Source organism: Phyllobates terribilis, unplaced genomic scaffold (genome assembly GCF_046119375.1).
Source record: "Phyllobates terribilis strain yellow unplaced genomic scaffold, ASM4611937v1 Scaffold_57__1_contigs__length_8443340, whole genome shotgun sequence".
NCBI lineage: Eukaryota > Metazoa > Chordata > Amphibia > Anura > Dendrobatidae > Phyllobates > Phyllobates terribilis.
In genome coordinates this window covers 4,960,479-5,032,567 of record NW_027362817.1, presented here as the reverse complement: position 1 = coordinate 5,032,567, position 72,089 = coordinate 4,960,479, and positions in this window count along the sequence as shown.

Sequence of the window (72,089 nt, the reverse complement as noted above, 5' to 3'; positions counted from 1 at the left end):
ATAGCCAGCCCTCATGGTGTTTTTGTTATTAAAGAAAAAAAATAATTGGGGGGCTGGCTAGAGGCAGCCGTGAACACACGATAGCCAGCCCTCATGGTGTTTGTGTTATTAAAGAAAAAAAAAAAAATTGTGGGGCTGGCTAGAGGCAGCCGTGAACACACGATAGCCAGCCCTCATGGTGTTTGTGTTATTAAAGAAAAAAAAAATTGGGGGGCTGGCTTGAGGCAGCCGTGGACACATGATAGCCAGCCCTCATGGTGTTTGTGTTATTAAAGACTAAAAAATATGGGGGGCTGGCTAGAGGCAGCCGTGAACACACGATAGCCAGCCCTCATGGTGTTTGTGTTATTAAAGAAAAACAAAAATTGGGGGGCTGGCTAGAGGCAGCCGTGGACACACGATAGCCAGCCCTCATGGTGTTTGTGTTATTAAAGAAAAAAAAATTTGGGGGTTGGCTAGAGGCAGCCGTGGACACACGATAGCCAGCCCTCATGGTGTTTGTGTTATTAAAGAAAAAAAAAATTGGGGGGCTGGCTAGAGGCAGCCGTGAACACACGATAGCCAGCCCTCATGGTGTTTGTGTTATTAAAGAAAAAAAAAAAATTGGGGGGCTGGCTAGAGGCAGCTGTGGACACACGATAGCCAGCCCTCATGGTGTTTGTGTTATTAAAGAAAAAAAAAATTGGGGGGCTGGCTAGAGGCAGCCGTGAACACATGATAGCCAGCCCTCATGGTGTTTGTGTTATTAAAGAAAAAAAAAATTGGGGGGCTGGCTAGAGGCAGCCGTGGACACATGATAGCGAGCCCTCATGGTGTTTGTGTTATTAAAGAAAAAAAAAATTGGGGGGCTGGCTAGAGGCAGCCGTGGACACACGATAGCCAGCCCTCATGATGTTTGTGTTATTAAAGAAAAAAAAAAAATTGGGGGGCTGGCTAGAGGCAGCCGTGAACACACGATAGCCAGCCCTCATGGTGTTTGTGTTATTAAAGAAAAAAAAAATTGGGGGGCTGGCTAGAGGCAGCCGTGGACACATGATAGCCAGCCCTCATGGTGTTTGTGTTATTAAAGAAAAAAAAAATTGGGGGGCTGGCTAGAGGCAGCCGTGAACACACATAGCCAGCCCTCATGGTGTTTGTGTTATTAAAGAAAAACAAAAATTGGGGGGCTGGCTAGAGGCAGCCGTGGACACATGATAGCCAGCCCTCATGGTGTTTGTGTTATTAAAGAAAAAAAAAATTGGGGGGCTGGCTAGAGGCAGCCGTGAACACACGATAGCCAGCCCTCATGGTGTTTGTGTTATTAAAGAAAAACAAAAATTGGGGGGCTGACTAGAGGCAGCCGTGAACACACGATAGCCAGCCGTCATGGTGTTTGTGTTATTAAAGAAAAAAAAAATTGGGGGGCTGGCTAGAGGCAGCCGTGGACACACGATAGCCAGGCCTCATGGTGCTTGTGTAATTAAAGAAAAAAAAAATTGGGGGGCTGGCTAGAGGTAGCCGTGGATACACGATAGCCAGCCCTCATGGTGTTTTTGTTATTAAAGAAAAAAAAAAATTGGGGGGCTGGCTAGAGGCAGCCGTGAACACACGATAGCCAGCCCTCATGGTGTTTGTGTTATTAAAGAAAAAAAAAAAAATTGTGGGGCTGGCTAGAGGCAGCCGTGAACACACGATAGCCAGCCCTCATGGTGTTTGTGTTATTAAAGAAAAAAAAAATTGGGGGGCTGGCTTGAGGCAGCCGTGGACACATGATAGCCAGCCCTCATGGTGTTTGTGTTATTAAAGACTAAAAAATATGGGGGGCTGGCTAGAGGCAGCCGTGAACACACGATAGCCAGCCCTCATGGTGTTTGTGTTATTAAAGAAAAACAAAAATTGGGGGGCTGGCTAGAGGCAGACGTGGACACACGATAGCCAGCCCTCATGGTGTTTGTGTTATTAAAGAAAAAAAAATTTGGGGGTTGGCTAGAGGCAGCCGTGGACACACGATAGCCAGCCCTCATGGTGTTTGTGTTATTAAAGAAAAAAAAAATTGGGGGGCTGGCTAGAGGCAGCCGTGAACACACGATAGCCAGCCCTCATGGTGTTTGTGTTATTAAAGAAAAAAAAAAAATTGGGGGGCTGGCTAGAGGCAGCTGTGGACACACGATAGCCAGCCCTCATGGTGTTTGTGTTATTAAAGAAAAAAAAAATTGGGGGGCTGGCTAGAGGCAGCCGTGAACACATGATAGCCAGCCCTCATGGTGTTTGTGTTATTAAAGAAAAAAAAAATTGGGGGGCTGGCTAGAGGCAGCCGTGGACACATGATAGCGAGCCCTCATGGTGTTTGTGTTATTAAAGAAAAAAAAAATTGGGGGGCTGGCTAGAGGCAGCCGTGGACACACGATAGCCAGCCCTCATGATGTTTGTGTTATTAAAGAAAAAAAAAAAATTGGGGGGCTGGCTAGAGGCAGCCGTGAACACACAATAGCCAGCCCTCATGGTGTTTGTGTTATTAAAGAAAAAAAAAATTGGGGGGCTGGCTAGAGGCAGCCGTGGACACATGATAGCCAGCCCTCATGGTGTTTGTGTTATTAAAGAAAAAAAAAATTGGGGGGCTGGCTAGAGGCAGCCGTGAACACACATAGCCAGCCCTCATGGTGTTTGTGTTATTAAAGAAAAACAAAAATTGGGGGGCTGGCTAGAGGCAGCCGTGGACACATGATAGCCAGCCCTCATGGTGTTTGTGTTATTAAAGAAAAAAAAAATTGGGGGGCTGGCTAGAGGCAGCCGTGAACACACGATAGCCAGCCCTCATGGTGTTTGTGTTATTAAAGAAAAACAAAAATTGGGGGGCTGACTAGAGGCAGCCGTGAACACACGATAGCCAGCCGTCATGGTGTTTGTGTTATTAAAGAAAAAAAAAATTGGGGGGCTGGCTAGAGGCAGCCGTGGACACATGATAGCCAGCCCTCATGGTGTTTGTGTTATTAAAGAAAAAAAAAATTGGGGGGCTGGCTAGAGGCAGCCGTGGACACACGATAGCCAGCCCTCATGGTGCTTGTGTTATTAAAGAAAAAAAAAATTGGGGGGCTGGCTAGAGGTAGCCGTGGATACACGATAGCCAGCCCTCATGGTGTTTGTGTTATTAAAGAAAAAAAAAAAATTGGGGGGCTGGCTAGAGGCAGCCGTGAACACACGATAGCCAGCCCTCATGGTGTTTGTGTTATTAAAAAAAAACAAAAATTGGGGGGCTGGCTAGAGGCAGCCGTGGACACACGATAGCCAGCCCTCATGGTGTTTGTGTTATTAAAGAAAAAAAAAATTGGGGGGCTGGCTAGAGGCAGCCGTGAACACACGATAGCCAGCCCTCATGGTGTTTGTGTTATTAAAGAAAAAAAAAATTGGGGGGCTGGCTAGAGGCAGCCGTGAACACACGGTAGCCAGCCCTCATGGTGTTTGTGTTATTAAAGAAAAACAAAAATTGGGGGGCTGACTAGAGGTAGCCGTGAACACACGATAGCCAGCCCTCATGGTGTTTGTGTTATTAAAGAAAAAAAAAATTGGGGGGCTGGCTAGAGGCAGCCGTGGACACATGATAGCCAGCCCTCATGGTGTTTGTGTTATTAAAGAAAAAAAAAATTGGGGGGCTGGCTAGAGGCAGCCGTGGACACACGATAGCCAGCCCTCTTGGTGCTTGTGTTATTAAAGAAAAAAAAAATTGGGGGGCTGGCTAGAGGTAGCCGTGGATACACGATAGCCAGCCCTCATGGTGTTTGTGTTATTAAAGAAAAAAAAAAAATTGGGGGGCTGGCTAGAGGCAGCCGTGAACACACGATAGCCAGCCCTCATGGTGTTTGTGTTATTAAAAAAAAACAAAAATTGGGGGGCTGGCTAGAGGCAGCCGTGGACACACGATAGCCAGCCCTCATGGTGTTTGTGTTATTAAAGAAAAAAAAAATTGGGGGGCTGGCTAGAGGCAGCCGTGAACACACGATAGCCAGCCCTCATGGTGTTTGTGTTATTAAAGAAAAAAAAAATTTGGGGGGCTGGCTAGAGGCAGCCGTGGACACACGATAGCCAGCCCTCATGGTGTTTGTGTTATTAAAGAAAAAAAAAATTGGGGGGCTGGCTAGAGGCAGCCGTGAACACACGATAGCCAGCCCTCATGGTGTTTGTGTTATTAAAGAAAAAAAAAATTGGGGGGCTGGCTAGAGGCAGCCGTGGACACACGATAGCCAGCCCTCATGGTGTTTGTGTTATTAAAGAAAAAAAAATTTGGGGGTTGGCTAGAGGCAGCCGTGGACACACGATAGCCAGCCCTCATGGTGTTTGTGTTATTAAAGAAAAAAAAAATTGGGGGGCTGGCTAGAGGCAGCCGTGAACACACGATAGCCAGCCCTCATGGTGTTTGTGTTTTTAAAGAAAAAAAAAAAATTGGGGGGCTGGCTAGAGGCAGGCGTGGACACACGATAGCCAGCCCTCATGGTGTTTGTGTTATTAAAGAAAAAAAAAATTGGGGGGCTGGCTAGAGGCAGCCGTGAACACACGATAGCCAGCCCTCATGGTGTTTGTGTTATTAAAGAAAAAAAAAATTGGGGGGCTGGCTAGAGGCAGCCGTGGACACATGATAGCGAGCCCTCATGGTGTTTGTGTTATTAAAGAAAAAAAAAATTGGGGGGCTGGCTAGAGGCAGCCGTGGACAAACGATAGCCAGCCCTCATGGTGTTTGTGTTATTAAAGAAAAAAAAAAATTGGGGGGCTGGCTAGAGGCAGCCGTGAACACACGATAGCCAGCCCTCATGGTGTTTGTGTTATTAAAGAAAAAAAAATTGGGGGGCTGGCTAGAGGCAGCCGTGGACACATGATAGCCAGCCCTCATGGTGTTTGTGTTATTAAAGAAAAAAAAAATTGGGGGGCTGGCTAGAGGCAGCCGTGGACACACGATAGCCAGCCCTCATGGTGCTTGTGTTATTAAAGAAAAAAAAAATTGGGGGGCTGGCTAGAGGCAGCCGTGAACACACGATAGCCAGCCCTCATGGTGTTTGTGTTATTAAAAAAAAACAAAAATTGGGTGGCTGGCTAGAGGCAGCCGTGGACACACGATAGCCAGCCCTCATGGTGTTTGTGTTATTAAAGAAAAAAAAAATTTCGGGGCTGGCTAGAGGCAGCCGTGAACACACGATAGCCAGCCCTCATGGTGTTTGTGTTATTAAAGAAAAAAAAAATTTGGGGGGCTGGCTAGAGGCAGCCGTGGACACACGATAGCCAGCCCTCATGGTGTTTGTGTTATTAAAGAAAAAAAAAATTGGGGGGCTGGCTAGAGGCAGCCGTGGACACATGATAGCCAGCCCTCATGGTGTTTGTGTTATTAAAGAAAAAAAAAATTGGGGGGCTGGCTAGAGGCAGCCGTGAACACACGATAGCCAGCCCTCATGGTGTTTGTGTTTTTAAAGAAAAAAAAAATTGGGGGGCTGGCTAGAGGCAGCCGTGAACACACGATAGCCAGCCCTCATGGTGTTTGTGTTATTAAAGAAAAAAAAAATTGGGGGGCTGGCTAGAGGCAGCCGTGGACACATGATAGCCAGCCCTCATGGTGTTTGTGTTATTAAAGAAAAACAAAAATTGGGGGGCTGGCTAGAGGCAGCCGTGGACACACGATAGCCAGCCCTCATGGTGTTTGTGTTATTAAAGAAAAAAAAAATTGGGGGGCTGGCTAGAGGCAGCCGTGGACACATGATAGCCAGCCCTCATGGTGTTTGTGTTATTAAAGAAAAACAAAAATTGGGGGGCTGGCTAGAGGCAGCCGTGGACACACGATAGCCAGCCCTCATGGTGTTTGTGTTATTAAAGAAAAAAAAAATTGGTGGGCTGGCTAGAGGCAGCCGTGAACACACGATAGCCAGCCTTCATGGTGTTTGTGTTATTAAAGAAAAAAAAAATTTCGGGGCTGGCTAGAGGCAGCCGTGAACACACGATAGCCAGCCCTCATGGTGTTTGTGTTATTAAAGAAAAAAAAAATTTGGGGGGCTGGCTAGAGGCAGCCGTGGACACACGATAGCCAGCCCTCATGGTGTTTGTGTTATTAAAGAAAAAAAAAATTGGGGGGCTGGCTAGAGGCAGCCGTGGACACATGATAGCCAGCCCTCATGGTGTTTGTGTTATTAAAGAAAAAAAAAATTGGGGGGCTGGCTAGAGGCAGCCGTGAACACACGATAGCCAGCCCTCATGGTGTTTGTGTTATTAAAGAAAAAAAAAATTGGGGGGCTGGCTAGAGGCAGCCGTGGACACATGATAGCCAGCCCTCATGGTGTTTGTGTTATTAAAGAAAAACAAAAATTGGGGGGCTGGCTAGAGGCAGCCGTGGACACACGATAGCCAGCCCTCATGGTGTTTGTGTTATTAAAGAAAAAAAAAATTGGGGGGCTGGCTAGAGGCAGCCGTGGACACATGATAGCCAGCCCTCATGGTGTTTGTGTTATTAAAGAAAAACAAAAATTGGGGGGCTGGCTAGAGGCAGCCGTGGACACACGATAGCCAGCCCTCATGGTGTTTGTGTTATTAAAGAAAAAAAAAATTGGGGGGCTGGCTAGAGGCAGCCGTGAACACACGATAGCCAGCCCTCATGGTGTTTGTGTTATTAAAGAAAAACAAAAATTGGGGGGCTGGCTAGAGGCAGCCATGGACACACGATAGCCAGCCCTCATGGTGTTTGTGTTATTAAAGAAAAAAAAAATTGGGGGGCTGGCTAGAGGCAGCCGTGGACACACGATAGCCAGCCCTCATGGTGTTTGTGTTATTAAAGAAAAAAAAAATTTGGGGGGCTGGATAGAGGCAGCCGTGAACACAATGCTTCATTTCTGCATCTTGGTTACATAGCCTTAGTGTTATTAAAGCAAAAAAAATTTGAGAGTTGGCTATAGACATTATATGCCCAATATGAGGGCTGGATGCAGGTAATCCAGGACAACCAGCAGCAAGCTCTCATGCTTGCGTGCACATTAGAAAGAGAAACATTGCCATCTGGTGTTTTTACAATCCTACAATAAAAAATTAAAAAGTTGGACAACATTGCCACCCGGTGGAGTTTCCTCAGAACACACAATGTCAACAAAAAAGTCAATGAGGGCTGGCTATTGGTCAATCAGGTAAGTGATTTAGCCAGCTCTAATGTTACATTTTTTTGCATTTTTATTGCGTAGACCCCCTCAGGAGCGATATTTCAGGCCGCAGAGCGCGCAGTTTCGAGCAAAAATTTTGCCTTAACCCTGAAAAAAATTTAGCGCATCCCACCGCGTGCGTAAGCGTCCCAAATGCCAAAAAACAAATTTCCCCCATCAGTCCCTATATATTACTATAGTACAGAAGGTCATACTACCATATTGACTCTTTAATCCAGTTCCAATGTATCAAGGTCAAGCCTGTTGCACAAATGCAACAAATGTTGCATTCCGGCAACAAAAGTCGGCCATCTTGTGTCCCGTTTGCAACAAAAGGTCATCTTTTGTTGCCTTTCGGCAACATTTCAGGTCAAGCCTGTTGCAAACGGGACACGAAGCCTCTGATTTTGACCAAAGGTGCACCTCCATGGTGTTCCCACGGATATTGTTTCTGATAGAGGACCTCAGTTTGTGGCTCGCTTTTGGCGTGCTTTTTGTGACAAGTTAGGAGTCCATTTGTCATTTTAGTCTGGTTATCATCCTGAGTCTAATGGACAGACTGAAAGAAAGAACCAGGATATTGAACAGTTTTTGCTTTGTTTTGTGGACAATCAAGAGGTGTGGTCTGAGTTTCTGCCTCTCGCAGAATTCACTCTTAACAATACTACATCCTCCTCTGGTGGGTGTTCTCCTTTTTTTTGTTGTACTGGGAGACATCCGTCTTTTGGTTCGTTCTCCAAATTGGGGTCGGCGGTGCTGGAGGAGGAGAATTTTTCCAGTGATTTGGAGAGAGTTTGGACTAATGTACGTTGTAACCTGCAAGAGGCTAACAAGAAGTCCAATAAGTATTTTCACAGGAAACGTAAAGAGATTTTGTTTACTGTGTGGTGACATGGTTTGGTTGTCCTCGAAGAACCTGCGGTTGAGGTATCCCTCTAAAAAACTGGGTCCTAAGTTTGTGGGTCCATTTAAAGTGCTTCAGGTTGTTAACCCATCTGCTGTTAGGTTGGATGTCCCTACTTCCTGGAAGATTAATCCTGTGTTTCATGTTTCCTTGTTGAAAAAGGCTGACGTATCTAATACGGACGCCACTGTCACAGTTCCCCCTGTGGTGGAAGACGGCAAATATGAAATTTCTCGCATTTTGAATTCTATATGGCATAGAGGGAAATTACAGTATCTTGTCTCCTGGAAGGGTTTCGGTCCCGAAGACTACTCCTGGGTAAGGACGGATGATGTCTCTGCTCCTAGGCTACTTAAAGCAATCCACAGGAGGTTTCCGGATATGCCTAGGCCTGGAGGATCCAGAGGATCCTCATAAAAGAGGGGGTACTGTTAGAACCCTCCTGTTAGTTTTTGCTATCTTGTGTTTTGCGGTCACGTGACCATCTGCCTATATATTCCAGCTCCGCCCTTCTGGATTTGCTGGACTGCAGTGTTGTTTGACTGTCTCTCTAGCAAGGAGCTTTGGTGCCTATCTCTGTCTAGTTCGCTTGGTCCTCTGGGACCTCTAGTACTTTTTGTCAGTTTATCTTTTGTGCTCTGCAACAACTTCTGTTTAGGAGGTGTCCCATTTTTGTCCCAGTCCTTTTAGGGACCCCTCCCTTAATTCTAAAGGTCTTCGTTCAGACTAGCCGAGGACTAAGGCGGGTCTGTTCACAAGGAACAGGCAGCCCGCTACATCGTAGGGATTCAGCTTAGTCTTACTGTAGGAACAACTTTCCCCTATCTTTCCTTAGTTTATGTTGCAGATCATAACAATAACTGTATGGCAGACTCTCTCCTTTCTAATGGGAAGATGTCGCAATTGTTACTGAGGCCCTGCTCTATGTGTCTTTAAATTCTTAGCGGGGTATTTCCTAAAATTGGTCAGCCATTGGAGTCACTGCATACCCTATAACTGTATAGCAGACTCTCAACTTTCTAATGGGAATTTCTCGTTACTGTGGCCCTGCTCTATGTGTCTTTAAATTCTTAGTGGGGTTTATCCTAAAATTGTTCAGCCGTTGGACTCCTTGCATACCCTATAACTGTATAGCACACCCTCTCCATTCTAATGGGAACATGTCGTACTCGTTACTGTGGCCCTGCTCTATGTGTCTTTAAAATCTTAGTGGGGTTTCTCCTAAAATTGGTCAGCCGTTGGACTCACTGCATACCCTATAACTGTATAGCAGACTCTCTCCTTTCTAATAGAAATGTGTCATTACTGTGGCCCTGCTCTATGTGTCTTTAAATTCTTAGTGGTGTTTTACCTAATATTGGTCAGCCATTGGACTCACTGCATACCCTATAACTGTATAGCAGACCCTCTCCTTTCTAATGGGAACATGTCGTACTTGTTACTGTGGCCCTGCTCTATGTGTTTTTAAATACTTAGTAGAGTTTTTCCTAAGTTTGGTAATCCGTTGGACTCACTGCATACCCTATAACTGTATAGCAGACTTTCTCCTTTCTAATGGGAATTTATTCGTTACTGTGGTCCTGCTCTATGTGTCTTTAAATTGTTAGTGGGGTTTTCACTAAAATTTGTCAGCCGTTGGACTCACTGCATAGACTAACTGTACAGCAGACTCTCTCCTTTCTAATGGGAATTTGTCGTTACTGTGGCCCTGCTATATGTGTCTTTAAATTCTTAGTGGGGTATTTCCTAAATTGGTCAGCCGTTGGACTCACTGCATACCCTATAACTGTGTAGCAGACCCTCTCTTTTCTATTGGGAACATGTCGCACTTGTTACTGTGGCCCTGCTCTATGTGTCTTTAAATTGTTAGTGAAGTTTTTCCTAAGTTTGGTCATCCGTTGGACTCACTACGTACCCTATAACTGTATAGCAGACTCTCTCCTTTCTAATGGGAATTTGTCATTACTGTGGCCCTGCTCTGTGTCTTTAAATTCTTAGTGGGGTTTTTCCTAAACTTGGTCAGCCGTTGGACTCACTGTATACCCTATAAATGTAAAGCAGACCCTCTCTTTTCTAATGGGATTATGTCGTACACGTTACTGTGGCCCTGCTCTATGTATCTTTAAATTTTTAGTGGGGTTTTTCCTAAAATTGGTCAGCCGTTGGATTCACTGCATACCCTATAACTGTATAGCAGACCCTCTCCTATCTAATGGGAACATGTCGTTCTTTTTACTGTGGCCCTGCTCTATGTGTAGTTAAAATCTTAATGGTGTTTTACCTAAAATTGGTCAGCCGTTGGACTTTCTGCATACCCTATAACTGTATATCAGGCCCTCTCCTATCTAATGGGAACATGTCGTTCTTTTTACTGTGGCCCTGCTCTATGTGTAGTTAAATTCTTAGTGGGGTTTTTAATAAAATTGCTTAGCCTTTTGGACACACTGCTTACCCGATAACTGTATAGTAGACCCTTTCCTTTCTAATGGGAATTTGTTGTTACTGTGGCCCTGCTCTATGTGTCTTTAAATTCTTTGTGGGGTTTTTCCTAAAATTGGTCAGCCCTTGGACTCACTGCCTACCCTATAACTGTATAGCAGACTCTCTCCTTTCTAATAGAAATTTGTCATTACTGTGGCCCTGCTCTATGAGTCTTCAAATTCTTAGTGGTGTTTTACTTAAAATTGGTCATCCGTTGGACTCACTGCATACCCTATAACTGTATAGCAGACCCTCTCCTTTCCAATGGGAACATGTCGTACTTGTTACTGTGGTCCTGCTCTATGTGTCTTTAAATATTTAGTGGAGTTTTTCCTAAGTTTGGTAATACGTTGGACTCACTACATACCCTATAACTGTATAGCAGACCCTCTCCATTCTAATGGGAACACGTCATACTTGTTACTGTGGCCCTGCTCTATGTGTCTTTAAATTCTTAGTGAAGTTTTTACTAAATTTGGTCACCAGTTTGACTCACTGCATAGCCTAAAACTGTATAGCAGACTTGCTCCTTTCAAATGGGAATTTAGTCGTTACTGTGGCCCTGCTCTATGTGTCTTTAAATTCTTAGTGGTGTTTTACTTAAAATTGGTCATCCGTTGGACTCACTGCATACCCTATAACTGTATAGCAGACCCTCTCCTTTCCAATGGGAACATGTCGTACTTGTTACTGTGGTCCTGCTCTATGTGTCTTTAAATACTTAGTGGACTTTTTCCTAAGTTTGGTAATCCGTTGGACTCACTGCATACACTATAACTGTATAGCAGACCCTCTCCATTCTAATGGGAACATGTCGTACTTGTTACTGTCGCCCTGCTCTATGTGTTTTTAAATTCTTAGTGCAGTTTTTCCTAAACTTGGTCAGCCATTGGACTCACTGCATACCCTATAAATGTATAGCAGACCCTCTTTTCTAATGGAATTATGTCGTACATGTTACTGTGGCCCTGGTCTAAGTGTCTTTAAATTCTTAGTGGCGTTTTTCATAGAATTGGTCATCCGTTGGACTCACTGCATCCCCTATAACTGTATAGCAGACTCTCTCTTTTCTAATTGGAATTTTCGTTACTGTGGCCCTGCGTATTTGTCTTTAAATTCTTAGTGGGGTTTTTCCCACTATAGGAGATGCGCTCCTTTATAATTGCAACATTTTTTTTACTGAGACCCTCCTCTATGTCTCTTCAAAAGGGTATTGGGTTGCGTCCAAATTTTTGGCAGCCCTTGCAGTCACTGCATATGCAATAACAGTATAAATAAAACAGGATGAGTCTGATGATGTGTCACACACCATTTTGCCAGATAAGGTTGTAAAATGTTAAAATGACATTTCCAGGTGAATGCATTTGTCTTAAAAAATAACGTAAAAAAAACCAAAGCAATAGTTTCTTTCTTTAGTATAAAAAACAGCATCACCAATTTAACCTCAATGTAATCACATTGTTCAGCTCCTGCACCTCCTCCTCCGTCTCCGAAATGATCACATCAGTCACAAGCTGACAGCGCTGCCTTGGCTAAGCGGCAACAGGCTATGCTGAAGATAACATGCTTAATGATTAGGTGACAAACCACCCAGAGCTGCTGAGTTGTTGAAAGCTGTAAAACTGCAGCCTGATCTGTGGCTCACCGCTGAACATACAGCTAGGCATGGTCATGTGTGACAATGGGTGGAACCTGGTGACGGAGAAATGACAGCCAGAGTTGATACGGTTTACCTCTATGCCAGTCCTTACACCGAGCTAAAGAATATGGCTGTGGTGAAATACAACTCCCACTGAGAAGCTCTTTCAGATTGAAAAACATTGTGCCCACCAGAGGATTTGATTCTGAGGACTCACCTTTCTCCCCCGCTCAAGAGCCCCATAGCAGCTGCAAAGTTAGCGCTATCATGAACTCTCCTGAGGTAGAAGCCAAGGCACACCAGAGGATTCTCTGGTGGGACCGTCTAAGCCTGCCGAGAAGCAGTCCTGGCTAAGAAAAGTGTGGGAGAAGGTTCCCGGACACTCTATGGCTGCTTTTTTAATGTGGATCGGACTTGCTTATGCATGTTATTTCTGAAACCGCATTGCAGATCAGGCCATTGCCCAACTCTGTAGTTCTGAAATTAAATGCGCAAAGAAATATGTGCGTGTGTCAAAGCACCACCGACAAGTGCGAGTTGATGTTGGACGGGCTGCCATGGCTTCTGCAACAGAGCAGATACGGTTTCCCTCTATGCCAGTCCTTTCACCTAGCTAAATACAACTCAGCAAAAAAAGCTGTGGACTGGCTCCGTACCGTCCCTGGCCTCCACGAGCCTAAAAGGCCACATTTCAAGTGAAATCAGCTTTAGAGGACTTCCTGGGAGAAATGACAGCTGGGTAGATATGGTTTCCCAAGTCCTTTCACCAAGCTAAAGATATATACAACTCCGCCAAAAAAGCTGTGGACTGGCTCCGTACCGTCCCTGGCCACATTCACCTGTCCACAAGTTTGTGGTTAGGCGGTCCTTCCCAGTAAGTGCACTGGGGAGGGCACGGGTAATGTTGTGGGGCCCGTGCTTGTGGAAGGCGGAGACGATACCGAGAAAAATAGTAGTGGCTGGGTACCGAGTATGGATACTTAGTCGCTGCCGCCATAAAATTGTGGACAGCTTCCGCCTCCACGAGCCTAAAAGGCCACATTTCAAGTGCAAGCAGCTGTCAAAAATTTGGCAGTATAGTATTGCAGCCTGTGGGAGGGTGGGTGGCTGGATGCATACTTGTGCTTGCATTCCAAGGAATGGGGTAGGGACAACTGAACGCTGCACTGGGACAAGGACGTGGACGGTGATTGTTGCAAGTCTGCAACGACAGGTGCATGGCAGGAGGCATCTTTGCATACGCCAAGGATCACTTATGATGGGCACACTTTTAGGCAGTGACATGGGAGTCAGAAATGCTTCCAGAGGTCTTCCCCATGCTGTTCCCATGTCTTTTCAGCACTGTATGCATGTGTCTGATGATGTGTCACACACCACATGGCCAGATAAGGTTGTAAAATGTTAAAATGACATTTTCCAGTGAATGCATTTGTCTTGGTTGAAAGCAAAGCAAAAGTGCAAAAACGCATCAAAAACGCTACCTGTGAACATAGCCCAAGGTGTGGAGGAGTATTTTTGTTTTTGGTTATTTATTTTGCCTTATATACAAGTCATTACCCTGGAAAGGATGTTCCTTAACATATTTCACAGGAAAATCCATTTTGGTTTCGTTTTTGTATGTTTAATTGTGAGTCCATAAAAGTGGCGTAATACTCTGACAACATTGTTGACAGCAGTGACCTGGGAGTCAGTAATGCTTCCAGGGGTCTTCCCCATGCTGCCCAGTGGTCAGCGCTCATAGCACTTGAGTAAATCTGCTACACATAGGCGATCTGCTCATCGTCTGTGTGTAGCACAGGCAATCAGAGAAGTGCTGCTTCTAGTCTTCCATAGAGACTATTGAAGCATGCAAAAAGTGTAAAAAAAAATGTTTTTACAAATATTGAAAAAATAAAAAAATATAAAAGTTTAAATCACCCCCCTTTCGCCCTATTCAAAATAAAACAATAAAAAAACACACATTATCAGTTCAAAGGTACACTTGAACTGTGAGAGATAGAATCTTAAAAATAAATCCAGAAAATCACATTGCATGATTTATACATAATTCATTTGCATTTTATTGCATAAAACAAGTATTTCATGCAATAGAAAAACAGAACTTAATAGTCACTATCATGCTGGACGACCCATCATCAATGCTCTTACTGAGGGAAGGAGGTTTTTGGCCAAAATCTCACGATACATGACGCCATCCATCATCCCTTCAATACGGTGCAGTTATCCTGTCCCCTTTGCAGAAAAGGACCCCAAAGTATGATGTTTCCCCCACCATGCTTCATGGTTGGGACAATATTCTTGTTGTTGTACTCATCCTTCTTCCTCCAAACACGGCGAACAGAGTTGATACCAAAAAGTTCTATTTTGGTCTCATCTGACCGCATGACCTTCTCCGATGCCTCCTCTGGATCATCCAGATGGTCATTGGCGAACTTCAAAAGGGCGTGGAAATGTGCTGGCAGGAGCAGGGTGACATTGCATACAGGATTTTAATCCATGACGGCATAGTGTGGTACTAAAGAAAATGTTTGAGACTGTGGTCCTACCTCTCTTCAGGTCATTGACCAGGTCCTTCCATATAGTTCTGGGCTGATTCCTGACCTCTCTCAGAATCATCCTTACCCCACGAGGGGAGATAATGCATGGAGCCTCAGACTGAGGAAGATTGACAGTCATATTGTGTTTCTTCCATTTTCTAATAACTGTGCCAACAGTTGCCTGCGCACCAAGCTGCTTGCCTATTGTCTTGTAGCCCATCCCAGCCTTGTGCAGGTCTACAATTTTGTCCCTGGTGTACATAGACATCTCTCTGTTCTTGGCCATTGGCCATGGTGGAGATGTTGGAGTGTGATTGATTGAGTGTGTGCAAAGGTGACTTTTATACAGGTAATGAGTTCTAACAGGTGCAATTAATACAGGTAATCAGTGCAGAGTAAGAAGGCTTCTTCTAGAAAAACTAACAGGTCTGTGTAAGCCAGAATCCTTGCTGGTTGGTAGGTGATCAAATACTTATTTCATGCAATAAAATGCAATTTAATTATTTAAAAATCTTACAATGTGATTTTTTGTTTTTTTATTTTTAGATTCTGTTTCTCACAGTTGAAGTGCACCTACGATAAAAATTATGGACCTCTCCATTCTTTGTAGGTGGGAAAATTTGTAAAATTGGCAGTGTATCAAATACTTATTTTCCCCACTGTATAACACGCCAAATTGGAAAACATAATGATGTAAGGTACCAAACACCTACAGTGAAACATGGTGGTGGCAATGTTTGTGGCAGCTTTTCTGCATCTGCCATTGTACCTCAGCATAGAATTGAAGGCAATATGAATGCTGCCATGTACAAGGATATACTGGAGAATGTAATGCTCTCACATGGTAAAACCAAAGTAGACAGGGGATGGAAATTCAAGAAAAACAATGATCATAAGTACACATCCAATTTAGTAAAAATTTGGTTAGCGAAGAAAAATGCTTGCCTGTTGCAATGGCCAAGCCAATCACCTGATTTGAACCCTATAGAGCACCTTTGGGATGAGTTAGGTCGACGAGTTGGGGCCCGTACCCATAGCAATAAAGATGAATTGTATGCAGATTTTCAAATGGAATAGAGCTAGATCCCTCAAGATGTCTTTATTACCCTAATAGCTTCAATGCCCCATCGGTGTGGTGCAGTAATCAAAGCAAGAGGTTACAAAATACTAAGTTATGGCATTGTAAAAAATGAATTACTGTCTATGTTGTGACTAGTGTTGAGCGAGCACTAAAATGCTCAGGTGCTCGAAGCTCGGGCCGAGCTCGCCGTGATACTCGGGTGCTCGACCCGAGCAACGAGCCCAATGTTAGTCTATGGGAGACCCGAACATTTTTGCGGCGGCACCCCCGGCAGTCTTTTAAAAGCCTAACAAGTGCCCAAAACGATAGTGACAGTGCTCAAATGACATGGGGACAGCATGGGGATCGCCCCAGGAAGCATTTCTGACCCCCAGGTCACTGCTGTCAACAACGTGGTCAGAGGTATTAAGCCACTTTTACAGGCTGACGATAAAACGTTCAAAAACGAAAGTGAAACTTTTTTCCTGTGAAATATGTTAAGGAACATCCTTTCCAGGGAAAAGACTTGTGTATAAGTTAAAATAAATGACCAAAAACAAAAACACTCCTCCACACCTTCGGCTATGTTCACAAGTAGCATTTTTTATGCGTTTTTGCACTTTTGTATTGCGTTCAACTATGACAAATGCATTCACCGTGAAATGTCATTTTAACATTTTACAACCTTATCTGGCCATGTGCTGTGTGACACATGCATAAAGTGCTGAAAAGACAAGGGAACAGCATGGGGAAGACCCCTGGAAGCATCTCTGATTCCCAGGTCACTGTCTAAAAGTGTGCCCATCATAAGTGATCCTTACCGCATCAGAAGATGCAGACTTGCAACTATCCCCATGCAAGTTCTAGTCCCAGGGCAGTGTTCAATTGTACCTCCCCCATTCCTTGCAATACAAGCTCAAGTATGCAGCCTGCCACCCACCCACCCCCAGGCTGCAATACCATACTGCTAGCTTGCTTGAACTTGAAATTGGGCCTTTTAGGCATGTGGAGGCGGAATCTGGACACCACATCATGGCTGTGTTGGCGGCCTGGAATCCATACTCAGACCCCAGCCGCCCGGCGGCCGGGTGTCCATACTCAGTCCCCAGCGGCCCCGCGGCCGGGTGTCCACACACAGTCCCCAGCCGCCTGGGGGAAGCCGGGTGTCCATAAACGGTCCACAGCCGCCCCTATTTCTCCTTGGAACATCCCCCCACACACTTTTCTTAGCCCAGCCTGCTTTAGGCAGCATTGGACGAGCCCACCAGAGAACCAGACTCCTCCGGTGGGCCCTGACTTCTCCATCGGTGGAGTTGAGAGTGCCAAGGTGAGGAGCATGATGATGATGACAGAAGTTAGCATCTGCTATGTTTTCTTTTAATGCAAGTGTAAGTGTGCAGCCTGCCACCCACCCACCCCCAGACTGCAATTCCATACTGCTAGCTTGTACTTGAAATGGGGCGTTTTAGTTTGGAGGAGGCAGAAGCTGGCCACTACCTCATGGCTGCTTCGGCAGCGAGGTATCCATACTCAGTCCCCAGCCGCCCATATTTGTCCTGGTGTGCCTTATACATAAGATTAAGCGCGTATACCAAAACATTACCTGTGCCCTCCCCAGTGCATTTAGTGGGAAGGAGAGCCTATTCCGCTGTAGTGTGTGCATGCCAAACCCCTGTTCATGGTACATGCGAAGATGCCTCCCACCTTGCACCTGTCGTTGCAGACTTGCAACTATCCCCATTCAAGTCCTTGTCCCAGGGCAGTGTTCAATTGTACCTCTCCCATTCCTTGCAATGCAAGCGCAAGTATGCAGCCTGCCACCCACACACCCCCAGGCTGCAATACCATACTGCTTGCTTGCTTGCACTTTAAATTGGGCCTTTTAGGCATGTGGAGGCGGAATCTGGCCACCACGCCATGGCTGTGTCGGCGGCCTGGTATCCATACTCAGTCCCCAGCCGCCTGGTGGCCGGGTGTCCCCGCTTGCTCCCCAGCCTCCAGGGGGTGGCCGGGTGGCCATACTCGGTCCCCAGCCACCCCTATTTGTCCCGGTAACCTTTCCCACACTTTTCTTAGCCTGGCCTGCTTTAGGGCAGCATTGGCCGAGCCCACCGGACTATCAGACTCCTCCGGTGGGCCCTGGCTTCTCCATCAGGGGAGTTGAGAGTGCCAAGGTGAGGAGCATGATAAGGATGATAGAAGTTAGCATCTGCTTTGTTTTGTTGTAATGCAAGCGCATGTATGTAGTAGCGGCTAGGCCTGAGGTGGTCAGCGTTTTGGCGCATATCCTATCTCCTCCGAGGATTGCTGGATGTTTTCCTGCTACTATCCAAGTTCTATGACTCCCGTTAAAACAAAGCTTCAGGTGATAAATGATGGATGAGGTAGTGGCAAAGGAGAAAGAGCAGGAGGAACAGGGACCATTCACATCAATATCAGGCCAGTCAGCCAGATATGTCTTGTAGGATATGTTTCTGTAACAAAACCAGCGGTTCGGCTACACAGTTATAGGGCATACAGTGAGTGCAATGCCTACCAAAAATTTCGAGCCACTCCAATGCCCCTTGGAAATGACATGGAGGTCAGAGGGTGTTAACTAAACCTTTTTTTCCATTTATAGCAACTGGGTGGCCTAAGCAGTGAATGGAAGGCTTTCCAAAAATTATGAGGAACTGTAATGCCCCTTACAAGAGCCATGTGTGGCACCCCAGGGGTCTGGTCACCACAGTAATAGAGATATTACGTCGGAGAGCAAGTGGGTGGTTTCCTGGTCAGGATCCCTTAAACATGCAACATCCTCCTGCCCCAATCCTGGGAGGGGAGAATTCTGCCCTTATAAACTGGATCTGGGGTGGGGTTGAGTGAGTCAGAGAACAGTCAGAGTCAGAGTGAGAGCAAGGGAAAGTAACAGCAAGGAGCTCTGTAGGAGCTATGAGCTAAAGACCAGGGGCTGGAAGCTGAGCAGAGCTCGCCCTGGCAGAAGACAATAGGAACCGGACACAGGAGTCCGAAGCTGTGAGGACTTATATATCCAGCAGCAGAAACCAGCCGGCAGGGGATTTCAGGTCCTCTGGCCATAGAAGCCCGGAGGCTCAGTCACAAGCAAGGGACCAGCACTGCCGTCGTGGAGCGGAGGCTAACAGAAGGCCCCAAGTCACCAGCCATACGGGTGAGCACTATAAGGTACACTCAGGGACGTGGACTACTTCTACCCGCTTACAGCAAGGTAGCCAGGAAGAGTGCAGACAGACGGGGAGGCCTACAACTCCACCTGGCCAGGGGAACTCCTGCTTGCTCACAGACTGACCAGGCCTCTTATGCTAGCCAGTACTCCCGGGAGGGTTCTACCTTATAATCATCAGTAAAGACGCTGAACTGCACTGCAAAGAATCTGAGTCATTTCTGCTGCGCTCGTGCACCATCACCCCCATCATCCACACTCACTGCCCTGAGGCTATACTCCTCCCGAGGGGAGTTATCCCATTCTATGCTGCGCACACAACACAAGCCTCAGCGGTCTGCCTCGCAGCGCTGGTACTGCCTGACCGCAATCCACGGGTGGCACAGTCGGACAATTAACCTCAAAACCTAAGAAAGACTGCCACTGGTTTGACCAGCCTGAGCCACGAGACCGGGTCACCGCCACGGAGACTACAGACCCCAGAGACCCGGCACCGGGTATCCCACACACGTGTACACACGGCCCAGGGGGCGCGTCACATGTAGAGATGAGCGTTGTTCTACTCGAACTGTTCGCCAATCTCAAATTCGAGCTGTTTTGGGCGGTGTTCGAGCCGGTCGGCGAACACGAACAATTTGAGAAAAATTCGGCTGTTCGAGGTTATGTTCGATAACTGTTCGTGCACCAAAATCATAACTGGATTTTTTCTCAGTAATGATGAAAATTAATGTTAATACGCAGTTTGAGTGTACAGCGGGGTGGGGGGAGGGGCAGGGGATGGATCTCTGCAGGAACAATGAAGATCTCCATTTTTTTTTTCTCTTTCCCGCATTTACAGTGGGGAGGTGCAATCTGTCAGCCTATCAGCAGCGCACACACGGAGCGAAGTGCTTTTTTTCACACAAGCAAGGGCATGTGTCATTGGCAGTGTATGTCACATGTCCTTGCCCTATAAGACCAAGCCATTTTCCCCGTCGCCACCATTTTCTCACTGCTGCAGCTGCGTGTTAGACGGCACCGCTGTTGCTGTGTGCGCTATACCTTGTTAATTTCAAGCCAATTTTCGCACAAATCTACAGATAGCTTGGGAGTAGGGAATAGTTGTGATTGCAGTCCTTTTAAGGACTAGGTTACAGCATTTCCTACGACTTTTATCAGGGAGGTCTGTGCTCTTAAATAGATAGATTGTGGGAGTAAAGACTAATTGTAATTGGAGTCCTTTTCAGGACTAGGTTACATCAGTTCCTATCAGTTTTTGCCAGGCAGGTCTGTGCCAGTGCTGTGCAAGTTTTTTTCACAGCATTTGGCTGAATCTAGCAAAGCTAATCCTTTTTGGCCTATTGCAGAGTGTGTTAGTCAGTGGAGTAGCCTATCTGTGTTGCAAGATATACCACCTGTGTATAGAATACCAATTTTTTTACTGCACCTAGTGAAGTAAAATCTTTTGGGCATAGCATCATTCTATTAGTCCATCTATACTGACCTCCATCAGGTTGCAAATTGAATATAATTTTTTCTGCATCTAACCCAGCCAATAGTTTTGGCCTAATACCACAGTTTGGCCACTCAGCTCTGCTCGGTTCCCATCCATTGTTTTTTTGTGCAAACAACTCCAGAGTTGTTAATTAGTTAACCACCAAAATGAGTGGAAAAAGGCCTGCTGCTGGTGGAAAGGGGAATAGGCGTGTTGGGAAAGGGAAAAAAGGTTGTGTCCGTGGGGTAGGTGTTAAAGCAACAGTAACATCTGCAGAAGAAAGACCATCTTCCAGCCAACCTAAAATGTCTACTTCTTTTAGCGGACAATGTGATAAGATCCCTTTCTTACGGCCACGCCAATCGCTACAAATTCCAGATGAGGCACAAAAACAGCAGGTGCTTCAACGGATATCAAGTGCTCCTTTAAGTGGGCTCTCCTCCACATCAACTTCAACATCACAAATACTCCAGTCCTCAAAGGTGTCACCCAAATCGCACTTGCTTCCTCACAGCTCCCAAATCTCCAGCTGCCCGTCTGAGTATGAGTTAGAACAGATGGTTGAGTCTGCAGAGCTGTTTACTCATACTATAGCCTGGGAATCAGAGGTCGACTCCAGCGCTTCTGTGAATCCAGACGAGGAAATGATCTGCACTGATGCCCAGAATCTTTATGAGTCGGATCCAGGACCAGACGCAGAAGGTTCTGACCATAATGTAGACCCTCATTCCCAAACTGTAACTCCTGTTGGTGGAGACAATGAGGAAGACGATGATAAGACTCAAATACCGGATTGGAGCGACTTTAGTTTTTTGTCAGGGCAGGAACAGGTTGGCTCTGAGGACGACGGGTGTGATAACGCACAGGATGATGATGATGAGGTTGGAGATCCCACTTACTGTCAACCCACAGTCAGCCAAGAGATGAGGTCAGCAGAGGAGGTGGAGGAAGATGCTAGTGACGACGAGGTCAGGTTGCGCCTTCCTGGACAGAGACGTAGTACTGGAAGCACGTCAACAACTGCATCCTCAAACACAACTCTGCCTCTCACCACAGGCCGTGGTGGCTCTTCAGGTCGCATGGGTGCTAAGCCTTGCATAGCCTGGGCATTTTTTCAGATCGATAAAGATGACCCAACTCGTGTTATCTGTAACATTTGTCAGCAAAAGCTAAGTAGAGGCCAAAAAATACATAGTTTGAGTACTTCATGCATGAACCGGGACATGGACATGAAGCATAAGTTGCAGTGGGAAGCTCAGTGTGCTACAATGCGGCCTAGCCGGCCGGGCCAACCACCGTCTGCCATATCTTGTGCATCCGCGGCCTCTTCATCCTCTGTGACTGGGGGGACAGCAGTCACACCTGTTTTGGGGCGCAGACCTGCCACCTCTTTACCCGCAACAGCCAGCGTGATTGGCAGGTCATCATTTTCTTTGGAGGTGGTAACACCAGCTGGTGTTGAGCGCTGTCCGACATCGATAGCACCACCTTTGGATCAAGGCAACCTAACATGTCCGCCTGCATCTTCCTCACAGACCGGCAGTTTGCCGGGGACACCCTTATCAACCCCGTCTAAGCACAATAGCCAGCCCTCGGTCCCTCAGATGTGGACAAGTAAAAGACCATTTCCTCCTAGCCATGAGAAAGCTAAGAGGTTCAATTTCACCATCTGCAAGCTCTTGGCTACAGAAATGCTGCCTTTCCGCCTGGTGGACACAGAGGATTTTCGAGACCTTATGTCCGTCGCAGTGCCCCAGTACCAGATGCCCAGTCGGCACTACTTCTCAAAGAAAGGTGTGCCTGCGCTCAACCAGCATGTCGCACACAACATCACCGCTTCTTTGAGAAACTCTGTGTGTGACAGGGTGCATTTCACCACAGACACTTGGACGAGTAGGCATGGACAGGGGCGTTACATGTCGCTGACTGGGCACTGGGTAACTATGGTGACAGCAGGATAAGGGGCTGCTGCCCATGTCTTGCCGTCCCCACGAGTTGTGCGTCAATCCTCTTTATGTCAAAGTTCCTCCACTGCTTCTGCCTCCTCAACCTCCTCTCGGTCTTCCACCTGCACCCAAAGCCTGTCTGGTCATGCCACAAGCTTTCTAACTGCGCAGAAGGGATCCTGCACACCTCCTTACTATGCTGGCAGTAGGGCTCAACGTCATCAGGCAGTTTTTACATTGAAATGTCTGGGAAATGTGAGTCACACAGCTGAGGAGTTGTGGTCAGCTCTGGAGAACCAATTTCATGAATGGTTGTCTCCACTGGACCTGAAACCAGGGAAGGCCGTGTGCGACAATGCTGCAAACCTGGGTGCGGCCCTTCGCCGGGGCAATGTCACACACGTGCTTTGTATGGCTCACGTGTTGAACCTGGTTGTCCAGCAATTTTTAGCCCACTATCCCAGACTAGATGGCCTTCTGCAGAGGGCACGGTCGCTGTGTGCTCACTTCCGCCGTTCGCATCCCGCAGCTCAGCGACTTACATCTCTACAGAAGTCGTTGGGCCTGCCACTTCACCGGCTAAAATGCAATGTGCCTACTCGGTGGAATTCAACTCTGCACATGTTGCAGCGACTGTGGCAGCACCGACAAGCCCTGGTGCAATACGTTCTGACATATAGCCTGGGCCAACGAGATCCAGAGGTGGGGCAAATCACGCTGGAGGAGTGGTCTCAGATCAGGGACCTATGCACCCTTCTGCACAGTTTTGAAATGGCGACGAAGATGTTTAGTGCTGACGATGCCATTATCAGCATGACTATTCCGGTGATTTACATGCTGGAGCACATGTTAAACAGAATTTGGAGTCAGGTGGTGGCACAAGAGGAGGTGGAGGAAGTAGAGGAGGAGGAGTTGTATGCGGAAGGGCTAACATCTGCAAGGTCCAGACGGTCGGCAGCACCAAGGCGGCAGGCATGTGAGGGTGGGGGAGATGGTTTTACCAGGGCGCATGGTAGCAGCCAAACTAGTGAGGAAGGTGCAGGAGCCCAGGAAGAAGTGGAGGACGAACTGATGGAAGACTCATCAGATGAGGGAGACCTTGATCACATTTCTGTTGTGCGAGGTTGGGGGGAGAGGACAGAGGAAGGAAGCATGATTGTTACCTCGCCACCAACACAACAGGGACTTGGTGCTCCTGGATGCGCAACACACATGAGTGCCTTCTTGCTGCACTACCTGCAACATGACCCTCGAATTGTGAGAATTAGAAATAATCCTGACTACTGGGTTGCCACACTGTTAGATCCCCGGTACAAAAGTAAATTTGCAGAAATTATTCCTGCCATAGAAAGGGATGCACGCATGCAGGAGTATCAGCAGAGACTGTTGCAGAATCTTACATCTGCTTTTCCACAAAATACCAGTGGTGCACGTAGTGAATCTCACAGTTCCAACTTGCCAACCGTGGGACCGTCAAGTGTTCAGCACTCAAACCGTAACAGAACCACAGTATCTGCTGGTAACATCAATTTTGCGGAATCATTTCACCACTTTTTTAGCCCATCCTTTGCAAGGCCACAGGAGACAAGAAGTCTGACACATAGTCAACGCCTAGAGACGATGGTACAGGAGTATCTCCAAGTAAAAATTGAAGCCATGACTGTGTCACTGGACCCTTGCTCTTTTTGGGCTTCCAATCTGGATAAATGGCCGGAGCTAGCCACTTACGCCTTGGAGATCTTGTCATGCCCCGCAGCCAGCGTTCTGTCTGAACGTGTGTTCAGCGCTGCTGGTGGTGTGCTGACAGATAAGCGCACGCGGCTCTCCACTGATAATGTAGACAGACTCACGTTCATAAAGATGAACAAATCATGGATCCGAAACGACTTTTCTACCCCTGTGTCATCCTGGGGAGAGTAAAAGCTTGATGATTGGTTAAAATCACCCTACCATCCGTTTTAAGCTTTCAAATTACTAATCATGTTTATCTGTATCTTGGCTGGAAAATAATTTGGGCTTTGTAGCAGTGTGCAGCACTGATCCTATTAGGCCATCTATACTAAAGCTTCACCAGATTTAAAATTAATAATAATTTTTAGCTGCATCTAGCCCGGAAAATAATTTTGGAGCTCCGAGATGCGCAAGACACATAAGTGCCTTCTTGCTGCACTACCTGCAGCATGACCCTCATATTGTCAGAATTCGAAGTAATCATGACTACTGGGTTGTCACACTCTTAGATCCCCCAAACTTTTTGATCAACCTTTTCATTTTAATAAAGACTAGTGTTGAGCCACCCCCGTAGTGTTCGAGTTCGGTTCGTCGAACACCCGTGTGTTCGCCGAACTGTTCGTCGAACTGTTCGTCGAACACCTTCGAACACCATTAAAACCAATGGCAGGCAAACAAAAACACATAGAAACACATAGAAAACACCTTCAAAGGTGTCCAAAAGCTGACAAACTGCTCAGAAGACACAACTAACACATGGAAAAGTGACAAGTACATATAGTCATGCGAAAAGAAAAGAGGTGGAGGAGTAAAAGGAGGGGGAGACACAGATATAGGCATGTCATGCCCTTCTAAAATCCAAAAAGTGAGAAGCCGAGACGGCCAGTCCGCTCCTGCCCGTGCCACCTCCGTGTCGCCGGGTTTGTGCCAGAGCCGCGGTGAACCCTGACGGCCAGCCCCCCTCTCCCAATACTGGTGCCTGTCCGCTGGTGGGTCGAGAGAGCCCCCCTGTGGTGGAGGCAGCTCTAAGCTTTTTAATTTAAATTGTCCCTCTAATTTGAATGAATACACTTTAAATCCATTTACAAGGATCTATTGGAGGGCAAGTCTCATGCCAGCAGCCGCGTAATTCCAGCTCCAGTAGCGTCCACTAAAGCTGCTGCAGTTAAAAAGCTTTTATAAGGATCGAGCTCGGCTGTCCACCGCAAGGCATCCTAGTGCCAGTCCCAGCCCCTATGCCTTGGGGTGCCTCCTGATGCTCTTCACTAAGTATCCCGTGGTCCCGAAGCATTTCCTTTGAAAAAATTAAGTGTCCAAACTACAGGTGGTGTAGCTTGGATAATCCGCTGACTAGCAGACACTGCTACTAGGCACAAAGTATTTCCTGGGCTAGATGCAGTTAAAAATTTGTAAGCAGATACTCTCGTTGGATGCTGAGAAAGCATTCCATAGAGTCTCCTGGCACGCCATATATGATTCTCTTAAAAAGCTTGGGGTAGGGGTCTAGGGGACCCTTTTATAGCCAAAATCACGGCCCTGTATCACAATACGTCACCTAGGCTGAAGATAAATGGAACTGTAGCACCGAGGGCTCGGTTGCTACAGACGTATTGCACCTCACCCAGAGGTGTGATATCTCACTCTCAGATAAGGATGGAGTGTGGATCAGGACCCGACACCTGCATGCATTACACCACATTGCCGTGGGGCAGGGCGACCAATATGCCCCTGAGATGGGCACGACAGTCCCTGTCCCTGGCTGGAGTGGGGGGAGGGAACACTGAGGAAGGGGAACCCTGCAGTGCAGGAGCAGGGAGGAAGCAGTTCCTGGGTGCATTGAGAAGGGAGTATAAAAGGTGGGCACCATCTTAGTTCAGTGCAGAGAAGTCTGAGCAGAAGTGGCAGGGAGCAGGGGCTCTGCATGAGCTCTGCTCCGGAGGCGGGCCTAGTAACAGAGGCCCAGGCCTGCAAGAGGGAGAAGGAAGGAAGAGGAGCGGAGAAGGCTCCAGGAACGAAGAATGAAGGGATCCCAGGGGTGCGGACGGGAGAGTCGCCACCGCACGCCCGAATCCACCTGCGTGGAGGGGTCAGGCCAAAGGGGGAGACCGGTCCCCGAACTAGTGGAGGCAGGAAACGACCCTCAGCTAGAAACCGGAGGCTCTGACATTTTATGTGGCGCAGCCCCTTGCTCCACCCGCTAGGAAGTCACCACATAGGGTCAGGGAAACTGGCGCCAAGTTTACCAAGAGGAGGCCCGAGGCAGCCGGACAGAAGTGTTGGTAAGAAAGGCCAGACAAAGGACACACAAAGGGGGTCCTGTGAAGTGCTCCAAAGTTATCTGGGAGTTGTCTGAGCCCCTCACCTGGTGAGCACAGTACGACGTGGACAGCCGTTACCTGCAGACGTGGTCTGGATAATAAGAACTGTGAGTAAAGGCCCTGAACTGCATCACTGACTCCGTGTCGTTACTGCTGCTGCCCTGCACCATCACCCCCATCCTCCGCATACACTGCCCTGAGGCTATACTCCTCCCGTGGGGAGTTATGCTACGCTCTGCTGCACCCACAACACCAGCCTTAGCGGTCTGCCCTGTAGCGGCGGTTCACTCTGACCGCAATCCACGGGTGGCGTAGTCGGACATTTAAACATCAAAACCACATAAATAGTTCCGCCACTGGTTTGACCGCCCTGAGCCACGGAACCGGATCGCCGCCACGAAGACTACAACCACCAGCATCCACCAAAAAGGGTCCGGCTCCGGGTGTCCCAAGGCCCAGGGGGTGCGTCAGAACATTTTCATCACCTTTCACAATCACCAATGGGACAAGGCAGGGGTGTCCTCTGTCCCCTCTCTTATACATCCTAGTGACGGAGCACCTGCTCTCATCAATTCGCCATAACCCCAATATTAGGTGGATTGAGGTGGGAGGCACCGAGTACAAGTGCTCTCTATTTGCTGATGATGTCCTAGTATATATCACTCAATCACATATATCCATCCCTGCTGTTATGGCTGAAATAGATCACTTTGTTACATGGTCAAATTTTAAAATCAATGCAGCGAAGTCTGAGGCCCTCGATGTCTCCCTCCCTAAATCCATATAGGATTCCATCCAGTCCAACTTTCCCTTTGCCTGGCCCTCACAGGGTATCAAATACTTAGGAATTCCTATTCATAGAGACCTCTCCCATCTATGTTATCTTAATTTTGGGCCCTTTATTGAACAATTCCATACAGACCACGGTTGGCAAGTTAGAACTGTAAGATTCACTACGTGAACCACTGGTGTTTTGTGGAAAAGCACATGTACACCGCGTTCCAAATTATTATGCAAAAAGTGTTTAGGAGTGATAAGGGAAGAATTTGTTTGTTTGTCAGTTAAACTCATTGATGGTGATGTGTGTCAGGGCTCTTTATATCACTGTAAGCAATTGCAGACACCTGTGCTAATTAGTTTGGCAGGTGTGTCCAATGAAAGGCAAGACTACTTAAGAAGGCTCTCTCACATTATTAAGCAGCCTACATTTTCTGCCAAAATGGGAAAGAAAAAGGATGTGTCGGCTGCTGAGAAGCAACAAATTGTGGAGTGTTTAGGTCAAGGCATGACTACAATCAACATTGTGCGATGATCAGGATGAAGTGTCTTGGCAATCAAGAAGTATGTAGCTGATTCACAGTACACACGTGTGCGTGCTGATAAGGGCAAATTGAGGACTCTTTCCTACAGGCAATTACGTCAGGTTGAAAGAGCAGCGGCAAAAAAGCCTTGTCATAGCAGCAGACAAGTTTTTGAAGCTGCTTGTGCCTCCAACGTCCCCCGAACAACAAGATGCAGGGTCCTTCAGAGGTTTGCAGCTGTGCATACGCCATCCTGTCGACCTCCTCTATCCACTTCACACAAGCAGAAACGGCTCCAGTGGGCCAAACATTACATGAAGACTGATTTCAAAACTGTTTTGTTCACGGATGAGTGCCGTGCAGCGCTCGATGGTCCAGATGAATGGAGTGGAGGATGGCTGGTTGATGGACACCCCACGCAAACACGGCTACAGCGCCAACAAGGAGGAGGTGGAGTAATGTTTTGGGCTGGAATCATGGGGAGAGAGATTGTCAGCCCCTTTAGGATCCCTGAAGGCGCTAAAGATGAACTCCATAATGTATGTGGATTTTCTCAAACAGCACTTCCTGCCATGGTTCAAGAAGAAGAACCGTGTATTTCACAGCAAGATCATTTTTCTGCATGATAATGCACCATCTCATGCTGCACATAAAACATCTGCATCTCTGGCTGATATGGGCATAAAAGGGGACAAACTTATGGTGTGACCCCCATGCTCCCCTGACCTCTACCCCATTCAGAACCTTTGGAGCATCATTAAAAGGAGTGTCTATGATGGCGGGAGGCAGTTCACATCTAAGCAACAGCTCTGGGAGGGTATTCTGTCCTCATGCAAAACAATTGAAGCAGAAACCATCCAAAACCTGACAAATTCAATGGACGAGAGAGTTCAGAAGCTCCTTTCGAACAAGGGGTCCTATGTGAAAATGTAACATCACCTAGAATAAAGTTTTGAGTTGAAAACTGTTTGATTTCAGTTTCTAACAACCTGCTAATGCTTATAATTTCAAAAATGACCATTTTTTTGGTCTTTATTAAAATGAAAAGGTTGATCGAAAAGTTTGGGGGATCTAAGAGTGTGGCAACCCAGTAGTCATGATTACTTCGAATTCTGACAATATGAGGGTCATGCTGCAGGTAGTGCAGCAAGAAGGCACTTATGTGTCTTGCGCATCTCGGAGCCCCAAAATTATTTTCCGGGCTAGATGCAGCTAAAAATTATTTTTAATTTTAAATCTGGTGAAGCTTATTATAGATGGCCTAATAGGATCAGTGCTGCACACTGCTACAAAGCCCAAATTATTTTCCAGTCAAGATACAGATAAACATGATTAGTAATTTGAAAGCTTAAAACGGTTGGTAGGGTGATTTTAACCAATCATCAAGCTTTTACTCTCCCCAGGATGACACAGGGGTAGAAAAGTCGTTTCGGATCCATGATTTGTTCATCTTTATGAACGTGAGTCTGTCTACATTATCAGTGGAGAGCCGCGTGCGCTTATCTGTCAGCACACCACCAGCAGCGCTGAACACACGTTCAGACAGAACGCTGGCTGCGGGGCATGACAAGATCTCCAAGGCGTAAGTGGCTAGCTCCGGCCATTTATCCAGATTGGAAGCCCAAAAAGAGCAAGGGTCCAGTGACACAGTCGTTGCATCAATGTTTACTTGGAGATACTCCTGTACCATCGTCTCTAGGCGTTGACTATGTGTCAGACTTCTTGTCTCCTGTGGCCTTGCAAAGGATGGGCTAAAAAAGTGGTGAAATGATTCCGCAAAATTGATGTTACCAGCAGATACTGTGGTTCTGTTACGGTTTGAGTGCTGAACACTTGACGGTCCCACGGTTGGCAAGTTGGAACTGTGAGATTCACTACGTGCACCACTGGTATTTTGTGGAAAAGCACATGTAAGATTCTGCAACAGTCTCTGCTGATACTCCTGCATGCGTGCATCCCTTTCTATGGCAGGAATAATTTCTGCAAATTTACTTTTGTACCGGGGATCTAACAGTGTGGCAACCCAGTAGTCAGGATTATTTCTAATTCTCACAATTCGAGGGTCATGTTGCAGGTAGTGCAGCAAGAAGGCACTCATGTGTGTTGCGCATCCAGGAGCACCAAGTCCCTGTTGTGTTGGTGGCGAGGTAACAATCATGCTTCCTTCCTCTGTCCTCTCCCCCCAACCTCGCACAACAGAAATGTGATCAAGGTCTCCCTCATCTGATGAGTCTTCCATCAGTTCGTCCTCCACTTCTTCCTGGGCTCCTGCACCTTCCTCACTAGTTTGGCTGCTACCATGCGCCCTGGTAAAATCATCTCCCCCACCCTCACATGCCTGCCGCCCTGGTGCTGCCGACCGTCTGGACCTTGCAGATGTTAGCCCTTCCGCATACAACTCCTCCTCCTCTACTTCCTCCACCTCCTCTTGTGCCACCACCTGACTCCGAATTCTGTTTAACATGTGCTCCAGCATGTAAATCACCGGAATAGTCATGCTGATAATGGCATCGTCAGCACTAAACATCTTCGTCGCCATTTCAAAACTGTGCAGAAGGGTGCATAGGTCCCTGATCTGAGACCACTCCTCCAGCGTGATTTGCTCCACCTCTGAATCTCGTTGGCCCAGGCTATACGTCAGAACGTATTGCACCAGGGCTTGTCGGTGCTGCCACAGTCACTGCAACATGTGCAGAGTTGAATTCCACCGGGTAGGCACATCGCATTTTAGCCGGTGAAGTGGCAGGCCCAACGACTTCTGTAGAGATGTAAGTCGCTGAGCTGCGGGATGCGAACGGCGGAAGTGAGCACACAGAGACCGTGCCCTCTGCAGAAGGCCATCTAGTCTGGGATAGTGGGCTAAAAATTGCTGGACAATCAGGTTCAACATGTGAGCCATACAAGGCACGTGTGTGACATTGCCCCGGCGAAGGGCCGCACCCAGGTTTGCAGCATTGTCGCACACGGCCTTCCCTGGTTTCAGGTCCAGTGGAGACAACCATTCATGAAATTGGTTCTCCAGAGCTGACCACAACTCCTCAGCTGTGTGACTCACATTTCCCAGACATTTCAATGTAAAAACCGCCTGATGACGTTGAGCCCTACTGCCAGCATAGTAAGGAGGTGTGCAGGATCCCTTCTGCGCAGTTAGAAAGCTTGTGGCATGACCAGACAGGCTTTGGGTGCAGGTGGAAGACCGAGAGGAGGTTGAGGAGGCAGAAGCAGTGGAGGAAAAATGACATAAAGAGGATTGACGCACAACTTGTGGGGACGGCAAGACTTGGACAGCAGCCCCTTGTCCTGCTGTCACCATAGTTACCCAGTGCCCAGTCAGCGACATGTAACGCCCCTGTCCATGCCTACTCGTCCAAGTGTCTGTGGTGAAATGCACCCTGTCACACACAGAGTTTCTCAAAGAAGCGGTGATGTTGTGTGCGACATGCTGGTGGAGCGCAGGCACACCTTTCTTTGAGAAGTAGTGCCGACTGGGCATCTGGTACTGGGGCACTGCGACGGACATAAAGTCTCGAAAATCCTCTGTGTCCACCAGGCGGAAAGGCAGCATTTCTGTAGCCAAGAGCTTGCAGATGGTGAAATTCAACCTCTTAGCTTTCTCATGGCTAGGAGGAAATGGTCTTTTACTTGTCCACATCTGAGGGACCGAGGGCTGGCTATTGTGCTTAGACGGGGTTGATAAGGGTGTCCCCGGCAAACTGCCGGTCTGTGAGGAAGATGCAGGCGGACATGTTAGGTTGCCTTGATCCAAAGGTGGTGCTATCGATGTCAGACAGCGCTCAAGACCAGCTGGTGTTACCACCTCCAAAGAAAATGATGACCTGCCAATCACGCTGGCTGTTGCGGGTAAAGAGGTGGCAGGTCTGCGCCCCAAAACAGGTGTGACTGCTGTCCCCCCAGTCACAGAGGATGAAGAGGCCGCGGATGCACAAGATATGGCAGACGGTGGTTGGCCCGGCCGGCTAGACCGCATTGTAGCACACTGAGCTTCCCACTGCAACTTATGCTTCATGTCCATGTGCCGGTTCATGCATGAAGTACTCAAACTATGTATTTTTTGGCCTCTACTTAGCTTTTGCTGACAAATGTTACAGATAACACGAGTTGGGTCATCTTTATCGATCTGAAAAAATGCCCAGGCTTTGCAAGGCTTAGCACCCATGCGACCTGAAGAGCCACCACGACTTGTGGTCAGAGGCAGAGTTGTGTTTGAGGATGCAGTTGTTGACGTGCTTCCAGTACTACGTCTCTGTCCAGGAAGGCGCAACCTGACCTCGTCGTCACTAGCATCTTCCTCCACCTCCTCTGCTGACCTCATCTCTTGGCTGACTGTGGGTTGACAGTAAGTGGGATCTCCGACCTCATCATCATCACCCTGTGCGTTATCACACCCGTCGTCCTCAGAGCCAACCTGTTCCTGTCCTGACAAAAAACTAAAGTTGTCGCTCCAATCAGGTATTTGAGTCTTATCATCGTCTACCTCATTGTCTCCACCAACAGGAGTTACAGTTTGGGAATGAGGGTCTACATTATGGTCAGAACCTTCTGCGTCTGGTCCTGGATCCGACTCATAAAGATTCTGGGCATCAGTGCAGATCATTTCCTCGTCTGGATTCACAGAAGCGCTGGAGTCGACCTCTGATTCCCAGGCTATAGTATGAGTAAACAGCTCTGCAGACTCAACCATCTGTTCTACCTCATACTCAGACGGGCAGCTGGAGATTTGGGAGCTGTGAGGAAGCAAGTGCGATTTGGGTGACACCTTTGAGGACTGGAGTATTTGTGATGTTGAAGTTGATGTGGAGGAGAGCCCACTTAAAGGAGCACTTGATATCCGTTGAAGCACCTGCTGTTTTTGTGCCTCATCTGGAATTTGTAGCGATTGGCGTGGCCGTAAGAAAGGGATCTTATCACATTGTCCGCTAAAAGAAGTAGACATTTTAGTTTGGCTGGAAGATGGTCTTTCTTCTGCAGATGTTACTGTTGCTTTAACACCTACCCCACGGACACAACCTTTTTTCCCCTTCCCAACACGCCTATTCCCCTTTCCACCAGCAGCAGGCCTTTTTCCACTCATTTTGGTGGTTAACTAATTCACAACTCTGGAGTTGTTTGCACAAAAAAACAATGGATGGTAACCGAGCAGAGCTGAGTGGCCAAACTGTGGTATTAGGCCAAAACTATTGGCTGGGTTAGATGCAGAAAAAAATTATTTTTAATTTGCAACTTGATGGAGGTCAGTATAGATGGACTAATAGACCAAGTCCCACACACCGCTAGAAGCCCAAATATTTTTTCAGAGCTAGATGCAAAAAAAAATTATATTCAGTTTGCAACCTGCTGGACGTCAGTATAGAAGGACTAATAGAACAAGTCCCACACACTGCTAGAAGCCCAAATATTTTTTCAGAGCTAAATGAAGAAAAAAATTATTTTTAATTTGCAACCTGATGGAGGTCAGTATAGATGGACTAATAGACCAAGTCCCACACACTGCTAGAAGCCCAAATATTTTTTCAGAGCTAAATGAAGAAAAAAATTATTTTTAATTTGCAACCTGATGGAGGTCAGTATAGATGGACTAATAGACCAAGTCCCACACACTGCTAGAAGCCCAAATATTTTTTCAGAGCTAGATGCAGAAAAAAATTATTTTTAATTTGCAACCTGATGGAGGTCAGTATAGATGGACTAATAGACCAAGTCCCACACACTGCTAGAAGCCCAAATATTTTTTCAGAGCTAAATGAAGAAAAAAATTATTTTTAATTTGCAACCTGATGGAGGTCAGTATAGATGGACTAATAGACCAAGTCCCACACACTGCTAGAAGCCCAAATATTTTTTCAGAGCTAGATGCAGAAAAAAATTATTTTTAATTTGCAACCTGATGGAGGTCAGTATAGATGGACTAATAGACCAAGTCCCACACACCGCTAGAAGCCCAAATATTTTTTCAGAGCTAGATGCAGAAATTTTTTTTATTCAATTTGCAACCTGATGGAGGTCAGTATAGATGGACTAATAGACCAAGTCCCACACACTGCTAGAAGCCCAAATATTTTTTCAGAGCTAGATGCAGAAAAAAATTATTTTTAATTTGCAACCTGATGGAGGTCAGTATAGATGGACTAATAGACCAAGTCCCACACACTGCTAGAAGCCCAAATATTTTTTCAGAGCTAGATGCAGAAAAAAATTATTTTTAATTTGCAACCTGATGGAGGTCAGTATAGATGGACTAATAGAACAAGTCCCACACGCTGCTAGAAGCCCAAATATTTTTTCAGAGATAAATGAAGAAAAAAATTATTTTTAATTTGCAACCTGATGGAGGTCAGTATAGATGGACTAATAGACCAAGTCCCACACACTGCTAGAAGCCCAAATATTTTTTCAGAGCTAGATGCAGAAAAAAATTATTTTTAATTTGCAACCTGATGGAGGTCAGCATAGATGGACTAATAGACCAAGTCCCACACACCGCTAGAAGCCCAAATATTTTTTCAGAGCTAGATGCAGAAATTTTTTTTATTCAATTTGCAACCTGCTGGAGGTCAGTATAGAAGGACTAATAGAACAAGTCCCACACACTGCTAGAAGCCCAAATATTTTTTCAGAGCTAAATGAAGAAAAAAAATATTTTTAATTTGCAACCTGATGGAGGTCAGTATAGATGGACTAATAGACCAAGTCCCACACACTGCTAGAAGCCCAAATATTTTTTCAGAGCTAGATGCAGAAAAAAATTATATTCAGTTTTCAACCTGATGGAGGTCAGTATAGATGGACTAATAGAATGATGCTATGCCCAAAAGATTTTACTTCACTAGGTGCAGTAAAAAAATTGGTATTCTATACACAGGTGGTATATCTTGCAACACAGGTAGGCTACTCCACTGACTAACACACTCTGCAATAGGCCAAAAAGGATTAGCTTTGCTAGATTCAGCCAAATGCTGTGAAAAAAACTTGCACAGCACTGGCACAGACCTGCCTGGCAAAAACTGATAGGAACTGATGTAACCTAGTCCTGAAAAGGACTCCAATTACAATTAGTCTTTACTCCCACAATCTATCTATTTAAGAGCACAGACCTGCCTGATAAAAGTCGTAGGAAATGCTGTAACCTAGTCCTTAAAAGGACTGCAATCACAACTATTCCCTACTCCCAAGCTATCTGTATATTTGTGCGAAAATTGGCTTGAAATTAACAAGGTATAGCGCACACAGCAACAGCGGTGCCGTCTAACACGCAGCTGCAGCAGTGAGAAAATGGTGGCGACGGGGAAAATGGCTTGGTCTTATAGGGCAAGGACATGTGACATACACTGCCAATCACACATGCCCTTGCTTGTGTGAAAAAAAGCACTTCGCTCCGTGTGTGCGCTGCTGATAGGCTGACAGATTGCACCTCCCCACTGCAAATGCGGGAAAGAGAAAAAAAAATGGAGATCTTCATTGTTCCTGCAGAGATCCATCCCCTGCCCCTCCCCCCGCCCCGCTGTACACTCAAACTGCGTATTAACATTAATTTTCATCATTACTGAGAAAAAATCCAGTTATGATTTTGGTGCACGAACAGTTATCGAACATAACCTCGAACAGCCGAATTTTTCTCAAATTGTTCGTGTTCGCCGACCGGCTCGAACACCGCCCAAAACAGCTCGAATTTGAGATTGGCGAACAGTTCGAGTAGAACAACGCTCATCTCTAATAAAGACCAAAAAAATGGTCATTTTTGAAATTATAAGCATTAACAGGTTGTTAGAAACTGAAATCAAACAGTTTTCAACTCAAAACTTTATTCTAGGTGATGTTACATTTTCACATAGGACCCCTTGTTCGAAAGGAGCTTCTGAACTCTCTCGTCCATTGAATTTGTCAGGTTTTGGATGGTTTCTGCTTCAATTGTTTTGCATGAGGACAGAATACCCTCCCAGAGCTGTTGCTTAGATGTGAACTGCCTCCCGCCATCATAGACACTCCTTTTAATGATGCTCCAAAGGTTCTGAATGGGGTAGAGGTCAGGGGAGCATGGGGGTCACACCATAAGTTTGTCCCCTTTTATGCCCATATCAGCCAGAGATGCAGATGTTTTATGTGCAGCATGAGATGGTGCATTATCATGCAAAATAATGATCTTGCTGTGAAATACACGGTTCTTCTTCTTGAACCATGGCAGGAAGTGCTGTTTGAGAAAATCCACATACATTATGGAGTTCATCTTTAGCGCCTTCAGGGATCCTAAAGGGGCCGACAATCTCTCTCCCCATGATTCCAGCCCAAAACATTACTCCACCTCCTCCTTGTTGGCGCTGTAGCCGTGTTTGCGTGGGGTGTCCATCAACCAGCCATCCTCCACTCCATCCATCTGGACCATCGAGCGCTGCACGGCACTCATCCGTGAACAAAACAGCTTTGAAATCAGTCTTCATGTAATGTTTGGCCCACTGGAGCCGTTTCTGCTTGTGTGAAAAGGATAGAGGAGGTCGACAGGATGGCGTATGCACAGCTGCAAACCTCTGAAGGACCCTGCATCTTGTTGTTCGGGGGACGTTGGAGGCACCAGCAGCTTCAACAACTTGTCTGCTGCTATGACAAGTCTTTTTTGCCGCTGCTCTTTCAACCTGACGTAATTGCCTGTAGGAAAGAGTCCTCAATTTGCCCTTATCAGCACGCACACGTGTGTACTGTGAATCAGCTACATACTTCTTGATTGCCAAGACACTTCATCCTGATCATCGCACAATGTTGATTGTAGTCATGCCTTGACCTAAACACTCCACAATTTGTTGCTTCTCAGCAGCCGACACATCCTTTTTCCCATTTTGGCAGAAAATGTAGGCTGCTTAATAATGTGAGAGAGCCTTCTTAAGTAGTCTTGCCTTTCATTGGACACACCTGCCAAACTAATTAGCACAGGTGTCTGCAATTGCTTACAGTGATATAAAGAGCCCTGACACACATCACCATCAATGAGTTTAACTGACAAACAAACAAATTCTTCCCTTATCACTCCTAAACACTTTTTGCATAATAATTTGGAACACAGTGTACATGTGCTTTTCCACAAAACACCAGTGGTTCACGTAGTGAATCTTACAGTTCTAACTTGCCAACCGTGGTCTGTATGGAGTTGTTCAATAAAGGGCCCAAAATTAAGATAACATAGATGGGAGAGGTCTCTATGAATAGGAATTCCTAAGTATTTGATACCCTGTGAGGGCCAGGCAAAGGGAAAGTTGGACTGGATGGAATCCTATATGGATTTGGGGAGGGAGACATCGAGGGCCTCTGACTTCGCTGCATTGATTTTTTAAATTTGACCATGTAACAAAGTGATCTATTTCAGCCATAACAGCATGGATGGATATATGTGATTGAGTGATATATACTAGGACATCATCAGCAAATAGAGAGCACTTGTACTCGGTGCCTCCCACCTCAATCCACCTAATATTGGGGTTATGGCGAATTGATGAGAGCAGGTGCTCCGTCACTAGGATGTATAAGAGAGGGGACAGAGAACATCCCTGCCTTGTCCCATTGGTGATTGTGAAAGGTGATGAAAAAGTTCTGACGCGCCCCCTGGGCCTTGGGACACCCAGAGCCGGACCCTTTTTGGTGGATGCTGGTGGTTGTAGTCTCCGTGTCGGCGACCCGGTTCCATGGCTCAGGGCGGTCAAACCAGTGGCGGAACTATTTATGTGGTTTTGATGTTTAAATGTCCGACTACGCCACCCGTGGATTGCGGTCAGAGTGAACCGCCGCTCCAGGGCAGACCGCTGAGGCTGGTGTTGTGGGTGCAGCAGAGCGTAGCATAACTCCCCACGGGAGGAGTATAGCCTCAGGGCAGTGTATGCGGAGGATGGGGGTGATGGTGCAGGGCAGCAGCAGTAACGACACGGAGTCAGTGATGCAGTTCAGGGCCTTTACTCACAGTTCTTATTATCCAGACCACGTCTGCAGGTAACGGCTGCCCACGTCGTACTGTGCTCACCAGGTGAGGGGCTCAGACAACTCCCAGAGAACTTTGGAGCGCTTCACAGGACCCCCTTTGTGTGTCCTTTGTCTGGCCTTTCTTACCAACCCTTCTGTCCGGCTTCCTCGGGCCTCCTCTTGGTAAACTTGGCGCCAGTTTCCCGGACCCTATTTTGTGCCTTCCTAGCGGGTGTAGCGAGGGGCTGCGCCACATAAAATGTCACAGCCTCCTGTTTCTAGCTGAGGGTCGTTTCCTGCCACCACTAGTTTCGGGGACCGGTCTCCCCCTTTGGCCTGACCCCTCCACGCAGGTGGATTCGGGCGTGCGGTGGCGACTCTCCCGTCCGCACCCCTGGAATCCCTTCGTTAGTCGTTCCTGGAGCCGTCTCCGCTCCTCTTCCTTCCTTCTCCCTCTTCCAGGCCTGGGCCTCTGTTACTAGGCCCGCCTCCGGAGCAGAGCTCATGCAGAGCCCCTGCTCCCTGCCACTTCTGCTCAGACTTCTCTGCACTGAACTAAGATGGTGCCCACCTTTTATACTCCCTTCTCAATGCACCCAGGAACTGCTTCCTCCCTGCTCCTGCACTACAGGGTTCCCCTTCCTCAGTGTTCCCTCCCCCCACTCCAGCCAGGGACAGGGACTGTCGTGCCCATCTCAGGGGCATATTGGTTGCCCTGCCCCACGGCAATGTGGTGTAAAGCATGCAGGTGTCGGGTCCTGATCCACACTACATCCTTACCTGAGAGTGAGATATCACACCTCTGGGTGAGGTGCAATACCTCTGTAGCAACCGAGCCCTCAGGGTGCTACAGTTCCATTTATCTGCAGCCTAGGTGGCGTATTGCAATAGAGGGCCATGATTTTGGCTATAAAAGGGTCCCCTAGACCCCTACCCCAAGCTTTTTAAGAGAATCATATATGGCGTGCCAGGAGACTCTATGGAATGCTTTCTCAGCATCCAAAGAGAGTATCTAATTACAAATTTTTAACTGCATCTAGCCCAGGAAATACTTTGTGCCTAGTAGCAGTGTCTGCTAGTCAGCGGATTATCCCGGCTGTTAAGCAAGCTACACCACCTGTAGTTTGGACACTTAATTTTTTCAAAGGAAATGCTTCGGGACCACGGGATACTCAGTGAAGAGCATCAGGAGGCACCCCAAGGCATAGGGGCTGGGACTGGCAGTAGGATGCCTTGCGGTGGACAGCCGAGCTCGATCCTTATAAAAGCTTTTTAACTGCAGCAGCTTTAGTGGACGCTACTGGAGCTTGAATTACGCGGCTGCTGGAATGAGACTTGCCCTCCAATAGATCCTTGTAAATGGATTTAAAGTGTATTCATTCAAATTAGAGAGACAATTTAAATTAAAAAGCTTAGAGCTGCCTCCACCACAGGGGGGCTCGCTCGACCCACCAGCGGACAGGCACCAGTATTGGGAGAGGGGGGCTGGCCGTCAGGGTTCACCGCAGCTCTGGCACAAACCCGGCGACGCGGAGTTGGCACGGGCAGGAGCGGACTGAACGTGTCGGCTTCTCACTTTTTGGATTTTAGAAGGGCATGACATGCCTATATCTGTGTCTCCCCCTCCTTTTACTCCTCCACCTCTTTTCTTTTCGCATGACTATATGTACTTGTCACTTTTCCATGTGTTAATTGTGTCTTCTGAGCAGTTTGTCAGCTTTTGGACACCTTTGAAGGTGTTTTCTATGTGTTTCTATGTGTTTTTGTTTGCCTGCCATTGGTTTTAATGGTGTTCGAAGGTGTTCGACGAACAGTTCGATGAACAGTTCGGTGAACACACGGGTGTTCGACGAACCGAACCGAACTCGAACACTACGGGGGTGGCTCAACACTAGTACCGAGCAGTGTCGAGCATGTTCGCTCAACACTAATTTTAGCCATTGAAAAACATCCTGTTACTCATATGCCAGAAATGGTTGAAGGTATTGGCTGAACGAAAACAGATAGCAGCTCACCCTCTTTGAATCTTCTTTAGCATGCTAAAAGGAGCAGGTAAAATCAAAAAATTTCAGAATTCCACCTTTCCAAGCAGAGAAATGACTGTTTGTGCAATGACATTATTCATTGATTTTAGCCATTGAAAAACGTCCTGTTACTCATATACCAGAAATGGATGAAGGTATTGGCTTAATGCAAACAGACAGCAGCTCAAACTCTTTGAATCTTCTTTAGCATGCTAAAAAAAGCAGAAAAAAAAAATTCAGAATTCCACGTTTATAAGCAGAGAAATGACTGTTTGTGCAATGACATTATTCATTGATTTTAGTCATTGAAAACCATTCTGTTACTCATATATCAGAAATGGTTGAAGGTATTGGCTGAACACAAATAGTTAGCAGCTCACCCTCTTTGAATCTACTTTAGCATGCAAAAAGCAGCAGGAAAAAGCAATAAATTTCAGAATTCCACCTTTCAAAGCAGAGAAATTACTTTTTGAGGAATGACATTATTCATTGATTTTAGCCACTGAATACCGTCCTGTTACTGAAATACCAGAAATGGTTGAAGGTATTGGCTGAATGCAAACAGATAGCAGCTCACCCTCTTTGAATCTTCTTTAGCATACTAAAAGGAGCAGGAAAAAGCAAAAAAAATTCAAAATTTCACCTTTCCAAGCAGAGAAATTACTGTTTGTGCAATGACATTATTCATTGATTTTAGCCATTGAAAACCATCCTGTTACTCATATACCAGAAATGGTTGAAGGTATTGGCTGTACGCAAACAGATAGCAGCTCACCCACTTTGAATCTACTTTAGCATGCTAAAAGGAGCAGAAAAAAGCAATACATTTCAGAATTCCACCTTTCAAAGCAGAGATATTACTTTTTGAGGAATGACATTATTCATTGATTTTAGCCATTGAAAAACATCCTGTTACTCATATACCAGAAATGGTTGAAGGTATCGGCTGAACGCAAACAGATAGCTGCTCACTCTCTTTGAATCTTCTTTAGCATGCTAAAAGGAGCAGGTAAAAGCAAAAAAATTCAGAATTCCACCTTTCCAAACAGAGAAATGACTGAACAATGACATTATTCATTGATTTTAGCAATTGAAAACCGTCCTGTTACCTATATACCAGAAATGGCTAAAGGTTTTGGCTGAACACAAACAGATAGCAGCTCACCCTCTTTGAATCTTTTTTAGCATGCTTAAAGGAGCAGGTAAAAGCAAAAAATTTCAGAATTCCACCTTTCCAAGCAGAGAAATGATTGTTTGTGCATTTACATTATTCATTGATTTTAGCCATTGAAAACCGTCCTCTTACTGTTATACCAGAAATGGTTGAAGGTATTGACTGAACGCAAATAGATTGCAGCTCGCCCTCTTTGAATCTATTTTAGCATGCTAAAAGGAGCAGGAGAAAGCAATATATTTCAGAATTCCACCTTTCCAAGCAGGGAAATGACTATTTGTGCAATGACATTATTCATTGATTTTAGCCATTGAAAAATGTGCTATTACTCATATACCAGAAATAGTTGAAGGTATTGGCTGAAAGCAAACAGACACCAGCTAACCCTCTTTGAATCCTCTTTAGCATGCTAAAAGTAGCAGGAGAAAGCAAAAAATTTCAGAATTCCGCCTTTCAAAGCAGAGAAATGACTGAGCAATGACATTATTCCCTGATTTTAGCCGTTGAAAAATGTCCTGTTACTCATATACCAGAAATGGTTGAAGGTTTTGGCAGAACACAAAGAAATAGCAGCCCACCCTCTTTGAATCATCTTTTGCATGCTAAAAGGAGCAGAAAAAAGCAAAAAATTTAAGAATTCCACTTTTCAAAGCAGAGTAATGACTGTTTGTGCAATGACATTATTCAATGATTTTAGCCATTGAAAAGATTCCTGTTACTCATGTACCAGAATTAATTGAAGGTACTGGCTGAACGCAAACAGATAGCAGCTCACCCACTTTGAATCTTCTTTAGCATACTAAAAGGAGCAGGAAATAACAAAAAAAATCAGAATTCCACCTCTCCCAGCAGAGAAATGACTGAGCAATGACATTATTCTATAATTTTAGCCATTGAAAAATATCCTGTTACTCATATACCAGAAATGGTTGAAGGTATTGGCTGAACGCAAACAGATAGCAGCTCACCCTCTTTGAACCTTCTTTAGCATGCCAAAAGGAGCAGGAAAAAGCACAAAAATTCAGAATTCCACCTTTCAAAGCAGAGAAATGACTGTTTGTGCAATGACATTATTCATTGATTTTAGCCTTTGAAAACAGTCCTGTTACTCATTTACCAGAATTGGTTGAAGGTACTGGCAGAACGCAAACAGATAGCAGCTCATCCTCTTTGATTCTTCATTAGCATGCTAAAAGGAGAAGGAAAAAGCTAAAAATTTCAGAACTCCACCTTTCCCAGCAGAGAAATGACTGAGCAATGACATTATTCACTGATTTTAGCCATTGAAAAACATCCTGTTACTCATATACCAGAAATGGTTGAAGGTATTGGCTGAATGCAAACAGATAGCAGCCCACCCTCATTGAATCGTCTTTTGCATGCTAAAAGGAGCAGAAAAAAGCAAAAAATTTTGGAATTCCACCTTTCAAAGCAGAGAAATGACTGTTTGTGCAATGACATTATTCATTGTTTTTTGCCATTGAAAAGAGTCCTGTTACTCATGTACCAGAATTGGTTGAAGGTACTGGCTGAACGCAAACAGATAGCAGCTCACCCTCTTTGAATCTTCTTTACCATGCTAAAAGGAGCAGGAAATAACAAAAAAATTCAGAATTCCACCTCTCCCAGCAGAGAAATGACTGAGCAATGACATTATTCACTAATTTTAGCCATTGAAAAATATCATGTTACTCATATACCAGAAATAGTTGAAGGTATTGGCTGAACGCAAACAGATAGCAGCTCACCCTCTTTGAACCTTCTTTAGCATGCCAAAAGGAGCAAGAAAAAGCAAAAAAAAATCTGAATTCCACCTTTCAAAGCAGAGAAATGACTGTTTGTGCAATGACATTATTCATTGATTTTAGCCATTGAAAACAGTCTTGTTACTCATTTACAAGAATTGGTTGAAGATACTGGCTGAAAGCAAACAGATAGCAGCTCACCCTCTTTGAATGTTCTTTAGCATACTAAAAGGAGCAGGAAAAAGCAAAAAAAATTCAGAATTCCCCCTTTCCAAGCAGATAAATTACTGTTTGTGCAATGACATTATTCATTGATTTTAACCATTGAAAATGGTCCTGTTACTCATACACCAGAAATGTTTGAAGGTATTGGCTGAACGCAAATAGATTGCAGCTCACCCTCTTTGAATATTCTTTAGCATGCTAAAAGGAGCAGGAAAAAGCAAAAAAATTCAGAATTCATCCTTACCAAGGAGAGAAAAAACTCTTTGTGCAATGACATTATTGAATGATTTTAGCCATTGAAAACCGTCCTGTTACTCATATACCAGAAATGGTTGAAGGTATTGGCTGAACTCAAAGAGATAGCAGCTAACCCTCTTTGAATCTTCTCTAGCATGCTAAAATGTGCAGGAGAAAGCAAAAAATTTCAGAATTCCACCTTTCCAAGCAGACAAATAACTGCTTGTGCAATGACATTATTCATTGATTTTAGACATTGAAAAACATCCTGTTACTCATATACCAGAAATGGATGAAGGTATTGGCTTAACGCAAACAGATAGCAGCTCATACTCTTTGAATCTTCTTTAGCATGCTAAAAGAAGTAGGAAAAAACAAAAAAAATCAGAATTCCACCATTATAAGCAGAGAAATGACTGTTTGTGCAATGAAATTATTCATTGATTTTAGCCATTGATAATCATCCTGTTACTCATATACCAGAAATGGTTGAAGGTATTGGCTGAACGCAAACAGATAGCAGCTCACCTTCTTTGAATCCACTTTAGCATGCTAAAAGGAGCAGGAAAAAGCAAAAATATTCAGAATTCCACCTTTCAAAGCAGAGAAATGACTTTTTGAGCAATGACATTATTCATTGATTTTAGCCATTGAAAAACATCCTGTTACTCATGTCCCAGAAATGGTTGAAGGTATTGGCTGAACACAAAGAGGTAGCAGCCCACCCTCTTTGAATCTTCTTTAGCACGCTAAAAGGAGCAGGAGAAAAATATCAGAATTCCACCTTTCCAAGCGGAGAAATGAATGTTTGTGCAAAGACATTATTCACTGATTTTAGCCATAGAAAAACGTCCTGTTACTCATGTCCCAGAAATGGTTGAAGGTATTGGCTGAACACAAAGAGGTAGCAGCCCACCCTCTTTGAATCTTCTTTATCATAATAAAAGGAGCAGGAAAAAGCAAAAAATTTCAGAATTCCACCTTTCAACGCAGAGAAATGACTATTTGTGCAGTAACATTATTCATTGATTTTAGCCATTGAAAACCGTCCTGTTACTCATATACCAGAAATGGTTGAAGGTATGGGCTGAATGCTAATAGATAGCAGCTCACCCTCTTTGAATCTTCTTTAGCATGCTAAAAGGAGCAGGAAAAAGCAAAACGTTTCAGAATTCCACCTTTCCAAGCAGAGAATTGACTATTTTTGCAATGACAATATTCATTCATTTTAGCCATTGAAAACCGTCCTGTTACTCATATACCAAAAATGAATGAAGGTATTGGCAGAACGCAAGCAAATAGCTGCTCCCCCTATTTGAATTTTCTTTAGCATGCTAAAAGGAGCAGAAAAAAGCAAAAAAATTCAGAATTCCACCTTTCAAAGCAGAGAAAACACTTTTTGAGCAATGATATTATTCATTGATTTTAGCCATTGAAAAACATCCTGTTACTCATATACCAGAAAAGGTTGAAGGTATCGGCTGAATGCAAACAGATAGCATCTCACCCTCTTTGTTTTACCATATTTTTTTATTTTTAATAAACAATTTAACAGGGGAATAACAATCGTAGCATAAAAATAGTGACAAAAGAATATTCGTAATAAGGGATAAATTCTGAGGGAAGGGGAAAGGGAAAGGGTACAAACGGGAATGGATAAGCAGATCTCACCCTCTTTGAATCTTTTTTAGCATGCTAAAAGGAGCAGGTAAAAGCAAAAAAATTTCAGAATTCCACCTTTCCAAGCAGAGAAATGATTGTTTGTGCATTTACATTATTCATTGATTTTAGCCATTGAAAAACGTCCTCTTACTGTTATACCAGAAATGGTTGAAGGTATTGGCTGAACGCAAAGAGATTGCAGCTCACCCTCTTTGAATCTATTTTAGCATGCTAAAAGGAGCAGGAGAAAGCAAAAATTTCAGAATTCCACCTTTCCAAGCAGGGAAATGACTGTTTGTGCAATGACATTATTCATTGATTTTAGCCATTGAAAAATGTGCTATTACTCATATACCAGAAATGGTTGAAGGTATTGGCTGAATGCAAACAGATAGCAGCTAACCCTCTTTGAATCTTCTTTAGCTTGCTAAAAGTAGCAGCAGAAAGTAAAAAATTTCTGAATTCCTCCTTTCAAAGCAGAGAAATGACTGAGCAATGACATTATTCCCTGATTTTAGCCGTTGAAAAATGTCCTGTTACTGATATACCAGAAATGGTTGAAGGTTTTGGCAGAACACAAAGAAATAGCAGCCCACCCTCTTTGAATCGTCTTTTGCATGCTAAAAGGAGCAGAAAAAAAAGCAAAAAATTTCAGAATTCCACCTTTCAAAGCAGAGAAATGACTGTTTGTGCAATGACATTATTCATTGATTTTAGCCTTTGAAAAGAGTCCTGTTACTCATTTACCAGAATTGGTTGAAGGTACTGGCTGAACGCAAACAGATAGCAGCTCACCCTCTTTGAATCTTCTTTACCATGCTAAAAGGAGCAGGAAATAACAAAAAAAATCAGAATTCCACCTCTCCCAGCAGAGAAATGACTGAGCAATGACATTATTCACTAATTTTAGCCATTGAAAAATATCCTGTTCCTCATATACCAGAAATGGTTGAAGGTATTGGCAGTACGCAAACAGATAGCAGCTCACCCTCTTTGAACCTTCTTTAGCATGCCAAAAGGAGCAGGAAAAAGCAAAAAAAAACAGAATTCCACCTTTCAAAGCAGAGAAATGACTGTTTGTGCAATGACATTATTCATTGATTTTAGCCATTGAAAACAGTCCTGTTACTCATTTACAAGAATTGGTTGAAGGTACTGGCTGAACGCAAACAGATAGCAGCTCACCCTCTTTGAATGTTCTTTAGCATACTAAAAGGAGCAGGAAAAAGCAAAAAATTTCAGGTTTCCACCTTTCAAAGTAGAGAAATGACTGAGCAATGACATTATTCAGTGATTTTAGCAATTGAAAACCATCCTGTTACTTATATACCAGAAATGGCTGAATTTATTGGCTGAACACAAACAGATAGCAGCTCACCCTCTTTGAATCTTCTTTAGCATGTTAAAAGGAGCAGGAAAAAGCAAAACATTTCAGAATTCCACCTTTCCAAGCAGAGAAATGACTGTGTGTGTAATGATATTATTCATTCATTTTAGCCATTGAATACCGTTCTGTTACTGATATACCAGAAATGGTTGAAGGTATTCCCTGAATGCAAACAGATAGCAGCTCACCCTCTTTGAATCATCTTTAGCATACTAAAAGGAGCAGGAAAAAGCAAAAAAATTCAGAATTTCACCTTTCCAAGCAGAGAAATTACTGTTTGTGCAATGACATTATTCATTGATTTCAGCCTTTGAAAACCATCCTGTTACTCATATACCAGAAATGGTTGTAAGGCATTGGCTGAACGCAAACAGATAGCAGCTCACCCTCTTTGAAACTTCTTTAGCATGCTAATAAGAGCAGGAAAAAGCAAAAAATTTCAGAATTCCTCCTTTCAAAGCAGAGAAATGACTGTTTGTGCAATGGCAATATGCATTCATTTTAGCCATTGAAAGCTGTCCTGTTACTCATATACCAGAAATGAATGAAAGTACTGGCAGAAAGCAAACAGATTGCAGCTCACGCTCTCTAAATCTTCTTTATCATGCTAAAAGGAGCAGGAAAAAGCAAAACATTTCAGAATTCCACCTTTCCAAGCAGAGAATTGACTGTAGGTGCAATGTCATTACTTATTCATTTTAGCCATTGAAAACCATCCTGTTACTCATATACCAGAAATGGTTGAAGGTATTGGCTGAATGCAAACAGATAGCAGCTCACCCTCTTTGAGTCTTCATTAGCATACTAAAAGGACCAGGAAAAAGCAAATAATTTCAGAATTCCCCCTTTCCAAGCAGATAAATTTCTGTTTCTGCAATCACATTATTCATTGATTTTAGCTATTGAAAACCGTCCTGTTACTCATATACCAGAAATGGTTGAAGGTATTGGCTGAAGGCAAACAGATTGTAGCTCACCCTCTTTGAATATTCTTTAGCATGCTAAAAGGAGCAGGAAAAAGCAAAAAATTTCAGAATTCCACCTTACCAAGGAGAGAAATCACTGTTTGTGCAATGACATTATTCCTTGATTTTAGCTATTGAAAACTGTCCTGTTACTCATATACCAGAAATGGTTGAACGTATTGGCTGAACTGAAACAGATAGCAGCTAACCCTCTTTGAATCTTCTTTAGCATGAAAAAAGGAGCAGAAAAAAAACAAAAAAAATTTCAGAATTCCATCTTACCAAGGAGAGAAATAACTGTTTGTGCAATGACATTATTCATTGATTTTAGCCATTGAAAACCATCCTGTTACTTATATACCAGAAATGGTTGAAGGTATTGGCTGAACACAAACAGATAGCAGCTCATACTCTTTGAATCTTCTTTAGCATGCTAAAAGGAGCAGGAAAAAGCAAACAATTCAGAATTCCACCTTTCCAAGCAGAGAAATGACTGTTTGTGTAATGACATTATTCATTCATTTTAGGCACTGAATACCATCCTGTTACTCATATACCAGAAATGGTTGAAGGTATTGGCTGAATGCAAACAGATAGCAGCTCACCCTCTTTGAATCTTCTTTAGCATACTAAAAGGAGCAGGAAAAAGCAAAAAATTTCAGAACTCCCCCTTTCCAAGAGGATTAATTACTGCTTCTGCAATACCATTATTCATTGATTTAAGCCATTGAAAACCATCCTGTTACTCATATACCAGAAATGGTTGAAGGTATTGGCTGAACGCAAACAGATAGCGGCTCAAACTCTTTGAATATTCTTTAGCATGGTAACAGGAGCAGGAAAAAGCAAAAAATTACAGAATTCCACCATACCAAGGAGAGAAATAACTGTTTGTGCAATGACATTTTTCATTGATTTTAGCCATTGAAAAACGTCCTGTTACTCATATACCAGAAATGGTTGAAGGTATTGGCTGAACTCAAACAGATAGCAGCTCACCCTCTTTGAATCTTCTTTAGCATGCTAAAAGGTGCAGGAAAAAGCAAAAAAATTCAGAATTCCACCTTTCCAAGCAGAGAAATGACTGTTTGTGCAATGACATTATTCATTGATTTTAGACATTGAAAACCATCCTGTTACTCATATACCAGAAATGGTTGAAGGTATTGGCTGAACGCAAACAGATAGCAGCTCAAACTCTTTGAATATTCTTTAGCATGGTAAAAGGAGCAGGAAAAAGCAAAAAATTACAGAATTCCACCTTACCAAGGAGATAAATAACTGTTTGTGCAATGACATTTTTCATTGATTTTAGCCATTGAAAAACGTCCTGTTACTCATATACCAGAAATGGTTGAAGGTATTGGCTGAATGCAAACAGATAGCAGCTCACCCTCTTTGAATCTTCTTTAGCATGCTAAAAGGAGCAGGAAAAAGAAAAACATTTCAGAATTCCTCCTTTCCAAGCAGAGAATTGACTGTTTGTGTAATGACAATATTCAATCAATTTAGCCATTGAAAACCGTCCTGTTACTCATACACCAGAAATGAATGAAGGTATTGACTTAAAGCAAAGAGATAGCAGCTCACCCTCTTTGAATCTTCTTTAGCATGCTAAAAGGTGCAGGAAAAAGCAAAAAAATTCAGAATTCCACCTTTCCAAGCAGAGAAATGACTGTTTGTGCAATGATATTATTCATTGATTTTAGACATTGAAAACCGGCCTGTTACTCATATACCAGAAATGGTTGAAAGTATTGGCTGAATGCAAACAGATAGCAGCTCACCCTCTTTGAATCTTCTTTAGCATGCTAAAAGGAGCAGGAAATAGCAAAAAAATTCAGAATTCCACCTCTCCCAGCAGAGAAATGAATTTTTGAGCAATGACATTATTCATTGATTTTAGCCATTGAAAAACATCCTGTTACTCAAATACCAGAAATGGTTGAAGGTATCGGCTGAACGCAAACAGGTAGCAGCTCACCCTCTTTGAATCTTCTTTAGCATGCTAAAAGGAGCAGGTAAAAGCAAAAAATTTCAGAATTCCACCTTTCCATCAGAGAAATGACTGTTTGTTCAATGTTATTATTCATTGATTTTAGCCATTGAAAACAGTCCTGTTTCTCATATAGCAGAAATGGTTAAAGGCATTAGCTGAAAGCAAACAGATAGCAGCTCACCCTCTTTGAATCTTCTTTAGCATGCTAAAAAGAGCAGGAAAAAGCAAAAAATTTCAGAATTCCACCTTTCAAAGCAGAGAAATTACTGTTTCTTCAATCACATTATTCATTTATTTTAGACATTGAAAAACGTCCTGTTACTCATATACCAGAGAAGGTTGAAGGTATTGGCTGAATGCAAACAGATAGCAGCCCGCAATCTTTGAATCTTCTTTAGCATACTAAAAGGAGCAGGAAAAAGCAAAAATTTTCAGAATTCCCCCTTTCCAAGCAGATAAATTACTGTTTGTGCAATGACATTATTCATTGATTTTAGCCATTGAAAACAGTCCTGTTGCTCATATACCAGAAATGGTTGAAGGTATTGGCTGAACTCAAACAGATAGCAGGTAACCCTCTTTGAATCTTCTCTAGCATGCTAAAATGTGCAGGAAAAAGCAAAAAATTTCAGAAATCCACCTTTCCAAGCAGAGAAATGACTGTGCAATGACATTATTCATTGATTTTAGACATTGAAAACCATCCTGTTACTCATATACCAGAAAAGGTTGAAGGGATTGGCTGAATGCAAATGGATAGCAGCTCACCCTCTTTGAATCTTCTTTAGCATGCTAAAAGGAGCAGGAAAAAGCAAAAAATTTCACAATTCCCCCTTTCCAAGTAGAGAAATGACTGAGCAATGACATTATTCACTGATTTTAGCCAATGAAAAATGTCCTGTTACTCATATACCAGAAATAACTGAAGGTATTGGCTGAACGCAAACAGAGAGCAGCTCAGCCTCTTTGAATCATCTTTAGCATGCTAAAAAAAGCAGAAATTTTTTTTTCAGAATTCCACGTTTCCAAGCAGAGAAATGACTGTTTGTGCAATGACATTATTCATTGATTTTAGCCATTGAAAACTGTCCTGTTACATATATACCAGAAATGGTTGAAGGTATTGGCTGAACACAAACAGATAGCATCTCACCCTCTTTGAATGTTCTTTAGCATACTAAAAGGAGCAGGAAAAAGCAAAAAATTTCAGAATTTCCTCTTTCCAAGCAGATAATTTACTGTTTGTGCAAAGACATTATTCATTGATTTTAGCCATTGAAAACAGTCCTATTGCTCATATACCAGAAATGGTTGAAGGTATTGGCTGAACGCAAACAGATAGCAGTTCACCCTCTTAGAATATTCTTTAGCATGCAAAAAGGAGCAGGAAAAAGCAAAAAATTTCAGAATTCCACCTTACCAAGGAGAGAATAAACTGTTTGTGCAATGACATTATTCATTGATTTTAACAATTGAAAATCGTCCTGTTACTCTTAAACCAGAAATGGTTGAAGGTATTGGCTGAACTCAAACATATAGCAGTTCACCCTCTTTGAATCTACTCTAGCATGCTAAAATGTGCAGGAAAAAGCAAAAAATTTCAGAATTCCACCTTTACAAGCAGAGAAATGACTTTTAGTGCAATGACATTATTCATTGATTTTAGATATTGAAAACCGTCCTGCTACTCATATACCAGAAATGGTTGAAAGTATTGGCTGAATGCAAATGGATAGCAACTCACCCTCTTTGAATCTTCTTTAGCATGCTAAAAGGAGCAGGAAAAAGCAAAACATTTCAGAATTCCACCTTTCCAAGCAGAGAATTGACTGCTTGTGCAATGACAATATTCATTCATATTAGCCATTGAAAACCGTCCTGTTACTCATATACCAGAAATGGATGAAGGTATTGGCTTAATGCAGACAGATAGCAGCTCAAACTCTTTGAATCTTCTTTAGCATGCTAAAAGGAGCAGGAAAAAACAAAAAAATTCAGAATTCCACCTTTATAAGCAGAGAAATGACTGCTTGTGCAATGACATTATTCATTGATTTTAGCCATTGAAAAACATCCTGTTGCTCATATACCAGAAATGGTTGAAGGTATTGGCTGATCATAAACAGACAGAAACTCACCCTCTTTGAATCTTCTTTAGCACGCTAAAAGGAGCAGGAGCAAAATATCAGAATTCCAAAGTTCCAAGTGGAGAAATTAATGTTTGTGCAATGACATTATTCACTGATTTTAGCCATAGAAAATCGTCCTGTTACTCATATACCAGAAATGGTTGAAGGTATTGGCTGAACACAAAGAGGTAGTAGCCCACCCTCTTTGAATCATCTTTATCATAATAAAAGGAGCAGGAAAAAGCAAAAAATTTCAGAATTCCACCTTTCAAAGCAGAGAAATGACTGTTTGTGCAATGACATTATTCATTGATTTTAGCCATTGAAAACAGTCCTGTTACTCATTTACCAGAATTGGTTGAAGGTACTGGCTGAACGAAAACAGATAGCAGCTCACCCTCTTTGAATGTTCTTTAGCATACTAAAAGGAGCAGCAAAAAGCAAAAAAAATTCAGAATTCCCCCTTTCCAAGCAGATAAATTACAGTTTGTGCAATGACATTATTCATTGATTTTAACCATTGAAAATCGTCCTGTTACTCATACACCAGAAATGGTTGAAGGTATTGGCTGAACGCAAACATATAGCAGCTCACCCTCTTTGAATATTCTTTAGCATGCTAAAAGGAGCAGGAAAAAGCAAAAAATTTCAGAATTCATCCTTACCAAGGAGAGAAAAAACTGTTTGTGCAATGACATTATTCATTGATTTTGGCCTTTGAAAACCGTCCTGTTACTCATATAGCAGAAATGGTTGAAGGTATTGGCTGAACTCAAAGAGGTAGCAGCTAACCCTCTTTGAATCTTCTATAGCATGCTAAAATATGCAGGAAAAAGCAAAAAATTTCAGAATTCCACCTTTCCAAGCAGACAAATGACTGCTTGTGCAATGACATTATTCATTGATTTTAGACATTGAAAACCGTCCTGTTACTCATATACCAGAAATGGTTGAAGGTATTGGCTGAATGCAAACGGATAGCAGCCCACCCTCTTTGAATCTTCTTTAGCATGCTAAAAGGAGCAGGAAAAAGCAAAACGTTTCAGAATTCCACCTTTCCAAGCAGAGAATTGTCTGTGCAATGACAATATTCATTCATTTTAGCCACTGAAAACCATCCTGTTACTCATATACCAGAAATGGATCAAGGTATTGGCTTAACTAAAACAGATGGCAGCTCACTCTCTTTGAATCTTCTTTATCATGCTAATAGGAGTAGGAAAAAACAAAAAAAAACAGAATTCCACCATTATAAGCAGAGAAATGACTGAGCAATGACATTATTCATTGATTATAGCCATTGATAACCATCCTGTTACTGATATACCAGAAATGGTTGAAGGTATTGGCTGAACGCAAACAGATAGCAGCTCACCCTCTTTGAATCTTCTTTAGCATGCAAAAAGGAGCAGGAAAAAGCAAAAAATTTCAGAATTCCACCTTTCAAAGCAGAGAAATGACTTTTTGTGCAATGACATTATTCATTGATTTCAGCCATTGAAAGCTGTCCTGTTACTCATATACCAGAAATGAATGAAAGTACTGGCAGAAAGCAAACAGATTGCAGCTCACGCTCTCTGAATCTTCTTTATCATGCTAAAAGGAGAAGGAAAAAGCAAAACATTTTAGAATTCCACCTTTCCAAGCAGAGAATTGACTGTATGTGCAATGTCATTACTTATTCATTTTAGCCATTGAAAACCGTCCTGTTACTCATATACCAGAAATGGTTGAAGGTATTGGCTGAACGCAAACAGATAGCAGCTCAGCCTCTTTGAATCTTCTTTAGCATGCTAAAAAGAGCAGGAAAAAGCAAAACATTTCAGAATTCCACCTTTCCAAGCGGAAAAATGACTGTTTGTGTAATGACATTGTTCATTCATTTTAGCCATTGAAAACCGTCCTGTTACTCATATACCAGAAATGGTTGAAGGTATTGGCTGAATGCAAACAGATAGCAGCTCACCCTCTTTGAATCTTCTTTAGCATGCTAAAAAGAGCAGGAAAAAGCAAAACATTTCAGAATTCCACCTTTCCAAGCGGAAAAATGACTGTTTGTGTAATGACATTGTTCATTCATTTTAGCCATTGAATACCGTCCTGTTACTCATATACCAGAAATGGTTAAAGGTATTGGCTGAACGCAAACAGATAGCAGCTCACCCTCTTTGAATCTTCTTTAGCATGCTAAAAGGAGCAGGAAAAAGCGAAAAATTTCAGAATTCCACCTTATCAAGGAGAGAAATAACTGTTTGTGCAATGACATTATTCATTGATTTTAGCTATTGAAAACTGTCCTATTACTCATATAAAAGAAATGGTTGATCGTATTGGCTGAACTGAAACACATAGCAGCTAACCCTCTTTGAATCTTCTTTAGCATGATAAAAGGAGCAGAAAAAAAACAAAAAATATTTCAGAATTCCACCTTTCCAAGCAGAGAAATGACTGTTTGTGCAATGACATTATTCATTGATTTTAGCCGTTGAAAACCATCCTGTTACTGATTTTACAGAAATGGTTGAAGGTATTGGCTGAACACAAAGAGATAGCAGCTCATACTCTTTGAATCTTCTTTAGCATGCTAAAAGGAGCAGGAAAAAGCAAAACAATTCAGTATTCCACCTTTCCAAGCAGAGAAATGACTGTTTGTGTAATGACATTATTCATTCACTTTAGGCATTGAATACCGTCCTGTTACTCATATACCAGAAATGGTTTAAGGTATTGGCTGAATGCAAACAGATAGCAGCTCACCCTCTTTGAATATTCTTTAGCATACTAAAAGGAACAGGAAAAAGCAAAAAATTTCAGAATTCCCCCTTTGCAAGAGGATAAATTAATGCTTCTGCAATAACATTATTCATTGATTTAAGCCATTGAAAACCGTCCTGTTACTCATATACCAGAAATGGTTGAAGGTATTGGCTGAACGCAAACAGATAGCAGCTCAAACTCTTTGAGTATTCTTTAGCATGGTAAAAGGAGCAGGAAAAAGCAAAAAATTTCAGAATTACACCTTTCAAAGCAGAAAAATGACTGAGCAATGACATTATTCATTGATTTTAGCCATTGAAAACTGTCCTGTCACTCATATACCAGAAATGGTTAAAGGCATTGGCTGAACGCAAACAGATAGCAGCTCACCCTCTTTGAATCTTCTTTAGCATGCTAAAAAGAGCAGGAAAAAGCAAAAAATTTCAGAATTCCACCTTTCAAAGCAGAGAAATTACTGTTTCTTCAATCACATTATTCATTTATTTTAGACATTGAAAAACGTCCTGTTACTCATATACCAGAAAAGGTTGAAGGTATTGGCTGAATGCAAACAGATAGCAGCCCGCAATCTTTGAATCTTCTTTAGCATACTAAAAGGAGCAGGAAAAAGCCAAAATTTTCAGAATTCCCCCTTTCCAAGCAGAGAAATTACTGTTTGTGCAATGACATTATTCATTGATTTCAGCCATTGAAAAACGTCCTGTTACTTTACTCATATACCAGAAATGGTTGAAGGTATTGGCTGAAAGCAAACAGATAGCAGCTCACCCTCTTTGAATCTTCTTTAGCATGCTAAAGAGAGCAGGAAAAAGCAAAACATTTCAGAATTCCACCTTTCCAAGCGGAAAAATGACTGTTTGTGTAATGACATTGTTCATTCATTTTAGCCATTGAATACCGTCCTGTTACTCATATACCAGAAATGGTTAAAGGTATTGGCTGAACGCAAACAGATAGCAGCTCACCATCTTTGAATCTTCTTTAGCATGCTAAAAGGAGCAGGAAAAACCGAAAAATTTCAGAATTCCACCTTATCAAGGAGAGAAATAACTGTTTGTGCAATGACATTATTCATTGATTTTAGCTATTGAAAACTGTCCTATTACTCATATACCAGAAATGGTTGATCGTATTGGCTGATCTGAAACACATAGCAGCTAACTCTCTTTGAATCTTCTTTAGCATGATAAAAGGAGCAGAAAAAAAACAAAAAATATTTCAGAATTCCACCTTTCCAAGCAGAGAAATGACTGTTTGTGCAAAGGCATTATGCATTCATTTTAGCCATTGAAAACTGTCCTGTTACTGATATACCAGAAATGGTTGAAGGTATTGGCTGAACACAAACAGATAGCAGCTCATACTCTTTGAATCTTCTTTAGCATGCTAAAAGGAGCAGGAAAAAGCAAAACAATTCAGAATTCCACCTTTCCAAGCAGAGAAATGACTGTTTGTGTAAAGACATTATTCATTCATTTTAGGCATTGAATACCGTCCTGTTACTCACATACCAGAAATGGTTGAAGGTATTGGCTGAATGCAAACAGATAGCAGCTCACCCTCTTTGAATATTCTTTAGTATACTAAAAGGAGCAGGAAAAAGCAAAAAATTTCAGAATCCCCCTTTCCAAGAGGATAAATTAATGCTTCTGCAATAACATTATTCATTGATTTAAGCCATTGAAAACCGTCCTGTTACTCATATACCAGAAATGGTTGAAGGTATTGGCTGAACGCAAACAGATAGCAGCTCAAACTCTTTGAGTATTCTTTAGCATGGTAAAAGGAGCAGGAAAAAGCAAAAAATGACAGAATTCCACCTTACCATGGAGAGAAATAACTGTTTGTGCAATGACATTTTTCATTGATTTTAGCCATTGAAAAACGTCCTGTTACTCATATACCAGAAATGGTTGAAGGTTTTGGCTGAACTCAAACAGATAGCAGCTCACCCTCTTTGAATCTTCTTTAGCATGCTGAAAGGTGCAGGAAAAAGCAAAAAAATTCAGAATTCCACCTTTCCAAGCAGAGAAATGACTGTTTGTGCAATGACATTATTCATTGATTTTAGACATTGAAAACCGTCCTGTTACTCATATACCAGAAATGGTTGAAGGTATTAGCTGAATGCAAACAGATAGCAGCTCACCCTCTTTGAATCTTCTTTAGCATGCTAAAAGGAGCAGGAAAAAGCAAAAAAATTCAGAATTCCACCTCTCCCAGCAGAGAAATGAATTTTTGAGCAATGACATTATTCATTGATTTTAGCCATTGAAAAACATCCTGTTACTCAAATACCAGAAATGGATGAAGGTATTGACTTAAAGCAAACAGATAGCAGCTCACCCTCTTTGAATCTTCTTTAGCATGCTAAAAGGTGCAGGAAAAGCAAAAAAAATCAGAATTCCACCTTTCCCAGCAGAGAAATGACTGTTTGTGCAATGACATTATTCATTGATTTTAGACATTGAAAACCGGCCTGTTACTCATATACCAGAAATGGTTGAAGGTATTGGCTGAATGGAAACAGATATCAGCTCACCCTCTTTGAATCTTTTTTAGCATGCAACACGGAGCAGGAAATAGCAAAAAAATTCAGAATTCCACCTCTCCCAGCAGAGAAATGAATTTTTGAGCAATGACATTATTCATTGATTTTAGCCATTGAAAAACATCCTGTTACTCAAATACCAGAAATGATTGAAGGTATCGGCTGAACGCAAACAGGTAGCAGCTCACCCTCTTTGAATCTTCTTTAGCATGCTAAAAGGAGCAGGTAAAAGCAAAAAATTTCCGAATTCCACTTTTACAAGCAGACAAATGACTGTTTGTTCAATGTTATTATTCATTGAATTTAGCCATTGAAAACAGTCCTGTTACTCATATACCAGAAATGGTTGAAGGTATTGGCTGAATGCAAACAGATAGCAGCTCACCCTCTTTGAATATTCTTTAGCATGCTAAAAGGAGCAGGAGAAAGCAAAAAATTTCAGAATTACACCTTTCAAAGCAGAGAAATGACTGAGCAATGACATTATTCATTGATTTTAGCCATTGAAAACCGTCCTGTCACTCATATACCAGAAATGGTTAAAGGCATTGGCTGAACGCAAACAGATAGCAGCTCACCCTCTTTGAATCTTCTTTAGCATTCTAAAAAGAGCAGGAAAAAGCAAAAAATTTCAGAATTCCACCTTTCAAAGCAGAGAAATTACTGTTTCTTCAATAACATTATTCATTTATTTTAGACATTGAAAAACGTCCTGTTACTCATATACCAGAAAAGGTTGAAGGTATTGGCTGAATGCAAACAGATAGCTGCCCGCAATCTTTGAATCTTCTTTAGCATACTTAATGGAGCAGGAAAAAGCAAAAATTTTCAGAACTCCCCCTTTCCAAGCAGATAAATTACTGTTTGTGCAAAGGCATTATGCATTCATTTTAGCCATTGAAAACTGTCCTGTTACTGATATACCAGAAATGGTTGAAGGTATTGGCTGAACACAAACAGATAGCAGCTCATACTCTTTGAATCTTCTTTAGCATGCTAAAAGGAGCAGGAAAAAGCAAAACAATTCAGAATTCCACCTTTCCAAGCAGAGAAATGACTGTTTGTGTAAAGACATTATTCATTCATTTTAGGCATTGAATACCGTCCTGTTACTCACATACCAGAAATGGTTGAAGGTATTGGCTGAATGCAAACAGATAGCAGCTCACCCTCTTTGAATATTCTTTAGTATACTAAAAGGAGCAGGAAAAAGCAAAAAATTTCAGAATCCCCCTTTCCAAGAGGATAAATTAATGCTTCTGCAATAACATTATTCATTGATTTAAGCCATTGAAAACCGTCCTGTTACTCATATACCAGAAATGGTTGAAGGTATTGGCTGAACGCAAACAGATAGCAGCTCAAACTCTTTGAGTATTCTTTAGCATGGTAAAAGGAGCAGGAAAAAGCAAAAAATGACAGAATTCCACCTTACCATGGAGAGAAATAACTGTTTGTGCAATGACATTTTTCATTGATTTTAGCCATTGAAAAACGTCCTGTTACTCATATACCAGAAATGGTTGAAGGTATTAGCTGAATGCAAACAGATAGCAGCTCACCCTCTTTGAATCTTCTTTAGCATGCTAAAAGGAGCAGGAAAAAGCAAAAAAATTCAGAATTCCACCTCTCCCAGCAGAGAAATGAATTTTTGAGCAATGACATTATTCATTGATTTTAGCCATTGAAAAACATCCTGTTACTCAAATACCAGAAATGGATGAAGGTATTGACTTAAAGCAAACAGATAGCAGCTCACCCTCTTTGAATCTTCTTTAGCATGCTAAAAGGTGCAGGAAAAGCAAAAAAAATCAGAATTCCACCTTTCCCAGCAGAGAAATGACTGTTTGTGCAATGACATTATTCATTGATTTTAGACATTGAAAACCGGCCTGTTACTCATATACCAGAAATGGTTGAAGGTATTGGCTGAATGGAAACAGATATCAGCTCACCCTCTTTGAATCTTTTTTAGCATGCAACACGGAGCAGGAAATAGCAAAAAAATTCAGAATTCCACCTCCCCCAGCAGAGAAATGAATTTTTGAGCAATGACATTATTCATTGATTTTAGCCATTGAAAAACATCCTGTTACTCAAATACCAGAAATGATTGAAGGTATCGGCTGAACGCAAACAGGTAGCAGCTCACCCTCTTTGAATCTTCTTTAGCATGCTAAAAGGAGCAGGTAAAAGCAAAAAATTTCCGAATTCCACTTTTACAAGCAGACAAATGACTGTTTGTTCAATGTTATTATTCATTGAATTTAGCCATTGAAAACAGTCCTGTTACTCATATACCAGAAATGGTTGAAGGTATTGGCTGAATGCAAACAGATAGCAGCTCACCCTCTTTGAATATTCTTTAGCATGCTAAAAGGAGCAGGAGAAAGCAAAAAATTTCAGAATTACACCTTTCAAAGCAGAGAAATGACTGAGCAATGACATTATTCATTGATTTTAGCCATTGAAAACCGTCCTGTCACTCATATACCAGAAATGGTTAAAGGCATTGGCTGAACGCAAACAGATAGCAGCTCACCCTCTTTGAATCTTCTTTAGCATTCTAAAAAGAGCAGGAAAAAGCAAAAAATTTCAGAATTCCACCTTTCAAAGCAGAGAAATTACTGTTTCTTCAATAACATTATTCATTTATTTTAGACATTGAAAAACGTCCTGTTACTCATATACCAGAAAAGGTTGAAGGTATTGGCTGAATGCAAACAGATAGCTGCCCGCAATCTTTGAATCTTCTTTAGCATACTTAATGGAGCAGGAAAAAGCAAAAATTTTCAGAACTCCCCCTTTCCAAGCAGATAAATTACTGTTTGTGCAAAGGCATTATGCATTCATTTTAGCCATTGAAAACTGTCCTGTTACTGATATACCAGAAATGGTTGAAGGTATTGGCTGAACACAAACAGATAGCAGCTCATACTCTTTGAATCTTCTTTAGCATGCTAAAAGGAGCAGGAAAAAGCAAAACAATTCAGAATTCCACCTTTCCAAGCAGAGAAATGACTGTTTGTGTAAAGACATTATTCATTCATTTTAGGCATTGAATACCGTCCTGTTACTCACATACCAGAAATGGTTGAAGGTATTGGCTGAATGCAAACAGATAGCAGCTCACCCTCTTTGAATATTCTTTAGTATACTAAAAGGAGCAGGAAAAAGCAAAAAATTTCAGAATCCCCCTTTCCAAGAGGATAAATTAATGCTTCTGCAATAACATTATTCATTGATTTAAGCCATTGAAAACCGTCCTGTTACTCATATACCAGAAATGGTTGAAGGTATTGGCTGAACGCAAACAGATAGCAGCTCAAACTCTTTGAGTATTCTTTAGCATGGTAAAAGGAGCAGGAAAAAGCAAAAAATGACAGAATTCCACCTTACCATGGAGAGAAATAACTGTTTGTGCAATGACATTTTTCATTGATTTTAGCCATTGAAAAACGTCCTGTTACTCATATACCAGAAATGGTTGAAGGTTTTGGCTGAACTCAAACAGATAGCAGCTCACCCTCTTTGAATCTTCTTTAGCATGCTGAAAGGTGCAGGAAAAAGCAAAAAAATTCAGAATTCCACCTTTCCAAGCAGAGAAATGACTGTTTGTGCAATGACATTATTCATTGATTTTAGACATTGAAAACCGTCCTGTTACTCATATACCAGAAAAGGTTGAAGGTATTAGCTGAATGCAAACAGATAGCAGCTCACCCTCTTTGAATCTTCTTTAGCATGCTAAAAGGAGCAGGAAAAAGCAAAAAAATTCAGAATTCCACCTCTCCCAGCAGAGAAATGAATTTTTGAGCAATGACATTATTCATTGATTTTAGCCATTGAAAAACATCCTGTTACTCAAATACCAGAAATGGATGAAGGTATTGACTTAAAGCAAACAGATAGCAGCTCACCCTCTTTGAATCTTCTTTAGCATGCTAAAAGGTGCAGGAAAAGCAAAAAAAATCAGAATTCCACCTTTCCAAGCGGAGAAATGACTGTTTGTGCAATGACATTATTCATTGATTTTAGACATTGAAAACCGGCCTGTTACTCATATACCAGAAATGGTTGAAGGTATTGGCTGAATGGAAACAGATATCAGCTCACCCTCTTTGAATCTTTTTTAGCATGCAACACGGAGCAGGAAATAGCAAAAAAATTCAGAATTCCACCTCTCCCAGCAGAGAAATGAATTTTTGAGCAATGACATTATTCATTGATTTTAGCCATTGAAAAACATCCTGTTACTCAAATACCAGAAATGATTGAAGGTATCGGCTGAACGCAAACAGGTAGCAGCTCACCCTCTTTGAATCTTCTTTAGCATGCTAAAAGGAGCAGGTAAAAGCAAAAAATTTCCGAATTCCACTTTTACAAGCAGACAAATGACTGTTTGTTCAATGTTATTATTCATTGAATTTAGCCATTGAAAACAGTCCTGTTACTCATATACCAGAAATGGTTGAAGGTATTGGCTGAATGCAAACAGATAGCAGCTCACCCTCTTTGAATATTCTTTAGCATGCTAAAAGGAGCAGGAGAAAGCAAAAAATTTCAGAATTACACCTTTCAAAGCAGAGAAATGACTGAGCAATGACATTATTCATTGATTTTAGCCATTGAAAACCGTCCTGTCACTCATATACCAGAAATGGTTAAAGGCATTGGCTGAACGCAAACAGATAGCAGCTCACCCTCTTTGAATCTTCTTTAGCATTCTAAAAAGAGCAGGAAAAAGCAAAAAATTTCAGAATTCCACCTTTCAAAGCAGAGAAATTACTGTTTCTTCAATAACATTATTCATTTATTTTAGACATTGAAAAACGTCCTGTTACTCATATACCAGAAAAGGTTGAAGGTATTGGCTGAATGCAAACAGATAGCTGCCCGCAATCTTTGAATCTTCTTTAGCATACTTAATGGAGCAGGAAAAAGCAAAAATTTTCAGAATTCCCCCTTTCCAAGCAGATAAATTACTGTTTGTGCAAAGGCATTATGCATTCATTTTAGCCATTGAAAACTGTCCTGTTACTGATATACCAGAAATGGTTGAAGGTATTGGCTGAACACAAACAGATAGCAGCTCATACTCTTTGAATCTTCTTTAGCATGCTAAAAGGAGCAGGAAAAAGCAAAACAATTCAGAATTCCACCTTTCCAAGCAGAGAAATGACTGTTTGTGTAAAGACATTATTCATTCATTTTAGGCATTGAATACCGTCCTGTTACTCACATACCAGAAATGGTTGAAGGTATTGGCTGAATGCAAACAGATAGCAGCTCACCCTCTTTGAATATTCTTTAGTATACTAAAAGGAGCAGGAAAAAGCAAAAAATTTCAGAATCCCCCTTTCCAAGAGGATAAATTAATGCTTCTGCAATAACATTATTCATTGATTTAAGCCATTGAAAACCGTCCTGTTACTCATATACCAGAAATGGTTGAAGGTATTGGCTGAACGCAAACAGATAGCAGCTCAAACTCTTTGAGTATTCTTTAGCATGGTAAAAGGAGCAGGAAAAAGCAAAAAATGACAGAATTCCACCTTACCATGGAGAGAAATAACTGTTTGTGCAATGACATTTTTCATTGATTTTAGCCATTGAAAAACGTCCTGTTACTCATATACCAGAAATGGTTGAAGGTTTTGGCTGAACTCAAACAGATAGCAGCTCACCCTCTTTGAATCTTCTTTAGCATGCTGAAAGGTGCAGGAAAAAGCAAAAAAATTCAGAATTCCACCTTTCCAAGCAGAGAAATGACTGTTTGTGCAATGACATTATTCATTGATTTTAGACATTGAAAACCGTCCTGTTACTCATATACCAGAAATGGTTGAAGGTATTAGCTGAATGCAAACAGATAGCAGCTCACCCTCTTTGAATCTTCTTTAGCATGCTAAAAGGAGCAGGAAAAAGCAAAAAAATTCAGAATTCCACCTCTCCCAGCAGAGAAATGAATTTTTGAGCAATGACATTATTCATTGATTTTAGCCATTGAAAAACATCCTGTTACTCAAATACCAGAAATGGATGAAGGTATTGACTTAAAGCAAACAGATAGCAGCTCACCCTCTTTGAATCTTCTTTAGCATGCTAAAAGGTGCAGGAAAAGCAAAAAAAATCAGAATTCCACCTTTCCAAGCGGAGAAATGACTGTTTGTGCAATGACATTATTCATTGATTTTAGCCATTGAAAAACATCCTGTTACTCAAATGCCAGAAATGGTTGAAGGTATCGGCTGAACGCAAACAGGTAGCAGCTCACCCTCTTTGAATCTTCTTTAGCATGCTAAAAGTAGCAGGTAAAAGCAAAAAATTTCAGAATTCCACCTTTCCATCAGAGAAATGACTGTTTGTGCAATGACATTATTCATTGATTTTAGCCATTGAAAACCGTCCTGTTTCTCTTATGCCAGAAATGGTTGAAGTTATTGGCTGAACGCAAACAGATAGCAGCCAACCATCTTTGAATCTTCTTTAGTATGCTAAAAGGAGAAGGAAAAAGCAAAACATTTCAGAATTCCATTTTTACAAGCAGACAAATGCCTGTTTGTTCAATGTTATTATTCATTGATTTTAGCCATTGAAAACAGTCCTGTTACTCATATACCAGAAATGGTTGAAGGTATTGGCTGAACGCAAACAGATAGCAGCTCACCCTCTTTGAATATTCTTTAGCATGCTAAAAGGAGCAGGAGAAAGCAAAAAATTTCAGAATTACACCTTTCAAAGCAGAAAAATGACTGAGCAATGACATTATTCATTGATTTTAGCCATTGAAAACTGTCCTGTCACTCATATACCAGAAATGGTTAAAGGCATTGGCTGAACGCAAACAGATAGCAGCTCACCCTCTTTGAATCTTCTTTAGCATGCTAAAAAGAGCAGGAAAAAGCAAAAAATTTTAGAATTCCACCTTTCAAAGCAGAGAAATTACTGTTTCTTCAATCACATTATTCATTTATTTTAGACATTGAAAAACGTCCTGTTACTCATATACCAGAAAAGGTTGAAGGTATTGGCTGAATGCAAACAGATAGCAGCCCGCAATCTTTGAATCTTCTTTAGCATACTAAAAGGAGCAGGAAAAAGCAAAAATTTTCAGAATTCCCCCTTTCCAAGCAGAGAAATTACTGTTTGTGCAATGACATTATTCATTGATTTCAGCCATTGAAAACCGTCCTGTTACTCATATACCAGAAATGGTTGAAGGTATTGGCTGAAAGCAAACAGATAGCAGCTCACCCTCTTTGAATCTTCTTTAGCATGCTAAAAAGAGCAGGAAAAAGCAAAACATTTCAGAATTCCACCTTTCCAAGCGGAAAAATGACTGTTTGTGTAATGACATTGTTCATTCATTTTAGCCATTGAATACCGTCCTGTTACTCATATACCAGAAATGGTTAAAGTTATTGGCTGAACGCAAACAGATAGCAGCTAACCCTCTTTGAATCTTCTTTAGCATGATAAAAGGAGCAGAAAAAAAACAAAAAATATTTCAGAATTCCACCTTTCCAAGCAGAGAAATGACTGTTTGTGCAATGACATTATTCATTGATTTTAGCCATTGAAAACCATCCTGTTACTGATATACCAGAAATGGTTGAAGGTATTGGCTGAACACAAACAGATAGCAGCTCATACTCTTTGAATCTTCTTTAGCATGCTAAAAGGAGCAGGAAAAAGCAAAACAATTCAGAATTCCACCTTTCCAAGCAGAGAAATGACTGTTTGTGTAAAGACATTATTCATTCATTTTAGGCATTGAATACCGTCCTGTTACTCACATACCAGAAATGGTTGAAGGTATTGGCTGAATGCAAACAGATAGCAGCTCACCCTCTTTGAATATTCTTTAGAATACTAAAAGGAGCAGGAAAAAGCAAAAAATTTCAGAATCCCCCTTTCCAAGAGGATAAATTAATGCTTCTGCAATAACATTATTCATTGATTTAAGCCATTGAAAACCGTCCTGTTACTCATATACCAGAAATGGTTGAAGGTATTGGCTGAACGCAAACAGATAGCAGCTTAAAATCTTTGAGTATTCTTTAGCATGGTAAAAGGAGCAGGAAAAAGCAAAAAATTACAGAATTCCACCTTACCATGGAGAGAAATAACTGTTTGTGCAATGACATTTTTCATTGATTTTAGCCATTGAAAAACGTCCTGTTACTCATATACCAGAAATGGTTGAAGGTTTTGGCTGAACTCAAAGAGATAGCAGCTCACCCTCTTTGAATCTTCTTTAGCATGCTGAAAGGTGCAGGAAAAAGCAAAAAAATTCAGAATTCCACCTTTCCAAGCAGAGAAATGACTGTTTGTGCAATGACATTATTCATTGATTTTAGACATTGAAAACCGTCCTGTTACTCATATACCAGAAATGGTTGAAGGTATTAGCTGAATGCAAACAGATAGCAGCTCACCCTCTTTGAATCTTCTTTAGCATGCTAAAAGGAGCAGGAAAAAGCAAAAAAATTCAGAATTCCACCTCTCCCAGCAGAGAAATGAATTTTTGAGCAATGACATTATTCATTGATTTTAGCCATTGAAAAACATCCTGTTACTCAAATACCACAAATGGATGAAGGTATTGACTTAAAGCAAACAGATAGCAGCTCACCCTCTTTGAATCTTCTTTAGCATGCTAAAAGGTGCAGGAAAAGCAAAAAAAATCAGAATTCCACCTTTCCAAGCGGAGAAATGACTGTTTGTGCAATGACATTATTCATTGATTTTAGACATTGAAAACCGGCCTGTTACTCATATACCAGAAATGGTTGAAGGTATTGGCTGAATGGAAACAGATATCAGCTCACCCTCTTTGAATCTTCTTTAGCATGCAATACGGAGCAGGAAATAGCAAAAAAATTCAGAATTCCACCTCTCCCAGCAGAGAAATGAATTTTTGAGCAATGACATTATTCATTGATTTTAGCCATTGAAAAACATCCTGTTACTCAAATACCAGAAATGATTGAAGGTATCGGCTGAACGCAAACAGGTAGCAGCTCACCCTCTTTGAATCTTCTTTAGCATGCTAAAAGGAGCAGGTAAAAGCAAAAAATTTCCGAATTCCACTTTTACAAGCAGACAAATGACTGTTTGTTCAATGTTATTATTCATTGAATTTAGCCATTGAAAACAGTCCTGTTACTCATATACCAGAAATGGTTGAAGGTATTGGCTGAATGCAAACAGATAGCAGCTCACCCTCTTTGAATATTCTTTAGCATGCTAAAAAGAGCAGGAAAAAGCAAAACATTTCAGAATTCCACCTTTCCAAGCGGAAAAATGACTGTTTGTGTAATGACATTGTTCATTCATTTTAGCCATTGAATACCGTCCTGTTACTCATATACCAGAAATGGTTAAAGGTATTGGCTGAACGCAAACAGATAGCAGCTCACCCTCTTTGAATCTTCTTTAGCATGCTAAAAGGAGCAGGAAAAACCGAAAAATTTCAGAATTCCACCTTATCAAGGAGAGAAATAACTGTTTGTGCAATGACATTATTCATTGATTTTAGCTATTGAAAACTGTCCTATTACTCATATACCAGAAATGGTTGATCGTATTGGCTGAAGTGAAACACATAGCAGCTAACCCTCTTTGAATCTTCTTTAGCATGATAAAAGGAGCAGAAAAAAAACAAAAAATATTTCAGAATTCCACCTTTCCAAGCAGAGAAATGACTGTTTGTGCAATGACATTATTCATTGATTTTAGTCATTGAAAACCATCCTGTTACTGATATACCAGAAATGGTTGAAGGTATTGGCTGAACACAAACAGATAGCAGCTCATACTCTTTGAATCTTCTTTAGCATGCTAAAAGGAGCAGGAAAAAGCAAAACAATTCAGAATTCCACCTTTCCAAGCAGAGAAATGACTGTTTGTGTAAAGACATTATTCATTTTAGGCATTGAATACCGTCCTGTTACTCACATACCAGAAATGGTTGAAGGTATTGGCTGAATGCAAACAGATAGCAGCTCACCCTCTTTGAATATTCTTTAGTATACTAAAAGGAGCAGGAAAAAGCAAAAAATTTCAGAATCCCCCTTTCCAAGAGGATAAATTAATGCTTCTGCAATAACATTATTCATTGATTTAAGCCATTGAAAACCGTCCTGTTACTCATATACCAGAAATGGTTGAAGGTATTGGCTGAACGCAAACAGATAGCAGCTCAAACTCTTTGAGTATTCTTTAGCATGGTAAAAGGAGCAGGAAAAAGCAAAAAATTACAGAATTCCACCTTACCATGGAGAGAAATAACTGTTTGTGCAATGACATTTTTCATTGATTTTAGCCATTGAAAAACGTCCTGTTACTCATATACCAGAAATGGTTGAAGGTTTTGGCTGAACTCAAACAGATAGCAGCTCACCCTCTTTGAATCTTCTTTAGCATGCTGAAAGGTGCAGGAAAAAGCAAAAAAATTCAGAATTCCACCTTTCCAAGCAGAGAAATGACTGTTTGTGCAATGACATTATTCATTGATTTTAGACATTGAAAACCGTCCTGTTACTCATATACCAGAAATGGTTGAAGGTATTAGCTGAATGCAAACAGATAGCAGCTCACCCTCTTTGAATCTTCTTTAGCATGCTAAAAGGAGCAGGAAAAAGCAAAAAAATTCAGAATTCCACCTCTCCCAGCAGAGAAATGAATTTTTGAGCAATGACATTATTCATTGATTTTAGCCATTGAAAAACATCCTGTTACTCAAATACCACAAATGGATGAAGGTATTGACTTAAAGCAAACAGATAGCAGCTCACCCTCTTTGAATCTTCTTTAGCATGCTAAAAGGTGCAGGAAAAGCAAAAAAAATCAGAATTCCACCTTTCCAAGCGGAGAAATGACTGTTTGTGCAATGACATTATTCATTGATTTTAGACATTGAAAACCGGCCTGTTACTCATATACCAGAAATGGTTGAAGGTATTGGCTGAATGGAAACAGATATCAGCTCACCCTCTTTGAATCTTCTTTAGCATGCAACACGGAGCAGAAAATAGCAAAAAAATTCAGAATTCCACCTCTCCCAGCAGAGAAATGAATTTTTGAGCAATGACATTATTCATTGATTTTAGCCATTGAAAAACATCCTGTTACTCAAATACCAGAAATGATTGAAGGTATCGGCTGAACGCAAACAGGTAGCAGCTCACCCTCTTTGAATATTCTTTAGCATGCTAAAAGGAGCAGGAGAAAGCAAAAAATTTCAGAATTACACCTTTCAAAGCAGAGAAATGACTGAGCAATGACATTATTCATTGATTTTAGCCATTGAAAACCGTCCTGTCACTCATATACCAGAAATGGTTAAAGGCATTGGCTGAACGCAAACAGATAGCAGCTCACCCTCTTTGAATCTTCTTTAGCATTCTAAAAAGAGCAGGAAAAAGCAAAAAAATTCAGAATTCCACCTTTCAAAGCAGAGAAATTACTGTTTCTTCAATCACATTATTCATTTATTTTAGACATTGAAAAACGTCCTGTTACTCATATACCAGAAAAGGTTGAAGGTATTGGCTGAATGCAAACAGATAGCTGCCCGCAATCTTTGAATCTTCTTTAGCATACTTAATGGAGCAGGAAAAAGCAAAAATTTTCAGAATTCCCCCTTTCCAAGCAGATAAATTACTGTTTGTGCAATGACATTATTCATTGATTTTAGCCATTGAAAACTGTCCTGTTACTTATATACCAGAAATGGTTGAAGGTATTGGCTGAACACAGATAGCAGCTCAACCTCTTTGAATATTCTTTAGCATACTAAAAGGAGCAGCAAAAAGCAAAAAACTTTGGAATTCCCTCTTTCCAAGCAGATAAATTACTGTTTGTGCAAAGACATTATTCATTGATTTTAGCCATTGAAAACAGTCCTGTTGCTCATATACCCGAAATGGTTGAAGGTATTGGCTGAACGCAAACAGATAGCAGTTCACCCTCTTTGAATATTCTTTAGCATGCAAAAAGGAGAAGGAAAAAGCAAAAAATTTCAGAATTCCACCTTACCAAGGAGAGAAAAAACTGTTTGTGCAATGACATTATTCATTGATTTTAGCGATTGAAAACCGTCCTGTTACTCTTAAACCAGAAATGTTTGAAGGTATTGGCTGAACTCAAACAGATAGCAGCTCACCCTCTTTGAATCTTCTCTAGCATGCTATAATTTGCAGGAAAAAGCAAAAAATGTCAGAATTCCACCTTTCCAAGAAGAGAATTGACTGCTTGTGCAATGACAATATTCATTCATTTTAGCCATTGAAAACCGTCTTGTTACTCATATACCAGAAATGGATGAAGGTATTGGCTTAATGCAAACAGATAGCAGCTCAAACTCTTTGAATCTTCTTTAGCATGCTAAAAGGAGCAGGAAAATACAAAAAAATTCAGAATTCCACCTTTATAAGCAGAGAAATGACTGTTTGTGCAATGACATTATTCATTGATTTTAGCCATTGAAAAACATCCTGTTGCTCATATACCAGAAATGGTTGAAGGTATTGGCTGATCACAAACAGACAGAAACTTACCCTCTTTGAATCTTCTTTAGCACGCTAAAAGGAGCAGGAGCAAAATATCAGAATTCCAAAGTTCCAAGTGGAGAAATGAATGTTTGTGCAATGACATTATTCACTGATTTTAGCCATAGAAAATCGTCCTGTTACTCATATACCAGAAATGGTTGAAGGTATTGGCTGAACACTAAGAGGTAGCAGCCCATCTTCTTTATCATAATAAAAGGATCAGGAAAAAGCAAAACATTTCAGAATTCTACCTTTCAAAGCAGAGAAATGACTATTTGTGCAGTAGCATTATTCAATGATTTTAGCCATTGAAAACCGTCCTTTTACTCATATACCAAAATGGGTTGAAGGTACTGGCTGAACGCAAACAGAGAGCAGCTCACCCTCTTTGAATCTTCTTTAGCATGATAAAAGGAGCAGGAAAAAGCATAAAAAATCAGAATTCCACCTTTCCAAGCAGAGAAATGACTGTTTGTGCAATGACATTATTCATTGATTTTAGACATTGAAAACCGTCCTGTTACTCATATACCAGAAATGGTTGAAGGTATGGGCTGAATGCTAATAGATAGCAGCTCACCCTCTTTGAATCTTCTTTAGCATGCTAAAAGGAGCAGGAAAAAGCAAAACATTTCAGAATTCCACCTTTCCAAGCAGAGAATTGACTGTTTGTACAATGACAATATTCATTCATTTTAGCAATTGAAATCCGCCCTGTTACTCATATACCAAAAATGAATGAAGGTATTGGCAGAACGCAAGCAGATAGCAGCTCACCCTTTTTGAATCTTCTTTAGCATGCTAAAAGGAGCAGGAAAAAGCAAAAAAATTCAGAAGTCCACCTTTCAAAGCAGAGAAAACACTTTTTGAGCAATGATATTATTCATTGATTTTAGCCATTGAAAAACATCCTGTTACTCATATACCAGAAAAGGTTGAATTTATCGGCTGAACGCAAACAGATAGCATCTCACCCTCTTTGAATCTTTTTTAGCATGCTTAAAGGAGCAGGTAAAAGCAAAAAATTTCAGAATTCCACCTTTTCAAGCAGAGAAATGATTATTTGTGCATTTACATTATTCATTGATTTTAGCCATTGAAAACCGTCCTCTTACTGTTATACCAGAAATGGTTGAAGGTATTGGCTGAACGCAAAGAGATTGCATCTCACCCTCTTTGAATCTATTTTAGCATGCTAAAAGGAGCAGGAGAAATCAAAAAATTTCAGAATTCCACCTTTCCAAGCAGGGAAATGACTGTTTGTGCAATGACATTATTCATTGATTTTAGACATTGAAAAATGTGCTATTACTCATATACCAGAAATGGTTGAAGGTATTGGCTGAACGCAAACAGATAGCAGCTAACCCTCTTTGAATCTTCTCTAGCATGCTAAAAGGAGCAGGAAAAAGCAAAAAAATTCAGAATTCCACCTTTCAAAGCAGAGAAAACACTTTTTGAGCAATGATATTATTCATTGATTTTAGCCATTGAAAAACATCCTGTTACTCATATACCAGAAAAGGTTGAAGGTATCGGCTGAACGCAAACAGATAGCATCTCACCCTCTTTGAATCTATTTTAGCATGCTTAAAGGAGCAGGTAAATCAAAAAATTTCAGAATTCCACCTTTCCAAGCAGAGAAATGATTGTTTGTGCATTTACATTATTCATTGATTTTAGCCATTGAAAACCGTCCTCTTACTGTTATATCAGAAATGGTTGAAGGTATTGGCTGAACGCAAAGAGATTGCATCTCACCCTCTTTGAATCTATTTTAGCATGCTAAAAGGAGCAGGAGAAAGCAAAGAATTTCAGAATTCCACCTTTCCACGCAGGGAAATGACTGTTTGTGCAATGACATTATTCATTGATTTTAGCCATTGAAAAATGTGCTATTACTCATATACCAGAAATGGTTGAAGGTATTGGCTGAACGCAAACAGATAGCAGCTAACCCTCTTTGAATCTTCTCTAGCATGCTAAAAGGAGCAGGAAAAAGCAAAACATTTCAGAATTCCACCTTTCAAAGCAGAGAAATTACTAAGCAATGACATTATTACATGATTTTAGCCGTTGAAAAATGTCCTGTTACTCATATACCAGAAATGGTTGAAGGTTTTGACTGAACACAAAGAAATAGCAGCCCACCCTCTTTGAATCGTCTTTTGCATGCTAAAGGGAGCAGAAAAAATCAAAAAATTTCAGAATTCCACCTTTCAAAGCAGAGAAATGACTGTTTGTGCAATGACATTATTCATTGATTTTAGCCATTGAAAAGAGTCCTGTTACTCATGTACCAGAATTGGTTGAAGGTACTGGCTGAACGCAAACAGGTAGCATCTCACCCTCTTTGAATCTTCTTTCGCATGCTAAAAGAAGCAGGAAATAAGAAAAAAAATCAGAATTCCACCTCTCCCAGCAGAGAAATGACTGAGCAATGACATTATTCACTAATTTTAGCCATTGAAAAATATCCTGTCACTCATATACCAGAAATGGTTGAAGGTATTGGCTGAACGCAAACAGATAGCAGCTCACCCTCTTTGAACCTTCTTTAGCATGCCAAAAGGAGAAGGAAAAAGCAAAAAAATTCAGAATTCCACCTTTCAAGGCAGAGAAATGACTGTTTGTGCAATGACATTATTCATTGATTTTAGCCATTGAAAACAGTCCTGTTACTCTTTTACCCGAATTGGTTGAAGGTACTGGCTGAAAGCAAACAGATAGCAGCTCACCCTCTTTGATTCTTCTATAGCATGCTAAAAGGAGCAGGAAAAAGCAAAAATTGTCAGAACTCCACCTTCCCAGCAGAGAAATGACTGAGCAATGACATTATTCACTGATTTTAGCCATTGAAAAACGTCCTGTTACTCATATACCAGAAATGGTTGAAGGTATTGGCTGAACGCAAACAGATAGCAGCCCACCCTCATTGAATTGTCTTTTACATGCTAAAAGGAGCAGAAAAACGCAAAAAAATTC